Source organism: Acomys minous (genome assembly GCF_964271855.1).
Source record: "Acomys minous genome assembly, chromosome: 4".
Taxonomy (NCBI): Eukaryota; Metazoa; Chordata; class Mammalia; order Rodentia; family Muridae; genus Acomys; species Acomys minous.
In genome coordinates, this window is record NC_140486.1 from 75,133,381 (window position 1) to 75,205,469 (window position 72,089).

The following is a 72,089-nucleotide window of genomic DNA, read 5'->3' on the forward strand; positions in this document are numbered from 1 at the left end:
ATATTTTCAATGATATTTTTAAACTTTTTTGTTTGAATTCTCAGTTCAGTTATCTAAAACTGTAAATCCAATTTTCCACAAATCTCTGTTATAAAATAATAACCATTACTTTACTTGTAATTCTAGATCTCTGTAATATGTGCATTGGAATGTTATATTGTCTTGAACAAGAGTTAAACGTCCAGAATGAGTCCTTTCACGTGTCTGGGACCTTGGTGCTAGCTTTTAGATGGGCTCCTTTGTGCTCTTTATCCATTCTTTGATTGAGGGACATCTAGGCTGCTATGAACATAGTTGAGCAAATGTCCTTGTTGTGTGGTGGAGCATCGTTCGGATATTTTTCCAAGGAGTGGAATAGTAGGGTCTTAGGGTAGCACTTTTCCAAAGTTTCTGAGAAAGTGCCAGATTGATTTCTGAAGTGATTGTACAAAGTTGTACTACCACCAGCCATGAAGGAGTGTTCCCCTTTCTCCACATCCTCACTAGCATGTGTTGTCACTGAGTTTTTTATTTTAGTCTTCTGGAGTATAGGATGGAACTTCAGAGTTGTTTTGATTTACATTTCTCTGATGACTAAAGACATTGAACATTTCCTTAACTGTTTCTCAGCCATTCAATATTCTTATGCTGAGACTCTGTTTAGCTCTGAACCCCACTTCTTAATTGGGTTATTTGGTTTGGCAGTTTTTCATTTCTTGGGTTCTTTTTATATTTTGGGTATATGTCAGATATAAGGTTGGTGAAGATCTTTTCCCAGTCTGGGCTGTTGCTTTGTTTTGTTGACAGTATCCTTTACCTTACAGAAGCTTTTCAGTTTCATTTTATTAATTATTGATCATAGAGCCTGAGCTGTTGGTGTTCTGTTCAGGAAGTTATCTCTTGTGCCCATGAGCTCAAGGCTTTTCCCCACTTTTTCTTCTATCAGATTTAGTGTATCTGGCTTTGTGTTGAGGAGTTTTATCCACTTGGACTTGAGTTTTGTGCAAAGTGACAAATATGGATCTACTTGCATTTTTTACATGTACACATCCAGTTAGACCAACACTATTTGTTGAAGATGCTATCTTTTTTCCGTTGTATGCATTTGGCTTCTTTGTCAAAAATTAAGTGTCCATAGGTGGGAGAATTTATTTCTAGGTCCTCAATTCAATTCCATTGATCAACCAGACTATTTCTATGCCAGTATCATGCTGTTTTAATTATTGTTGCTTTATAATACAGCTTGAGATCAGGGATGGAGATTGCTCCAGAAAATTTTTTTATTGTACAGGATTGTTTTAGCTATTCAGGGTTTTTTGTTTTTCCATGTGAAGTTGCGAATCGGTCTTTCAAGGTCTTTAGAAAAACTGTGTAGGTATTTTGATAGGAAGTGCATTGATTCTGTAGATTGCTTTTGGTAAGATGGCCATTTTTACTATGTTGATTCTCCCACTTTATGAGCATGAGAGATCTTTCCATCTTCTGATATCTTCTTCAATTTCCCTCTTCAGAGACCTGAAGTTTTTTCATACAAGTCTTTCACTTGCTTGGTTAAAGTTTCACCAAGATACTTTATATTGTTTGTGGCCATTATGAGGGGTATAGTTTCTCTAATTTATTTCTCAGCCTGTTTGTCATTTCTACATAGTAGGGCTATTAACTTTTTTGAGTTGATTTTGTATCCAGCCACTTTGCTGAAGGTATTTATCAGCTGTAGGAGTTCACTGGTAGAATTCTGGGGGTTGCTTATGTACACTATCATATCATCTGCAAATAGGCATAATTTGACTTCCTTATTTCTAATGTGGATCCCCTTGATCTCCTTTTGTTGTCTTATTGCTCTAGCTTGAACTTCAAGTGCTATATTGAAGAGATATGGCAGCCTGTCTGGTCCCTGATATTAGTGGAATTTTTATGAGTTTCTCTTCATTTAATTTGATGTTGGCTATTGGCTGGCTGTATATAGCCTTTATTATGTTTAGGTATGTGTCTTGTATCCCTGATCTCTCCAAGACTTCAAACATGAATGGGTGTTGGATTTTGTCAAATGTTTTTCAGCATCTAAAGAGATGATCATGTGGGCTTTTTTCTTTCAGTTTGTTTATATGGTGGGTTACATTGATGGATTTCAATGTATTGAACCACGCTGAATCCCTGGGATAAAACCAACTTAATCATGGTGGGTGATGTTTTAGACTAGTTCTTGAATTCAGTTTGCAAGTATTTTATTGAGTATTTTTGCATCACTGTTCATAAGGGAAATTGGTCTGATATTCTCTTTGTTGGGTCTTTGTGTGGCTTAGGAATCAGGGTAACCATGCTTCATGGAATAAGTTTGGCAATGTTCTGTCTGTTTCTATTTTGTGAAATCATTTGAGAAGAATTTCTATTAGCTGTATTAGCTCATCTTTGAAAGTCTAGTAGAATTCTGGGCTGAAACCATCTAGCCCTGGGCATTTGGGGATAGGGAGGGGGTTTTTAATGACTGCTTCTGTCTCCTTGGGGATCATAGGACTATTTTAATTGTTTGCCTGATCTTGATTTAACTTTGGTAAATTGAATCTATCAAGAAAATTTTCCATTTCATTTAGATTTTTGAATTTTGAGGAGTACCTGAAATTTTGAAGTAGGACCTAATGATTCTTTGGATTTCTTTGAGGTCTGTTGAACTATGTCCCTTTTTATTTTTGATTTGGTTAACTTGGTTATTGTCTTGCTGCCTTTTAGTTATTTTAACTAAGGGTTTGTCTAGCTTGTTGATTTTCTCAAATAACCAGCTCTTGGTTTTGTTGCTTCTTTGTATTGTTCCCTTTGTCTCTAATTTATTGAATTCATCCCTGGGTTTGATTATTTTCTCCTGTCTACTCTTCTTAGATGTGTTTCCTTCTTTTGTTCTAGAGCTTTCATGTGTGTTACAATGTTGCTTGTATGGGAACTATGGGTGAAAAGGTCTGTAGATATCTGTAAGATCCGTTTGATTCATGACACCTGTTAGTTTCATTATTTCTCTGCTTGGTTTCCATCATTCAGCATTGTGCAGATGGTCTGGATTCCTCATCCAGCTGGCTGGTCCAGGTGCTGCTTGCTTCACAACAAAAACAAGTGGACCTTGAGATCAAAAGCTCCAAAGTCCTATATCTGGCTCAGGGAGAGCTTGGAGAACTTAGGGAGAGGCCCCTGACCTGGGAAGGCTCATGGTCTTGGGAGAAGGGGGAAGTGCTGAGTTTCCCATGGAGTGTTATGTTTTACCTCTTTTAGAGTAACAGTGCTGGCATCAGAAGGTAGTGGAGACTCGGGAACTCCATAAACCTGTGATGATACCAAAAGTTATACTTCCTTGTTTGAGCTGCTGTGCTAAGCACAGCAGAGGGAGCAGGTGAACCTCCAAAACCTGGAGACAATCAGGTGCAGTGAGATGCAGGCCCAGTGGAGCTTTACAGTGGGAGTGGATTGGGGATCACTGTCTGACCATTGGACACCCAATGGAGGTTTCCCTCAGAAAAAAATGGAGTCTCAGATAGTCACAGTGGAGGAATGGCAAAAACATCAGAGTACAAGCTCATCAGCCAGCCTTTATTTATAAACCTTGGGGAGTGAGGAGGGGTTGAAGGATGAATTTGTTTCATTTGCTTGGGGTAGAGGTGCCAGGATACTTAATCTACATACAGCAGTGTAGTGCCTCATTTCCATGCAATAAAATGAGGTCCTATCACAAGAAGGAAAACACAGTACTTAATTATACTATGGATGAGGGAATAACTTCTAGGTATGACTAAAGGTCATTTTCTGGAGGGTAGGATCATCTTGGCATAGGGTGGGGTATACTAAACTGGTTTTCTTATCAGGAAAGGGTTTGGCTTGTGATCTTCCCTGAGTCCTAAGTGATGCTCCTTACAAGATCTGGGGTTACCAGATGAGGTGGAGTGAGAATCCTGCTAAAAAAAAAAGAGAGTCCACCATCATAGACCAAGACAAATGGCTCTTCGAAGATGTCAGATTTCAACCTTATCCAGCAGAGTTCCACAAGTTCTTGTCTCAATGACCTGTCCATTGGTGAGAGTAGGGTGTTGAAATCTCCCATTATTATTGTGTGGAGTTCAATGTGTGATTTAAGCTTTGATAATGTTTCTTTTATGAATGTGAGTGCCCTTGTATTTGGGGCATAGATGTTCAGAATTGAGATGTCATCTTGGTGGATTTTTTCCTTTGATATGTGTGAAGTCAAAAAGGATAGGACCCTCTTTGTGATAGGATTCAATGTTACTACATGTAAATAAGGTAATTTACCACTGTATGTAGATTAAGTATCCTGACACCCTTACCCCCAGCAAACCAGACACATTCATCCTCTTTCCCATCTTTTTTTGGGGGGGGGGTGAAAGTGTGTTTTATTATATATTAGAATGGTGACTCTAGCTTGCTTTTTGTGTCTGTTTATTTGGAAAACCTTTTTATATCTCTTTACTCTGAAGTAATGACTATCTTTGGTGCTGAGGTATGTTGTTTGTTTGTTTGCTTGCTTGCTTGTTTGTTTGCTTGTTTTTTTAATGCAATAGAATGGTAGATCCTGTTTTCCTGTGTCTTTTTATTGGGGAATTGAGTCCATTGTTGTTGAGAGAGATTAATGATCAATGATTGTTAGTTCCTGTTATTTTGTTGGTGGTGGTGGTAGTGTGTGTGTGTGTGTGTGTGTGTGTGTGTGTGTGTGTGTGTGTGTGTTTCTGTTCTTTTGGTTTTGCTGCTGCAGTGGTATTGTTTATTTTCTGTGTTTTCTTATGTATAGTTAACCTCCTTGGGTTGGAGTGCTTCTTCTAGTATCTTCTGTATCGCTGGATTTGTACATAGATATTGTTTAAATTGCTTTTGGCATGGAATATCTTGCTTGCTCCCTCTATGGTGATTGACCATTTTACTGGGTATAGTAATCTAGACTAAAATCTGTGATTTCTTAGGGTCTGCAAGACATCTGCTCAGGCCCTTCTGGCTTTTAGAGTCTGTTGATGAGTCAGATGTAATTCTGATAGGTCTGCCTTTATATGTTACTTGGCCTTTTTTCCTTGAAGCTTTTAGTATTCTTTCTTTGGTTCTGTATTTTTTGTTTTGATTACAGAAGGATTTTCTTTTCTGGTCCAATCAATTTGGTGTTCTATGAGCTTCTCTTTCTTTAGGTTGGAAATTTTTTCCTCTATAATTTTTTGAAAATATTTTCTAGTCCTTGGAACCAGGAATATACTTTTTCTTCTATTCCTATTATTCTTAGGTTTCATCTTTTCATAGTGTCCCTGACGTTTTCATAGTGTCTTGGATGTTTTGTGTCAAGAACTTTTTAGATTAACATTTTCTTTGACCAATGTATCAATTTCTTCAATTGCATTGTCTATGCCTGAAATTCTCTCCTCCACCTTTTGTATTCTGTTGGTGATGCTTCTGTCTGTAGCTCTTTTTCTCTTCCATATGTTTTCTATCTCCAAGATTCCATTAGTTTGTGTTTTGTTTAATGTTTCTATTTCCATTGTCAGGTCTTCAACCATTTTATTCATTTTGTTTACCTGCTTGATTGTATTTTCCTGCATTTCTTTAAGGAATTTATTCATTTCTTCTATCATCTTCATAACAATATATTGAAGGTCATTTTCTTGTGTTTCAGTTGTGCTAAGTTATCCAGGGCTTGTTGTAATAGCATAGATGGGTTATAGTGGTGCAATAGTGCCCTAACTCTTGTTGGCCTTTAGCCATCTGGTTCTCCCTGGTGTTGGCTCAATGTTTCAGTCCTGCTGTTTCTAAAAGGTCTTGTTTTATTGATTTCTTCAATCCCCATTGACCCTTTTAATTGTTCTGCCTCCTCTTCAGCAGACTTCCCTGAGCCCTGAAAGGAAGGATTTAATGGAGACATTCCATTAGGACTGAGTGTTCCAAAGTGTGGGTCTCTGCATTTATTCCCATCCACTGCATCAGGAGATTTCTCTGATGATGCCTGACCAAGGCAATAATCTATGAGTAAAGCAGAATACCATTTGGAGTCATATTATTGTGCTGTTTCCTTAGCACAGGTCCCTGATCTGTAGGTTGTGACCACATTAGGAGTTGAACACTCTTTCACCAGGGGTTGATATCAGACACCCTGCATATCAGATATTTATATTACAATTCACAACAGTAACAAAGTTACAGATATAAAGTAGTAGAGAAAATTATTTTTATGGTTGAGGATCACTACAACATGAGGTACTGTTTTAAAGGGTCAGAGCATTAGAAAGATTGAAACCCATTGCTTTAGCAGAACAGTAGTATTTGTTTTTTACCCTATGTTCATGGCCTAAGTAGTCTCAGGTACTTGGCTACACAAGCAGTATCAGGCATGGAACATGAATTCAATCAGATAATGGTTGGTATTATCATAACTTTTGTGCAATTATTGCACCAGCATATCTTGCAGGGAGGTCAGGATTGTAGGTTGAAGGTTTGCAGCTTGGTTGGTATTTGAAGTTCTCCTTTAATAGAGTGCAGAGTACCTTCCAGTACTATGAACCCTAGTCAGTAGAGGTGATGGATTGAATTAGGCACCAGTTTGATTTCTCCATGTTCAATGTGATGTGATGTGGTGAGTTTGTGTGTCTGTCTGTGTGTATGTGTGTGTGTTGTCTTCAGAAGCAGGACCTTACCATCAGTCTGTGAAAAACAACCAATATATAGCTGAAGCTCTTAAAAGGAAGGGCTGGAGAGAGACTGATGATAGTGTGTTTTTTGTTCAGCCTAACCTAATTTTTTCATACTAGCAGTCTGCCTCTCTGGTCTTCCTCTTTTTACTTCTTTTCTCTGACTAAAGTAAGCCTGAATCTACCATCTGTTCTAAGTCCACTTCTATCTACTTTCAATTGAGCTTAATTTGATTCATTGCTCTTTTTTAATGGGATCTTGCAGAAGGCTATAAGTCTAGACAATATTCTTCTTTATGTTGAGTTAATATTATCATATAGTTGCACGAGTTTGTGATAAACATATGTCTGACTCTCAAATGATCATTATTTAACCAATATTTAAAGTACTCAAGGTATTGTATTCTACTATGAAATAGCTGTTGATCACATTGGCACTGGACTCATGGAAGGCTCATTTTCTAACTAAATCCTTATTCTACCATTTTTCTCTGAGTTAATTCATAATCTTTTTACTGTTACTTACACCAGAGAAAACTAAGGGCCAGCTATTATAAATAGTCTGTACTGATGTTTTTAAATTAATCAATAGGGCCTAGTAATTGTTTATTATCAGGCCTATAATTATTATTACTTTAGTATACCTGGCTAGCATTCAATTAAGACACTGACACTTGTTATATTTTAAAATATCCTTAGTTAACCTGAGATGGGGCAGACATTAATCCTTTAAACTACATCCCATAGTGGGGCAGGTATGGGATCCTTGCCCCAATCCCATGCCATCTGCTTCTAATCATTTATATCAAGCTACCTCCCATCCATAATCCCAAATACTTGCTAATGTTCTTCACCTGGACCAAATCTCCATCCACGCCAGCCACGTGCTTCTCTTCCACCTAATACATGATGGCCTTCTTCTCTCTCCCTTCTTCTCTGGTCTCTTCTTCTTTTTCTTCTTCTTCCCAGGATTCCTCTGTCCCTCTAAGCCCAGGAACCTTAGCCCCACCTATCTCAGTTGCTCTGCCCAGGTGGGAAGGCTTTTTATTAATTAGCATCAAAATACAACCTCCAACACTGCACATCTTCCAAATCTTTCAAAATAGACTTACAGTTCCTCTTTCTTTTGCTAAACTTTCTTGAAGTGTATTTGTTAAAGAAATCTAGTTTATCCCCTAGGGAATGGAACTCTGTCTGATTTAGACAATCACTTTCTGAAAATATCATCATGCTTCCCTATTCCTTGTAGCTTTGAAAATTGGTAAGTGGTGTGTAGACTGCTTCACTTTGGGCTCTTTTTATTTAATTTACAAAATGAACTTGAGGTACATAGTACCCTGTGATATTATCAGTCATGGCCAAAACACCGATTCATTAGAGGTAGCAGAAGAGCAATCTCATAATCTCTCAGATCTTGTGTTCTAATTATCTGTGTTATAGGAACAGAGCTTTGCTTCACCAACCATTTATTTATCCAGAGAAAATCAGCAGGGAAAGGCAAAATAAATACTTGATTCTGATTTCTTTTTAAGTTAAGTTCTGGAAACAACTCCTTCATTTCCTGGAACCCTCCAAAGATAATCAATGAGCTTGCTTTGTTTATATCATTGGGAATTCATGGATGGCAACATAATATCTGTGGGGGTTTGGGTCTGGGTTGCTTTTTGTTTGTTTGTTTGTTTGTTTGTTTGTTTTGTTGTTGATTTTTGTTTTGGTTTTTTTTTAAACAGAGTTTCTTTGGGTGTCCTCTACTTGCTTTGTAGAACAAGCTGGCCTCAAATTCACAGAGATTCACCTGCCTCTGCATCCCTGAATTCTGGGATTATAGGTGTGCACCACTATGCCTGGTTGTTATCTGGATTCATTTAAATTACTGTTAATTGAAATTTCTATGAGCCACAACAATGACCAACCCAGAAATATCCCTGAAAGTACAATAGTAGTATTTATATGTTGGTGGTAACTTGCACATGAACGTTCCAAAATCATGAGCCAAATAACTTCTGTTTCCTTCCTATACACTGTTTTTTGGGTAGTTCATTCTAGTAATGTTAAGATTTAACAATAAAGGGAATAGAGATGCCAGTTAGAAACCTTATATTCTGAGATGTCATTTGATATTTTTCCTGATTAATAAGGATAGCAGTTATAGATATAGTCCATAGACAAAGGCCTATTACCAGATGATTTTTCTAGAACCTCAAGGTAATATTATTCACCCTGTTAAAGGGTTGCAAAGTTCACAATGACTAGTGCATAGTGAAGACTGCATGTGACCCACATGTCTATCATATTTGCTATTTGGAGTTGTATAGAAATAAGTTGCCAACCGTAGCCTTGTTACTTAAATTAGAGTTAAACACTGCATTCCCAAAGGACTTCATTCACATGGATCACACCAGTTGCTTATGTTCATTTTCTTTTAAACTAAAAAGACTATTGAATGAAAATGAGGACATGACCACTCCTAGATTTTGTTGAGGGGAAGAATTTTTATTGTAGATATGAGGGCAAGTACAGCCAGAAGCATCTGGAGGGGTCCAGATTGAACTGGGACATTGGAGATAGGGTGAGAAAGGAAGAGGAGGAAGAGGGGGAGGAAGAGGAGGAGGAAGAGAGAGACTGACAGACAGAGAGACACAGAGAGAGACAGGAGAGGGGGCGACGGGGCGCTAAAAGCAGAAGACCAAGAGAAGAGCCGAGGACCAGCAGGCTAAGAGTGCAGGGCCAAAATGGCTGGATTATATAGGAATCAGTATCTGGAGCCGGTTGAGAAGTTCAGGGAGGAGCCACAGGTACTCAGTGAGACCTGTCCTGGTTTAAAAGTATCTTTCACTCACCAGAAGTAATTGTCTTCTTGGTGGCTTACTGCCTCCCTCAGCTAATGTAGGCCTCTTCCTGGAAGCCTCTAACCTCCATACTGAAAATAGAAGGCACCTGCTTCTCGGGAAAAATAAGATGATTATTTAGGTAAAGCCACCATCTTCTATCAATGTGGCCCCTTTGCCAAGGGGCTTGTTTCTTTCCTTCAGCTGTTACTGATGTTTGTAGGAGGATGTCAGGAAAAGGATGTGCCCCATGGGTGTGGAGCTACTGAGCCAGTTCTGGCATTACCAGAGCCACTGGTTCTGTGGAGAACCAGTGCCCCTGTACCCCTCTCAGTTCATTATGCCCACCTCTGTGGGGAGTTGGAGAGCCTTTAAAAGTTTGGCTATAAAAGGGCCACGACAATGGGAGTGCCCTTGGCCGTGAAAAAGTCCCTTTCTTTCCAAAGGGTCCAGTGGATATGCTGTATTAAGAAAGCATACTTAGAATCAGTGTCGATGTTAGCCCACTGGTCCTTGGCTATTTGGAGAGCCCTAGTTAAAGCAATTAGCTCAGTATTCTGTGAACCTTCTAGGAGGTGGTTTGACTGACCTGGTTTACTGAAGGTGACAACAGCATAAGCTGCCTGGAGGTTTCCCGATCTTTCTGTGAGAGAGCTCCCATCCATAAAGAGGTTGAGTTGGGGGGGGGGGGCCTCTGAGAGGTTGTTCTAGAAGATCAGGCCAGGGTAAGCTTAGGGCCTCCACAGCCTCTGAGGAGGAGTGAGTGGAGGAAATTAGAGGGGGATGTGATGGCAAGGATGTTGCAAGGTTTAGGGCAAGACTCGGGGTTACGGTCCTCAAACCTCTCAGAGAATCTGCAGAATATGGAATCTAAATGTTTAATTTAAATCTTACTATAACAGAGGCCCCAGCGTCTAGTAGTGACCCCAAGGTCTCCAAGAAGATTTGGGCACAATGACAGAGAACACCGCCTGGATTGCAATACTGGGCAAGATTGCCCCAATGCCTTGCCCATTGCTAAGGCCCTGCTCAAACTGAATAAACAAGACACCCAGAGAGTTAATTGCCCCATTTTGCCTACACAACATAAGGTCAGTCAGTTTCCCAAGTTCCTCCTCCACAGAAAGGCCTTTATGATTTGCCAGGTCTGGCAGCCAAAGATTGATGCTGCCCTAAGACCTGTACCCACAATAAAAACATCTGGATAATGGGCAAGCCTCTGTCATATTAATCAATACATAAGTTGCTTGGGTTATGCTTCCTGCAGTAACTTATCCTTCTCAGGTCTCTGACACATTTAAAGATTGGGTTAACAGCTGAAACCAAGAGTTCAGCTGCCTTCTTAGAAAAGTGTCAAGTTTATGTTGTGAGGACCAGACAAACTCCATCTTGAAAAAGAGACTCTATCTTGTGTAAAACCTGGCCAAAGGCTGAATCCAGATTCCAGGAAAAACCACAAAGTAGTCTAAACAGAAAAATTCCCCTAGCAACACCCCAAGCTCACCTTGGAAAATTATCCAAATATACTCTCTGCTGGTCAAGCTGACCAGCAAGTCATCTGGCACATAGCAACAGACGATAAGAAGAAGCCAGACCAAAGTTCCTAACACTCCTCCTCATATATTTTTAGCCATTTGTGGTCTGGCATGACTGCTTCAACCAATCACCTTACGGGTCAATTTGCCCCTACAACTGTTACCCAATCATGAAATGTCAAAGCTTGTAACACCCTGCTTGAAGTTTTTCTGCTCAAAATGTCATCCAATCATATGCTGTAAAACCCATTTCTTTGTCTAAATTTTATTTTTAAAAAACAACCCACTCAGTTGATACTTGGGGCCACTTCCTTGCATCTGCTATGTCAGTGCATAGGAGGTGTGGCCCAGGCTTGAGCTTGCAATAAAGACTTGTGCAATTGCATTTGGACTTGGCTCTTGGGTAGTCTGTTCAGGAGTCTTCTCATGACTTGGGCATAACAATGTAAGGTCTGGGGATCTAAGAAAGTGTTTCAGGGTCTAAGAAAGTGTTTTAAGGCTGGTAAATGCAAATTATGAAGGATGGGGGTGATGATAACATATTTAAAACTTGTCTCTTTCTGCAAAGTTAAAAAGATTCTTGTAAGCTTCAGGGAGTAAACTTCTCACAGAACAATTAGATTCTAAATAAGTACTGTCACTCAATAGCCTGTTTGGCTGAGGGCAGGATCTACTTCCTTTTCCCTGGTCCTGGGACCCACCCCTGTCCAACTACCAAAACCATGGGCCTAAAAGTCTCAAATGTATCTTCTGCTCCTATATATGCTCCAGCATCCTGCTAGGTCCAGGTGTTTCCTCAAGAGCTGCATCCAGAACACAGATGCTCCATCACAAACCTCACAGACTGCATCAGCTTGGCTTGCATTTTCCTAGCCACAGATGGTCTCACAGATCCTAGACAGCAAGTAGAACAGCCTGCTCTTCCATGACTTAGCCAACATTCCAGCTTTCTTGCTCTCCAACCCCCAATATCAGCAGGAAGTAGCCACAGATGATTACTTCACCCCTTATCCATTTATTATCAAAAGAGCTGGGATGTGTGGTTTCAGACACTCTTGTCCTATCCACTGCAGGGTGTGGCTCACATGTCCTGCCCCCTACTCATTATGTAATCCAGACATTTTTGGTTCCTCTCTCTTCTCCAGCTCACTCTCTTTTCTTTCTTTCTGTGTGTTCTGTCTCTCTCTGTGTGTCCCTCTGTCTCTGTCTCTCTGTCTCTGTTTCTCTCTCTCTCCCCATCTCTCTCTCTCCTACCTTCCCCCTGCATGGCACCTGAGAGCTGCTTCCAATAAACCAACTTTTATATACTATAATTTCATCTTGCCTTTTACTCATTCTGATATTTCAATCACATGTGATCTAATCTAGGCCTAGAATGTTTTCAAGTCTCCGAGACTTACTGCTGAGTAAGCTCACACTTTCTAGTTCTTTCTGAACTCTGGCTGGCTGGTTCAACTCAGCTGTTCTGGCTCAAACTCCTCTCCTAGCTGACTGATTCAATCTGACTTCTCTCTTGGTCTCTGACTGAATTGCTCTGCTTGGCCTCAAACTAACTCGAGCAATCTGTTCTAATCTTCTGTCTTCTTCTCATTCTCTGGTTCATTCTGGCTTCACCTGTGTCTTAGCCTGTTCTCTCTTCAACCTTTCTAAAACTCTCCTGGTAAAACTGCCTCTGAATTCCAGGAACTGAACTGCCATGAATTCAACTCCACTGCCCTGCCTCTCAACTTGCTGACTCAATGGAATTGCATGAACAGCACTAACTAGAATTCAGAGATCTGCCTGCCTCTGTCTCCTTAGTGCTGGGATTAAAGGCGTGCACCACCACACCTAGACCTAAGCTTTTCTTTACCTGAAACTTGCTCTGTACAAGGCTGGCCTTGAACTCAGAAATCTGTTTGCCTCTGCCTCCTGGGATTAAAGGCTTATCTGTATACCAGCTGGATCACACAGACCCAGAAGGTCTTTGGATATGATTTCTTGCCAAAACAACCATCTCTGAATTGAAATCCCTCTACAGAGAAGTGTGTGATGAATGCTACCTGTTAAAGGCCATTTTTGTTTCTCTTTTCCCCTAAATTGGATATATTTAATTCAAAGCCCCAAAACACTTAACTCTTGTTATATGAATGTAATGTGAGTCAGGTGCACTCTTGTTAAACATCAATTTTATTATAATTTGTATTTTTTGTTGTATTTATTTATGCAAACTGAATCAACATCCTCAGAATTCAGGAACTGAACAACCTTAGCAAATCTGATAACCAATACAGGAGCCCTGACACCAGTGTGCATTTTAATCCTGGAGTCGAATCTGCACTGCAAAAGAAAAGATCATGGCGCTGAGAGTTGCAGAGATACTGTAGAAACTTAGTGATGCTCACAGAACCACAGCAAAGGCTCCTCCTGTTACTGCTACAGGAAGGCGCGGGTGATTGCGTCATCTCGCTGTCGTTCAATCACTGTGACAGAAAGGACGAGGCCTTCGGTGGGCGGAGTGTTGCTCACTTCCGCTTCTGGCCGAGCATATAGAGAGGGTTGAAGAGGCCGATACAAAAGCTCTTTGTATTTAATAACTGTAGCGGTATCAGTAGGGTTTTATTATGTGAGCGGCCAGGCGTCGCTCTTCCTGCAACTGTCTTAATTTTACAGTGCCCAAACTAAAGATGGCGGCGCAGGCGTTGACCTGACCATAGAGTCCCGGAGCTAGAGAAGCCCTAGGCGGACCGAGGGCGGAAAAACACGCCCCGGCTAGGGCGGCCGTTGCCGGAAGTTCGCAGTGGAGCCGGCACTGCGTGCTTCAGACGCCTGCGCGAAGATGGTAGAGGAGAGCATCCGCGTGGTTCGCTGCGGCGGCAGCCGCCTGAACTTCAGGAGAGCCGTGTTCTCTGCCGACTCTAAGTACGCCGTGGGCCGCGGGCGGACGGGGTGCGGGGCCCGGGCCCGGGGAGCTGTCAGACCAGCGCGACGACGCGGGGCCGTGAGGCCGGAGTCGGCGGAGCCCGGGGTTGCCCGGCCTGGCTGCTGCGTGCGAGCGCCGCGACTCCCCGGGCTCTACCTGCCGGTGCGCTGCAGGGGTGCAGGGGCAGGTCGTGTCTAGGGTAGACGCTGCGCGGCGCGCTTGGAAAATGGTCCAGCCGTGTACTGTTCGGCCCTTACAGTACCCAAACGAGTGTCGGTACTCTTCGCTTGGAACCTTTTGGGTCTCTAAACCTTGAATGGTTCAGCCTTCTCCCGGAGAAAAACATCTTTATTACCAGCCTCCCCCGTTTTCTTTTGTTTTGTTTTGGAGCTTTACATAAAACTCGTTCTTAGATCTGTAGGAGATAATCTCCCGGAGTTTGAGAATAAAAAGTATGCAACTTTTACAACAGTGGCCTTTAGTGGCTCGCTGCGTGTCAGCTGGCATCCTTGCTGCTGGTGTTATCCTCTAGAAGAGATGTGTAGTAGGGGTAGTTTTTCAAAGCACTCTGAATGGAGAGATACCTAGTAAAAACCCCTTTCTGGTTTGGGATGGTAAAGATGGTATTTACGGAGGATGTATTCTCCCACAATACCCTGCGTGTGAGTGTGTGATCGCTAGTTATTCGTGCATGCATGAAGAAAAGAGCTTTCACACACTTCCAAGGGTTTTTGTAAGATAGTCCTTGCTAGTAAAGGGGTTTTTGTTGACCATGTTTTATGAATTAAAGGGAGGAAAACAGGCATAGAGGAGTTGTCACAGTTCTGCCCCGTCAAACTCATCCTTACGTCCTGTTTTGCCCTCCATTGAACTGTACCTCTCCTTTTCTATTTAAAATTAGGTGTTTGGGCCATTTCATTTGCTGACTCTGATAGGAGTTTTTTGTTGTTGTTGTTGTTGTTATTTGTATGTTTTGTTTTGTTTTGTCAACTGTTGTATATATAACTAGATGAGCTGACAAAACCAAAACAAGGAAATTACTGTATGATGAAGAGTAAAAAGTCAGTAGCAGGTGTTTCCAACCCTAGGCGATTTTAAGGCCGTATTACTTCAGAGTGAGAAAGATGAGGTCACAGAGGGCTGTTATCTAGGTATCTTATGTACATTTCTATTGCCATTACAAAACACCATGACCAACAAACAAAATAAAAGGTTTCATACGGAACTCACAGCTGCAGAGGGTTAGATGCCGTGATTGTCATGGTGGGCCGCGTGATGGAGTCAGGCAGGCAGGCAGGCGTGGTGCTGGAGCCCTGCCTGAGACAGCTCCAGGCAGAGAGAGCTAACTGAGAATGGCTCGGACCTTCGAAACCTTCAAGCCCAGTGGCACACCTCCTCCAGCAAGGCCATCCCTCCTAATCCTTCGGGACCATTCCCCTCTCTTTGGAGCCACCACACTGGGCTAGGCTGAGGCCTTGTTTAATGGAGGAAATGAATGAAAGGTCTCCCTTAGGTACACAACATCATCCATGAAAGGTCTCCCTTAGGTACACAACATCATCCATGAAAGGTCTCCCTTAGGTACACAACATCATCCATGAAAGGTCTCCCTTAGGTACACAACATCATCCAAACAGGTAATGGGTTGGTTTGCTTTGTTTTTTGTTGCCACTCTGTGTTATTGGAGGTTGGACCTGGAACCTTGCACTTGCTAAGCAAGCATCCTACTAAGATCTGTCTTCCAGTACCTGCCCCACCCAAATGTGTGTACCCACTCTTCTTTTGTTTCTTTTCTTTTGAGCAGGGTCTCACTAAATTGCTCAGGTTGGTTCTGAACTTTCTGTTTTGTACTTGGGATGCACCTGCCTCAGCTTCCCAAGTGAGTGGATTACAGGCTTGTGTCACTAGGCCCAGCTTAGAAACATATTCCTATTGAATAGATTGGTGTGGTTAGCATACCACTGTGTGTGATAACACCTGGTGGAGGATGGGATTGGAAAGCAGATTATCCAGTTCTTTTTTTACTGTTTAGTAAAAACCTTTGTTTGTTGTATCTTTACTCAAGGCAGGATAAGGTCAAGTTTTTGCTGAATGATGTGTGTGAGACTATGTCTGACTGTAAAGCCTGAATGTGTCAACCACTCATGTATCTAAGAACTGTTTAGGAGTGGCCCCCGCTACAGATGTCAGCCTCTGCACTGAGACACTCAAGGTCATGCGTCTAGGCGGGAAGAATACAGGCGCTCTGTGGTGATTCTGTTTTTGAACTTATTACCACCCTTTGGCCAGTAGGTCTTGTACATACTGTCAACTATAAGCCACATTCTGGCTTCAAAGATGCATGTGGCTAAGCCACCCAGCATGATCGATTTGATAAAGCAGGCTAATGGCAACCTAAGTCAACATCACATTCTTCATAGGATAAAGTCACATGCAAGTTCTGTTATGAGTGGAACCAGTTTGGGTTCTGATGGAGCAGCTGCTGTGTGGGAGGAAGCCACAACTCTAAAGAAGATATGAACAAAAGCATCACTTCAGCAGTTAGAAAGGAAACTGATAGGAATACAGGAGTAACCTGGATCTCACCCCTGATTTTAGTTATTTTCTTTTTTGTTTGTTTGTTTGGTTGGTTTGGTTTGGTTTTTTGGTTTTTGTTTTTTCCAGACAGGGTTTCTCTGTGTAGCCTTGGCTGTTCTAGACTTGCTTTGTAGATGTGGCTGGCCTTGAACTCACAGACAACCACCTGCCTCTGCCTCGCTGAGTGCTGGGATTAAAGCCTGCGCCACCGCGCCCTGCTGGACCTTACCATTGAGAGCAGAACCTTTGACTCAGCCTTTGTGAGCTGATGTCTCCAGCCAGCTATGGCGCATTTTAGAACATGGTGCGTGCTGCCAGGGAACCATTGAAGAGTAGTTGGATATCACTATCTGTGGCCGCTCAGCTAGGGAGAATGCGGTTACGTTGTCTGCAGGAAGAGTCTGTCTGTGTTGCCTCCTTGGCTTCTCTGTTTTAATAGATGACTTCATCTTTCCTATCTTCACAGGCATAACGACCCATACACATGAAAACACAGTGCTTAAACTACTTGGAGAGAGATTTGCATTTGTTATCTTTATAATAGGCATTTAAAAAGATTATACTACCTGTGTAATATGTGAGACTTAGCTTTCTCTCTCTTTTCCAGGTATATCTTCTGTGTCTCGGGTGACTTTGTTAAGGTCTACAGCACAACCACGGAGGAGTGTGTGCACATTCTGCACGGGCACAGAAACGTGGTGTCTGGAATCCTCCTCAACCCCAACAACCATCTGCAGGTACCAGGCTGTAACTGAACATACTCAAATTGGTCTTGCTGTTGACAGGAGCATTTAGGTTAAGTTTGCAGGGCTACTTTACAAATTACGACCAGGGAATCATCTGTAGATTCTCCTACTCAGGGTAATTTTCAGTTATTCTGAGTAGTGGAAAGAGGACCACAGCCTAGTCCTACACTGCCCATAGTGTCTTCTATGACCTTTTCAACTGTGTGATGCTAATAGATGTTACTTGTCTCAAGTTATCTCAAGGATGTTCATATCTGTATGAAGGTTCTGAAACAAACGGATTTCTTGATTACCAAGTTCCTTATATAGCATTGGCGTTTTGGACATCCAAACCTTCAGTTTGGTCCTTTAGTTTCAATTTTTTTTTTTTGAAGTTAAATTTATTTTGATATTTTGTTGTTGCTATAATTTTTAACAAGTTCCTATTTTCTGCATTAATCATAGCAACATGGAGGCTATTGCTTGGTTTAGACAGGATTTGCATTGCTACCCATGACCTCATCACAAAAGAAGTAGGGCATATACCTAACACTCGTGTTTTCTCTCCAGAGTTAATGATCTGCTCTTAAATATATATTTATATGTAAATATGTATTCATATTTTTATCTCTAAATTCACAAAACTGTCAAATTGACACTTTCAAAATAAAATTATTTATAAACCTTATATTCAAGGTATTTTCACATAACAACAACAAAATCTGTGTAACCCTGGTAAAGCTAACCTTAACAAACATATAATTTTTAAATTTTTATTATCCCATGTGTTATTAAGATCTGCGCCCACCAAGAATGGTCCGCAGACTGGTGTTCTAACACTGCCGAGCCATCTGTGGTGATGTGTAGCAAAGACTGGGAGGCCTGGAACTTACCACACCACAGAGTCTGAGCACACAGAATTCCTCCTGTGTTTTTGAAAGTATTGGTCTTTAACAGATTGGATTTGGGGGTGGGGGCTCCCCTGGTCATTTGAGGAATTTTTTTAATACTTAAGTAAAATGAATGCAATGATACCAGTGGGGGGACATGGGCTTTTGAGAACTGAGAATGAATTCTTGAGTGCGCGTTTCTTGGCTCCATACCATGTCCTACCTAGCGTAGAAGAGTCAGTCTTACCTCCTTCATTTCTCCTTCAAACTTGAAATTGTTAGACTATTTGCAGAAACCTCTAGTTGGTTTCCTTTATCTCAAATACTTAGGGAAAAAAGTGATTTAGATTTGGGGGGGATATTTGATTTATTGTGCTGCTTGAACATCCCCTTATTCCCCATAGTCCAGATTTGAATCTGAGACTTGGAATATCATGTTGGGGCTCACAAAGCTTTGTGCTTCAATTTTCAGTAGAGATACTCAGCTTTTATAAATTCTGTTACCCCTTCAGGGCTAACAATGAGATTATGAACAACAAACACAACCCAGTCCTGTATGCCTTTAGTTACTGGTTGGTCACTGGATACTGTTTTGCCCTTATAGCTCTACTCTTGTTCCTTTGATGGCACAATTAAGCTGTGGGACTATCTTGATGGCATTTTGATAAAGGTATGTATATTGTTGTTTAGTTTTCTTCTATAAGGCCTAATCTTAAAGAGACTTCCTAAACAAGTTTAGAAATCTACATTATTGTTAAAAAAGAAATACATAAATTTGAGTATATAAACATTTCAAGATTCTATCATAAAAAGAAGACTAATAAAAGTAACGAGAAAAAATATTTTACACACCAAGAAGAAGCAACTGGTTAGGCCAAGAAGGCAGGAAATAATAAGCATGAACTGACGCTGTAGCTCAGGGGTGGAATCCTGAGCTCGGTCTGAGCATTCTCAGGGAGGGGTGGGGTGGGCAAGAGTATGCTAGGAATTACACATAACAGAAAAAGACATGCCAGTTACCATGTTACCATGGTGAGATGTTCATCCCATTAGTTTTAGAAGTGTAAACAAATAGAGTGATTTCCCCTTGCTAAAATATACACTGAAAAGAGAAGTAAATTAATGAGTACATATGTACGGTCATTGAGAGAAAAATAAAAATTGTAGGTTTTTTTTTCCATAAGAATTTCTCATTGAAATATCTTGTATTTGTATTCCTTATATTGTTTTTGGTGGGAAACGTCTATACAACCTTGATGTTACTTAAAATTATGGTAGGTTCAGTCAGTGAGACAGTATGCAGTCATTGAAAAGCCTATGAGCAACACCAACAATAGTGTGCTTGCGTCCACAGACCGGTAAAGCTTTAAACTGCACCATGTGCTCTGTGCTCTGCTGAGGAACTGGACGGTGCATAGTGTGACTCATCCTCTCTTTCAGACTTTCGTCGTTGGACCTAAACTCCATGCCCTCTTCATTCCTCCCCATGCCGAAGATTCTGTCTTCCTGACAATAAGTAAAGAGGAGCCAGGTACAGCAGACCGCACTTAGCTTGTTTTTGTGAGACACCAAGTGGATCTTTACACTTTCTCAAAATTACAGGGCTCTCAACACTAGTTTTATCTCAAGCTCTCAGTTGTGAATTGCATTTAAATGTTTGTCATCAACTTTATATCCTTTAGGGGGCTTTCTGTTACTTCTGAGTGCATGTTACCTTGTCTGTTCATAGTGGACTCAGAGCTCAGTGTTAAAGCCAGGCCTAGAATTTATCTTTCTGCTGAATTTTAATATGTTACTTTCATATTTTTGGTTGTGCGCCTTGAGCCTCAGCTTTAACAACTGCGCCGTCCCTCCATCCCTTAGTGCGTCTTTCATAGTAGGCATCACAGTCCTTTTCCCTGTCGATCTTGATTCATACCAAGTAATAATTGCTATTGTTTATAGCATTGAACATACCGACATTTGAAGAATGTCTACAACATTGTCAGTAATTACAGATAATTACTCTCCATTGTAGAATTTGATATAACAATATCTACTTGGAGTTACCCAAAGAAAAATTTTAATGCTGGAAGTCAAGAGTGCCACTCAACCCATAAGATATCAGAATTAAAAGTCCAAAGCAGCTTTATATAGTGACTAGAGAGGCAGTCGGACTGCCCAAGATTTAATTCTTTATGTAAAAATATATAAGTACATGTATCTCCTTAGTATGAAAATTGCTTTCTTTTTTTTTTTTCTTCTTTTTTTTTTTCTTTTACTAAATAATACTAAATACCAAAGAATTACTTTAAAATCGCTTTGGGTTTGAAATCAGTAGCTGTTTGATTTGTGTGCCTGTTTCCTGCCTCTCTGCATGTTATGTATAACAGCCGTCGCTGACTTACATATACGTGAGCACATACAGATGTGCACATGGCGGCTAGAGGCCCACACCAGGCATCTTCCTTTATCTCTCTGCACATGCAACTGGATGCCCCAGCTAGACAAGCTGCGGCAGGTCCCAGGGGTCCTCCTGGTGAGGGACTGGCCATTGTGCTGGCTTTTGTAATTGGAATAAGGATCAGACTCAGGGTCTTCATACGTCCATGCCAGCTCTACTGAGCCCTCTGCTAGCCACACGGTTCAGAAAGCACTCCTGTGCCTTTGTGCTTTGGGTTGCTTAATTCATTAATACTGTATTTTTCAGTTCCATTTTATTTTAATTTATTGGGTTTTTTCGAGACAGGGTCTTTATACTCCTGTCTGTCTTGGAAGTCACTGTGTTAGACCAGGCTGACTTCAAACTCTGCCTCTGCCTCTAGAGTGCTGGAATTAAAGGTGTGTGCCTACTCAGACCCACTTTAAGCCTCAGCTGCGTGCTTTGGAATGTAAAATGCACCTGTGTGTGATTTTTATTTCTGCAGATATAGCCAAGGGTGTCCAGGAGTTGTAGGTTTAGATTTCATTCAGATGAAGAGTCCAGGGACTGGAGAGATGACTCAGTAGTTAACCGGACTTGTTGCGCTGCAGAGGTTTAGCTCCCTTCACCCGCAACTCCACTTCCAGGACCCCTGCGGGCACCACACACTGCTCACTTGCTTTTTACATTTTTTTAATGACAAGTTGAGGTTGAGGTATGTTTTGTTCCAAATGACCTACCATTGCAGTCTTGGCATTTGAGGCTGCAGATTGACAGTTTTGTATGACTAAATGTACTTGCTTTAGATAAACTTCATAACAAATTACTTCTTCACTTGGCCAGACGTGTTTCAGCTGGTTTCAGTGAAGCTGCCCAAGTCACCAAGCCAGGACGTGGAAGCTAAGGAGCTCACCTTTGTTTTGGATTACGTAAACCGGTCCCCCAAGTGCATTGCCTTCGGGAATGAGGTACATTTTTTCTGTTGGTTTCTCTTTATGTGTAAAATCTATTCCCTGAAAGTTTTCCCTTCAACACTGATACAGTGCAGTACCGTGTTTCTGTTAATAACGAAAATCTATGGCGTTGTTTTAGCTAGTGTTGCTGAATTATGGTATGTATTCTTTTACAGCCACCCTTATGTTGTCCTTATTCTGGCCTTCGCTCTTTGACGATTTTCCCCAAAGTAACAGTGTCTGGTATTTGTACTTTTATTTGCTTCTTTCATATAAAAGCCACTGAAATTGTTCCACTTTAGCCTGTGTGCTTTAGAAAATATGGTCTTTGTATCTATAACTAACACACCCATAATAGGTAATTCAGATGTTATAGAAAAGTATAATGAGGAAAGAAAAATCTCCAGCCTCACCAGTGATAATACTTAAAGACTGACCTTTTTTTTTTAAACACATTGAAGACGGCAGTTCCCAAAGAAAGTAGGCCCAGAAGTGCAATCATCCTTTTCTCCTTTCAACTTAATATTGCAATAAACATGAATACTAACTTGTTTTTGACGGGTACTTTGTACTGTTATTTAGCTACCTGTTAATAACTTATTCTTTTATAATCAAGACCCTTGGGGTTTGCAGAATTATTTTATCATTCTTCTGAGCAGGATTAAGTCCTCAAAGTACAGAAGATGGCTTTATCACTGATAGGGTCAGGATTCAGCCTTGCTGACCCTCAGCTTGGGTAAAACTACAGTTGGAATCCACCTCACCTCCACTAATTCTATGGTGTCAAGATGAGGAGCAAACTGAAATGCCCGAGCCCTGGATCCCACCTCTGCACAGATACAGCACGTGACTGCACAGTGCATGTGTAGGAGTGACGATGGTTCCTGGAGCCCACCAGTGGGCAGCACACTTGGGGTGTATTTATTCAGCTGAATGCAACTCAACAATGAAAGGAAGTGAACGGTACAGCTAAGGGTGTAGGTGCAGTTCAGAAGAGTGGTATTGAGCTACAGTGGCTACAGTGTGCAGACGGAAGCAAGCTGTGGTGGTAAAATGAGAGATGCGAGTGAGAGCTGAGGAGTGACTAAGTGGGGAGGGTGCATTCTTGGGATGGTGGGATGTCACTAGGTCTTAATTTAGGTCTTAATTTTGACAGCAGTTATGTAGACGTAGTCAAACATGGCGTGAAGTTGTATGTATGCCTAGTAGGAAAATGTAAAGTACTACACTGACCGTAGCTAGAGAACTGAGGGCTTAATTCATCTTCATTCTGAAGGTAAGGTTATCTTTTCCTTGGCCAAAGTATAGCATGTCATTTTGTAGTTATACAATCTTAAAGAGCCTTTTTTTTTTTTTAATGTTACTTTCTGCTTAAATCACCAGGGAGAATATGTCGCTGCAGTCCGGGACTTTTACTTATCTGTTTACTTTCTCAAAAAGAAAAAAACATGCAAGTAAGAAGCCCCTTTTATTTGCTTTGTTATATTTACTGGAGCACTGGTTGCAATGTTGTCCAAACCTGTGTCCAGTGTCTTGTTTCAAAAAGTAGGATGATTCCCTAGAGGTGCAAACATCTTAACACATGATGATAGGGTAGGGGCATCTTAGCTAGGGAGTCTTCTTTATTCCCAAACCCTATACGTACAATCAAGTGTGGCCTGGTGAGTCTCACTGGCTGTAGCAAATGATGTAGGCATTAGGATACCGGGCGTTGTTCCAGTTTGCTTTCTATTGCTCTGTTAAGACACCAAGACCAAAGAGCAGATTGGGGAGAAAAGAGTGTATTGGCTAACATCTCGATCTCATAATCTGTCATAAAGGGAAGTTAGAGTGGGAACTTAAGAGAGGAAATGAAGGCAAGGTAGTGAGTGCTGTGTGCTTTTTTATGCCTCCCAGACCCAGCTCCCAGAGGCAGCATTACCCCTACTGGGTTAGGCCCTTCCACTTCAGCCTTAAAAAATGTGCCCCACAGGCTTGCCAACGGGCCAGTCTGGAGGCACTGTCTCCGTTGAGGTTTCTTCTTCCCAGGTGACTCTAGCTGGTGTGAGGTTAGCAAAATATCACCAGCATGACCTTGAAACGTTTATTCCATTTTAGCTATGATGTACTTCAGATCGGTGTGTTTAAATAGAGATAGTGGCTGAGTTGTGAGGATGAGTAACTGCCATACTTAGAGAGGCTGCTGCTGAGCCTCTTAGACACTGCCACCTGCCCAGCTGCCCCTGTAAGGGTAGCATTGTTGTTTGTGGTGTGTAAGGGCCCTGACTTCCTCAGAAGTGGAACAGGAACCCACCTAGACATAGCAAGTGGATGTATCCCTCTGATTTTGTCTCTTTAATCACTTGTTTCTGTTAGAATTTTACTAAGCATGGTGGCAAGTTTAATACTGTCATTTTGGTTCAGAAAGAACTTTGCTGTCCCTAGACCAGAAAAAGTACTAAAAGGACTGTCTTCACCGAAGGTTCTTGTGATAAGACATGAGTCACATGAGCTTTATATATTGGTAAATGCTTACAAACACAATACTTGATTCATAACCAATGGAAAATTGTTTTTCTTTTTCCTAGTTTTACTTTACCATCAACAAAAAATAAGAAGAATGCTAAGAACAAGTTCACATGTGTAGCTTGCCACCCAAAGGAAGACTGCATCGCATCTGGTCACATGGACGGCAAAATCCGCCTTTGGTCAGTGAGCTTGGGAAAGCATGGCATCACTTGCCTACTGTGTCACACTCATCCTGCAGAGCAGCACTCTCTCTTAAGTCCAGTAAAGGTGGTGTGAGCATCACTGCTGCGGGAGGAGGGCTGTGCTGCACCTCACGTCTCCTGCCATGTGCGCTCCCTTCATACTGCCCTGTAGGATTCCTAGCCCAAGCTTCTGAAGAAAGGGAAGCACTCCATGTCACTGGAACTGCTCTCAGCCTAAAGCAGGGAAGTGGGACGTGCTTTATCTAGTAACGCATCCAGTAGGGACTCTAGTAGAGATTCTAGTGCGTGGTACATACCATAATAGTATGGCTTACAAAAGTGAATCTGGTTAGGAATAACAAAGAATTTAGAAATATTGATGCCAGAACACTTGAGGTTGTGGTTTATTGGGTTTCGCGGGCCATTGTTTCCTATTTTGCACCTGGGGCCAAGTCGAGAGTTTTGTTTTCTCAGCCCTAAATGGGATGTCTCCATCAAATACCTCTGTCCAGGGCTCAGGGAACCCATGGAAGAGGAAGCAGGGAGACTGGCCTTCGCCTGTATGTTGTGGCTTCCCGCTCAGTGTCTTGAGTGTGGATGAATGAGTCTGTGTCTTGTGCCGTCTCTTAGCCTCTATTTGTTTTGAATTGATGTATTAGTTTTTGCCTTATCTTACTATATTTTATTTATTTATAATCTAAGAAGCTTGTGTTTTTTCTAATCAGAAATAGAAAGGGAATGGGTCTAGATGGAAGAGGAACTGGGAGAGGTAGAGGGAGGGGAAACTATAATCAGAATATAGTATGTGAGGAAAAAAACGTTTTACAAAAAGTATTTTGGCCAGGCATAGTGGCACATGCCTTTAATCCCAGCACTCAGGAGGCAGAGGCAGGTGGATTGATGTGAGTTCGAAACCAGCCTAGTCTACAAAGTGAGTCCAGGACAGCTAAGGCTAAATAGAGAGACTATGTCTCGAAAAACCAAAATAAAAAGTATTTTGTTTCTCCAACAGGAGGAATTTTCATGATGATAAGAAGTACACATACACGTGTTTGCATTGGCACCATGACATGGTTATGGATCTGGCTTTTACAGTCACAGGTAAGTGCCTCTTTGATAGCTAAAAGGAAGTTCAGAAGTGTCTGAATCGAAGGTTGGAATTCACAGCTGTCATCCCATTGCTTGGGAGGCTGAGGCAGGAGAATCACTATAAGTTCAAGGCTTGCCTAAGCTTTGTAGTGAGGAGGTCCTGTCACAAAAAACAAGTTAAAGGAGTCAAAATTTTCATGACCCCTTTGTTAGTAGTTTACTTTCAAGACTCCAGTGTATTCAGCTGTGCTCATTTCTCGTGGCATGAAGAACCATGTAAGGTGTAAGCCAGCTTTGAAGTAGTCTTACTCTAAAGTTACAGTGCATAACTGCTGCCATTTATCGGATGCAAGTAGCTGCCAGTGTTTTCTGTCACCTGTCTTTGGATCAGTGACGTGTGTTGTTAATTCACCCTTCACAGATGAAGGAAGTGAGGGTTTGAGATGGTGACGAACTAGCAGAAAGTCCAATAGCTAGTAAGTAGAATTTGGACCTGGGTGTAATTTAGAAGATTGTGGTTTTTGATTTGGTTTGGTTTTTCAAGACAGGGTTTCTCTTTGTAGCCTTGGCTGCCCTGGCCTTACTTTAGAAGTTTGTGTTTTTAACAGACAGACTGCCTGGTTGAGTATTACCTACTTTTTGTTTTGTTTTGTTAAGACAGGGTTTCTCTGTGTAGCCTTGGCTGTCCTGGACTCACTTTGTAGACCAGGCTGGCCTCAAACTCCCGAAGATCCGCCTGCCTCTGTCTCCCGAGTGCTAGGATTACAGGAGTGTGCCACTGTGCCTGGCTTACTCTCTGTTTTAAATTCAGACCTTGTTGGATGTATAACAGACATAAGAGGTTTTATTTTTTAAAAAAAACTCTTAAAATTCTGTCTTTAACAGAGAAGTGCATTGTGTCTTTTACTTTTAGTGCACCCTCACACCCACATGCCAGAAGTTCAGTCAGTTATGTCTGTGTTCTGACCGGGGGTGGGAAGATCATGTGTCAGCAGAGTAAGACGGGAAAGTGGTTAGTCCTTACTTCCCAAAGACTGACAGGACAAGCCTTAGATGGCCTCATGTGCTCTGGATGCTTGGAGGTTTACCTAGTGTTAGCTCCTTAGAGCCCAGGAAATAGAAGGTAAATTCAGCCTAATGAAGCTTTGGATTTGGGGAGCAGTGCCCAGGAGTCCTATCCTGGCATAAGCGTTGAGACATAAAAGAGAAAGAAGAGGACTTAACCATACAAATGGGGGGGGGGGGAGTGGCTGTTTGTTTATTTACCTTTCCTTTCTTTCCATTCACCAAAAAAAAAAAAAACAACAACAACTACATGGTTTTGGTATTCTGGTGAATGTATGTTGATCTATTTGTTTACACTACTTTATTTGGGTTCTTACCCCAATCCCTTCTAACATAAGGTAGGAGAGACAGAAGGTTAGTGGAAAGAGGGATGTTGAGATCTTTTTAGATGACTTCCTGCTGATTAGGGTCATCGGGTTCCTTGGGTCAAGTCCAGTCTCCATAGTCAGGATATCTCCCAGCTTCTTCCGGTAACCACAACAGCAGCAACCAGGAGCCTCAGGGGAGCAGCCGCCACCTTCTTCAGAGCACTCCTGTCCCTCTCTGGGCTCTGGCATTTATTTGTTCCCTCTCCAGAGTCCCCAGAATTAAGCTGTCTGCATCTGGCAAAGATCACACCCCTGCTAGTTAACAAGGCAAAGCATAATTGTCTACTGTGAAGCAGCCTCTTATCCCACGTCTGTGATTAAAATAAAGACATTCGCTTAAGTATACATGTATGTTTCATGTAGTGCCTTTGTTTTCTCCTTCCTCTTCATTCCTTTCTCTGTTGTGGCCTCTGCCCATCTCAGGGACAGAAATAATCATAAACATACAGTAATATACAGTATAAACTATTCAAAATCCTACTAACGGTCTTGTCATCTCCCAGAGCTGCTGACACTGGAGTGTTGCACACAGTCCTTTGTTTTGTTTGGGCTGAGCACAGCTAGTTCACATTATTGAGCCCAAGTTTTGGTGTGTGGTGGTAGTAAGTTAGTTTCTTTAGTATACTGGTTTCACTTAATTTGGATGTATACCAGAGCGAGCTTGCTTAGTGCAGGGTAGACTTAGTTTCCATAATGACTGGTAAGAGTCCCTTTCCTCCACATTCCATCTGCAGCGGGGCACTGTGTGTAACAACCCCTTTCCTCCACATTCTGTCTGTAGCGGGGCACTGTGTGTAACAACCCCTTTCCTCCACATTCTGTCTGTAGCAGGGCACTGTGTGTAACAACCCCTTTCCTCCACATTCTGTCTGTAGTGGGGCACTGCCTCATTGTGTGTGTTCATTTATCTGAGAGTTACTAACGTGGAGGATGTTTTCATATACCTGTTGATCATTTGTGTATCTTCTAGGAAATATCTATTAAGATTTCTTTGTTAATTCTTCAATTGTATTTTTTATGCTTTTGAATTATTTGAGTTCTTTGTATTTTATAAATATTAATCCCTTATCAGATGTGTGATTGACAAGTATTTTATGTGTAGGTCATCTTTGCTCGATTTCTATAGCTGTAGCTACATCATCACAAGTAATATATAAATGTTCAAGGTGGCAGTTTGAATATTATACTATATGTGTATGCAAGCATCATGTTGCACCCTGTATATCTGCATAGCTTTGTCAATTAAAAATAAAATTAAGACTGAAAGATAATAAAGCCAATTAAAGATGATAGGAGGCCACTTTTGTAAGTTCCAGAGATCACTTAAGTGCTGACTATATTTGTCTTTGTGGTTGTTTTCCTTCAACCTGCCTTCAAAGGCAGCAGTCTGCTGAGTGGCGGGTGCGAGTGTGTGCTTGTGGAGTGGCGCGATGGGTCAGAGAAGAACAAGGAGTTTCTCCCCCGCTTGGGATCTACCATTGAGCACATCTCCGTCTCACCTGCAGGAGACCTGCTCTGCACTTCTCATTCTGATAACAGTAAGTCTAAGCTTCTCACTGTGAGGTGCTGCTACAGTTAGTTGCCAGCTTCTGAGTGGTAACAAAGGACCCAAAGCTAGTAAAGAATATTAAGAAAGCCGGGCGTGGTGGCACTTGCCTTTAATCCCAGCACTCGGGAGGCAGAGGCAGGCGGATCTCTGTGAGTTCAAGGCCAGCCTGGTTTACAAAGTGAGTCCAGGACAGCCAAGGCTACACAGAGAAACCCTTTTAATATCTGTTTTTTCTCCTTCCGCTCATTTTTCTCCATTCCTCTCTAGCCTTGGCTACCACCAGATCTATCATTTTCAAACTTGTTCTTATAAAAGCATAAGGTTAAATGTGTTTATTATTTACTGCTATGCCAGTTACATTTTTCAGAATATTTTAAAAATGGGTTTGAAGTGGGCCTTCCCACTTTTCATAATAATGGCATTTTCCCAAGGGTGCTCTGAGCTTCTTTTGCTGAGACTGTACATGAGTGCAGGAACGTTGCACCATGTGATGAAGGGGTGGCACTTGCTGTTCTTCCCAGCCTTCTGTTCCCATTCCTCCTCACCTAGGTCAGCTTGTAACTCAGTTTGTTGGTGAGTCAGACGGGGTTACCGAGAGCTCAGCGAATAATAGATGTACTACTCTTGCAAGAACCCTACTCAGTTGCCAGCACCTACATCAGGCAGCTCACTACCAGCTAACACTCCGGGTTTGATTACCCTAGCATCCTTATCTAGCTTCCACGAGTGCTTGCAGTCACATGCACATACACACACGTACACACACACACACAGATAAACACATACATGAACATGCATGATTTGAAAGAAAAGGTTAATGGCTTTAATAGAAACCTCTATCCTCACTCTTAATCTCAGAGTCGTGGGTTCGAGCCCCACATTGGACGCCAATTTGTTGTAGTTAGATTACGAGTATGGCCTAATAATGTTTATTATTAGGACTGTAATTATTATTATGGCAGTACTTTTTAAACCTACTAGCAATCAATCAAGACACAGACACTTGTTATATTTTCGTATCTGCCCTCAGTTAGCCTGCGGCAGGGCAGATACTAATCCTCTAAATGACTTCCCATAGTGGGGCAGGTATCCCATACCTACCCCAATCCCATGCCATCTGCTTCTAATAATTTCTAATCAAGCTACTGCCCATTTATGATCCCAAATACTTGTGAATGTTTTTTATCTGGGCCAAATCCTTCATGTGCACCAGCCATGTGCTTCTCCACCTAACCCATGATGGGGCAGCCTTCTTCCCTCCTCTCCTCCACTCTGCCTTCTTCCAAAAATTCTTTCTGTCTCTCCCAGCCTGGGAACCTTAGCCACGTCTATCCCATTTGCCCTGCCCAGGTATAAAGGCCTTTTATTGGTCAGACAGGTTAGGCTCTCAGATAAGGTGGATCACAGAGACAGCAAACAGTAACATCAGACCAACCTCCAACTAACCTGGAAAATAGTCTTGATTTTCTAATAACACTGACTTAATTAAACTTACTGGATTATCTTGTGCTCTGGCATATTTCAAAGTAGCAAAAAATCTGGTCCTTGTCACCTTGATACTCTGACCTATTTATATTTAATTATTTTTCTCCCTGTTTTAACAGAGATAACAGTTATTCACCGAAATCTTGATGCATGTGCAGTGATTCAAGGCCTAGTGAAAGGTACTTGAGACTGAAAGGGATGTGGGACCTGCGTCCGACCAGTGGCCACTGCTCTTATCTCAGTCCTCGTCTGTGGTTTCTTTTGCAGATAAGAGTGTGTCTACTGGCTTGATGGTTGACCCAAAAACCAGAGCTTTAGTTTTGAATGGGAAGCCTGGCCACTTGCAGTTTTATTCCCTCCAGAGTGACAAGCAGCTGTATAATGTAAGGTTCCGATCCATAAGCTACGCTTTAAAATGAGTGAAAGTTCTTCCCGGTACTGCTTGGGCTGTGTGGCTTATTGAAAGCTCCCGACACTTGATCCTATGTTTTGTACTTGAGCGCGCCTGATAGTGTCTGTGAGTACTTTAATGCAACTGTTGCTCCCCTACACGTGTATTCTGCATCACAATGATAAGAGAATGAACATGTGTGGATTGACATACAAATTTCTATATGGAAAAACTGTCATTCACGTGCTAACGTTAAGGTCTAGTGTGGCTTAAACAAGAGTGCTTCGGCCCTGACACATGCAGTGCCACCTTTTCCTTGTGCCCTGCAGGTCTCCTTTGAGATTATGACCACAGTGGCTAGCGTTTTCTTTCTTTCCTTCCATATCCTATAAGTGTAAATAAGTCAGTACCTTCAGATCTACTGTGTAGTAAAGGGCACTTACTACACATAATATGGTTGAGCATCCCTGATCCCAAAACCCAGTCTCTTTTGTTTGGCTGGTTTTTCAAGGCAGGGTTTCTCTGGCTGACTTGGAAGTCACTCTGTAGACCAGGCTGGCCTCAAACTCAGAGATCAGCCTGCCTCTGCCTCTAGGGTGCTGAGATTAAAACTGAGTGCCACCATCCCCAGATAAAATCCAAAGTCTTAAGTGTTCCCAGATCTAAAAATCCTGAGTACCTCCCTGACACCAATGCCTGAATTCATGAGAAGACACCACAGCATAATGCTAAAATGATTATATAAAAATCACTCCTAGACTGGCTATATGTATTAGGTACACATAAAACATAAATGGATTTTATGTATAGACTTGGCTCATAGCCACAAAATATCTATTATGTCTATATAAATATTCTAAACTGGGAAGAAAACTGAAACAGTTTGTATCTGTAGCTTTTCAGATGAAGCCTCCTCAACCAATAGCAGCCACTTTATTTTCTTAGCAAATACAAGGAAACCCATTTTAAATGATTAAGGGATCAGTCATAAATAAAAAGTTAGTCTACTTGATCACTGCTTATCTCTTTATTTTTTAACTCTCTTAAAGTGATAGAGAATTTAGCCTTGGGGTTTTCTATAAAGCTTTTCTTAGGGAAAAGCATGACTGTAAATTAAAGGTACTTATATTAACAGCACTTTGGACTTTTTAACCTTGTCAGTTAGATATCGTTCAGCAAGAGTACATCAATGATGAAGGCCTAATCCAGATTGAACTGACGAAGGCTGCCTTTGGCTGCTCTGGCACTTGGCTGGCAACAGTTGAACAACGGCAAGAAAACAAAACTGAACTCGAACTGCAAATGAAACTGTGGACCTATAGCAAGAAAACCCAAGGGTAATGCTAGTGTATGGCCACCTCCGCCAGCATTTACATTGCTTCGTTTTGACACATATGGAAATGGGGTTGGGGTATTACTCTAATAATAATGCTTTATTTTAGCTTCCACTTTGAGAAAGCATTGGTGTAATGTTGCTTGGGCCATGTCATCACATAAAAGGTGAAACATGAGAAAGAATTTTAACCCTACAACATAATACACAATTCCAGGCAAATCCAGAATTAAAATCCAAATGTGCCCTGGTTTTCTCCACTGTCCGGGGAGAAGGATAGACATGCGCCATGTTAGGTAGATAACCCACTGCCTTTTCCAAGAGCTGCTTATTGAGTCCTTGTGTCAGGTTTTTGTTTTGTTTTTTTTGAGACAGGGTTTCTCTGTAGCCCTGGCTGTTCTGGAACTTGCTCCCTAGACTAGGCTGGTTCCAACTCAGACCTGCCTGCCTGTGCCTCCCAAGTGCTGGCATTCAGGGCATGCACCACACACCTGGCTCAGTCAGTTCTAAAGAATAGTGTACCCTAAGACTATGCCCCACATCTCACAGAGAAGAAAAGAAGCCCAGAATTAAATGATTCTTCCTAGTCCTCTCTCCTGAAACTGGTCCTCTTCACACAGAAGCACACACTCCGTGTTCTGTTCCTTCTGCTGGCTCTAAGGACACAGCAAGCAGTGTCTGTGACTGGCAGTTTGGATAGGTCATTGTTACTCTGTGTTTTCACAATACAAATGGAGCCTTTCGTGGCCTTTCTTTTTCTCCTTTTTTCTTTTGTCTATTTTTAGAAGAAGCCAGACCTCTACATTCTGTGTAATTATCCTGCAGAGTCTGGTACAGTGAGCCTTCAGCCATGATTTGTTTTACATTAGTTCATTTTTACCAGGGAGCTGGCCGCTTTCTATAATGCTGTGCATTTGTGTCACCTCATGTGCGGGTGATGTTAGAGCTTGTCTTGAGCCTGTTAGAGACAGAGTGTGTGAAAATTTGTCATTTTGAGTAATAATCCATCAGCTTCCCATTTTAAAGATGATATTGTATGACCTGCAAGTGTTAGCATACCGGGTCTTTTCTGAGAATAAATTTGTGGCTTTCTTTCTGCTGCTAGGTTTGTTCTGAACACAAAGATCGCCATGCCACACGATGACCATATCACAGCGCTCTGTTTCAATAATGCAGAAAACCATGAAAAGCCCGTTCTGGTCACGGCGAGCAGAGATGGCCACTTCAAAGTGTGGATGTTGACAGATGACTCTGATATATACAGTGAGTTAACTCGGTAGATTATGTTTTAAGAGTGATAAGTTTATATATTGGCGTTTATTTGTCCTTTTTGAGAAGGTGTTTTCTGCTTTGTTAAATTCGATAACCTATTGCTTAATTTTAACAACCTTTTTTCATATTAAATTTTACATACCTTTTCACCAGAATCTGTGCTTTGGAAGGTGAGTGTTGTGTCTGTTTGGTGCAGCTAACAGGGCTTTTGCCACTGGGTCTTTCTCTTCTCCACTAGAGGGAGGTCAAGATCTCCAGGAAAGGGGAAAATACCAGAACAGTCAGTACTTTGCAACACTTTTAACTTAGCACAGTTGTGGGGAATCTGGTTTTTGTTGGTTTGATTTCTTTAACTTTTTCTTCTTATAACCTGCCTCTCATATTATTTAATGTTTATGTCATGTTTGTTATGGCTTGTTTTCCCACAGAAAAAGCCATCGGCTGGACTTGTGACTTTGTGGGTAGTTACCACAAGTATCAAGCAACCAACTGCTGTTTCTCTGAAGATGGCTCCTTATTAGCAGTTAGTTTTGAGGAAATAGTTACAATATGGGATTCAGAAACATGGGAACTAAAATGTACGTTTTGCCAACGAGCTGGGAAAATAAGGTAGGTAAATTAGTTTGTATTGCTACCAAAGTATGTATTTCTTTTTAATTTAAGGTTGTTTTCCGCAATAGAGGTAATCTATAGTTTGCTGGGGAATAAGGGTAAAAAGCTAATCAAAATGTTAAGAAACTGAAACTTGTGAGGACATGAGCAGTTTACAAGCATTTCTTAAACTGGGATTTGCATTGAACTGTTGTATCCAGCTTTGTTCAGTATAGTAAGCACTTTCATGAGGTATTGTGTAGAATCTAAAGCTTTGCTAGCCTGAGTTGATCCTGACATGCCCCATAAAAATGTGTTCCCATAAAAATGTAATGTAATGGTCAAACAAGTATTTCTGATACCCAGACCTGAGGCCAGAGTAACCGATGACTAATGTCATCTTATTTTAAATATATCTGATTTTGAGTTTCTTTTTGCAGGTAAAAAGCATAAAATAAGGTCTTGTTAAGTGGCATTATATATTTTACATAAATTGTTCTGTGTTGTGTGGTGGTTGGTACGTGATGCAGCATATAAGAGAGTTGGTCATCATGGCCACTGGTTTCCTAAAGAAATACAAGCACCTAAATAACCCTTTCTATTGGCTAAGCAACCTTTTCTATTGCTTTCACTGTCAGAACAAGTAGAAGCAAAAAAGGAAAAAAATGCCTGTTTACAAGTCTGTATTGCATAGAACAAAACCCAGGGGTGCAACCCTGCACTTTTGTGACTAGCTGTGCTGGAGCTGCCTGGCGCTCATCTTGCTGTGGTTTTGACCTAGGCACCTTTGCTTTGGAAGACTGACATGCTCCAAGTATCTTCTCGGCACTACTGAGAATGGCGTTCTCTGCTGTTGGAATCTGCTCAGCTGTTCAGGTGAGCTGTCACTTTACTCCAGTGTCACTTAGCAAACCCACGTGGGATGCTGACCTTGGTGGTTTAGGAATTTAGAACCCTGTTTTCATGTCTTCCCTAACAATATATAATTTTTCACTTGATCAAATATTTTGAATTGGTGGGCTGGTAGTGGATTCCGAACGGTAAGCAATAAAGCAATTTGTGCTCAGTGTGCTCAGGATGCAGGACTCCACATTTGTCTTCAGAAGCTGAGGAGGAGCTCTGTTGATTGCAGGATGCCAGATAGTGCGAGGTTTGAAAGTATTCTGCCATAGTGCTCGTGAAAACTGAGACTTTGGTGGCATTTTACTGATTTGCACATGAGGAAAGTGTGATGTTACTTCCTCGTGAGTGTGGATGGTGGTGTCCGTCGCTCTCATTTAGTAAAAACACAGAAGCAACAAAAGCCAGGAATCGGAGGAGGCCTAACTTTAACACCGTGTGTGGAAGGAACACTGCTTCCTGCTGCACACTTCATGGAACCCCTTCCAGAGACAGTGTCAGTGTGTATCTGTTGTTACTGAGAGCATAAACTCCTTTCATACAAGAATAACACTGAGCTCTCTGCAGGAAGGTGGAGCACACCTACTGTAAAGACTTGAGCTTTTGGTGAACGTGTTCTCAGGAGTGTATCACTTTCCCCACAGTGCAGTGGAGTGCCAAATTAAATGTTAGAGTTATGGAAGCTGACCCTTACTCGGACCATGTTGCTGCGGTATCTCAGTCCTCAGTGGGCTCAGATCGTAAGTATGACCCATGCTCTGATTGCATGCGCTCTGTTTCCTGGGTTTTCTTTCAACTGTTTTTAGTAGAAGCTGAAACACACTCACTTTGAGTTAGAAATTCATCTGCAGCTGTTCTCCTGGGGCCCTCCCCATATTCTTACTCGAGATCTATAATGTATGCGTTCACACTCAGTACTAGAAGTGTTGTCCACAGGCCAGTTCCCACTGAGCCTTCAAAATCTCCCCTTGGATGTCTAACTGGACTTCCTCTGCATCTCTTTTCTGATACTTAAGACAAAATGTTTGGGTACTGTTCTGTTGTCTCTTATATCGATGTCCGCTGGTCTCTGGAACAGAAATCGTCTTCTTTTTCAGATTCTAGTCCTCATTCCTAACCTGTTCGGAGAGCATGGTAGACACTCAGTAGATACCTGCTAAACAGCGACAACAGCAGAACTGAAACAGTTTAAGCAGGGCAGGGCCACTTACTCTTGGGATGGGTACAGGATTCCTGTGATCTCCCAGCCTGAGGCTAGAACTATCCTCTGCAGGTAAGATGCTGACATCTCTCTGTTTTTCCCCTTCAGTGTTCGTATTTAAACCTAGCGAGCCAAGGCCGTTGTATATTCAAAAGAATGTTTCCAGAGAGGAAGTCCAGTGGGGAGTGTTTGTTCCACGAGATGTCCCTGAGTCATTCACCTCAGAAGCTCACCAGTGGCTGAACAGATCCCAGTTTTACTTCCTAACTAAATCACAGGTAACTGTCTCCCTCAAAAAGGGTGACCTGTTTACAGAAATAATTTTAGAAAGCTTGTTTTCACGTAGAACTCTTTGGTTAAAGGCTTATTTCCCAAAAGAAATGGTCAAATAGATATGTCAATACATCAGTGTTAAGAATGAGATTGTAAGGGCTGGAGAGATGGCTCAGAGGTTAAGAGCACTGACTGCTCTTCCAAAAGTCCAGAGTTCAATTCCCAGCAACCATGTGGTGGCGTACAACCATCTATAATGAGATCTGGTTCCCTCTTCTGGAGGCAGGTGTACATGCAGGCAGAACACTATACATAATAAATAAATGTTGAAATAAAGAAAAATGAGATTGTATTAACCCTACACCTTTGAAGCTTTGTGTTACTTCCATTAACTCTGTGACACAAGAAAAGCACTGTGCCCCAAAATTACTTTAAATTGCATTTGTTAACATTTCCCCCTAGTTTTCGGTTTGATTTGGCTATTAAAACTGTTGACTTTTATTTTGTTACCAGGTCTTACACGCCTCTCAGAACATGGTCTTGTAGCTGAGCGTGGTGGCACACACCTGTAATCCTAGCACTCTGAGAGGCAGAGGCAAGCTGATCTCTGTGAGTTTAAGGTCAGCCTGGTCTACAAAGTGAGTCCAGGACAGCCAAGGCTACACAGAGAAAACCTTGTCTCAAAACCACCCATGTAGCCCCCCCCCCCCCAAAAAAAGAAACCAAAAAACATGGTCTTGTAACTCCAACAGGACCTTTCAATCAAATTTAAATCTTTTATAGCTTTTCTGTGGGCAGATGTACATATCAAAATGAAAAATGGACATTGTGTCATTTTATTTCATTTTATGCTTTGGTTTGTCTTTCTAGTGTTTATTAACATTCAGCATAAAGTCTCCAGAAGAGAAACTCACACCAACAAGCAAACAGGTGGGCATACATGCTGTGCTGTCTTTCTAAAGGAGGAAGTTAGCTTTTGGAATCAAGCAAACAAACAAATATGTCTCACTGAGCTCTAAGAAGGAATTGTAAAGTGCATACTTAAGCTAATGTGCCTTCTTTAACATAACAGTGCTCCTCTAAGGTTTAGAGTGCTAAGTATAGGCTTGTGTTAAGGCACCAGTCAGTTGGTCTGCCATGTCTAACCTTGTGGCGTGAGTTGGCTAATAGCCAATTGTAGATCATAAATAGTGGGGTGGGGTGGGGTGGTACATATGAGATTAGATGGGTAAATGTACTTAGCTTATATTTACATGGTATTTCACCCTACTCCCCTAGGGATGTTGGATTTTGTTGTCTCACTATTTTCTGGAACCTTCATGAACACCACAGACAACCCCTTTAGATCATCATCATTATAGAGATTTGTGGTGTTGTGGCTAGGTTTTCCTAGCTTGGACATCATATCTCCAAGAAAGGGTTAGGATATGGAATCTGGATGCAGCCATCTGTTGAATTTATTGAAGTTCTTGAAGCTAAAAGTTTGTACAGTCTTAACATACAAATGCATTCATAGTCAGGTAGTTCATATAGTTTCTTTTTGTGATCAACTTTTTCCCTTCCTGGAATTATTCATTGCCTACTGATTTTCATTTGCTTGGTGCTCTGTTTTGTTTTGTTATTTAATTCTACTCTAGGGTTTATCCAAATTAATTATTTCAGAATTTTAAGACACAGAGGTATTCTTTCAAGTCATGAAAACTGTTTTCACAAACCCATAGCTTACTTCAGTCTGGACTAGTTGCTCTGTGAATCTGCTACACACTGGCCATTCCAGAGCATGTGCTCATCTGAGGCTCGTCTCACCTCGGGACGTTAGGCCCACAGAGCATGTGCCCATCACTCTGAGGGCTCGTCTCACCTCTGCACATTAGGCCCACAGCTGCTCCTTCTTTGATCACTTCTTTGCTTTGTTGAAGTCTGATCTGTTGAATGCCTGGGTCACCACCTTGGTCATATTTAGGACCTTGCAGTCTGGGCAGTATTCTTCATTCCTTCCTACTTGTTGATTAGTTGGGTATACATATAAACTGAAAACCATTTTCTCAGCACTTTGAAGGTGGTGGCCTAAGATTACATAGCTTCTGATGTTGATAGACACCCAGTGCCATTCCTCGTCCTTGATCATTTATCCTTAGCTTGCTTAATTTCTTCTGAAAGCTCATTGAATTTACTCACAAAATTTTGTTCATCTGTCATTAACTGTATGCCGGGAGCTATTATAGACAATTGCGATATGCTAGCAAAATAGCTTTGTCTGTGTTAAAAAAAAAAAATATATATATATATATATATATATATATATATATATATATATATATATGGTATTTATAGTTTATAGGAAGATAAAGATGCTAAACAACAAGCAATAAGCCAGTGAAATATGTAATACTGTAGAAAGTAGAAAGAAGAATTGTAGCAGGGTTGGATATAGAGGAAAAAGTGATGGGTGTGTCTTGGAATTTTAATTTGGGAAGTCCTGGTAGGCTTTAAACAAATAGACCCATCTTTACTCTGCATGCAGTGTGGAGCCTCTGGAGAGCTTTGGCTGGGGAACTGACTCCCTCTCCCACATACTGCCAACTGCCCTGGGGTCTGTTTTTAGTATTAAAAAAAAGAATTCTGCTTAGTCCCCAGCTTTGTGCCCTATTTCAGTTTTGACTCTTTGTGGCAGTTTTCTTGTGCTTATGAACTGCACACACAGGCCTTGCTTTTCTCACAGCTGTCTTAGAATATTGCTTCCTTGGCTCTACTAAGATTTCATCTCTCAGCCTGCTTCATCCACCCAGCATGTCCCTCTGTGGCCTTCCCTCATTCTCTGCCCTTGGGAGTGTGCGGCCTCTGAAAACATGTTCGCTCTGATCTTTATAAGCATGAAAGCCATGGTTCTCTCATCACTGTGGCTACCTTTCCCAGGTAGAAAGTGGGACACTAGGCGTTAGTTACTTTATCTGTGACTTGAGAGTAACACTAGGTAATTTATAACCTTTCACCATAGTTTTTATAGTTCACTGGCATTTACCTGTTAAAGAGGTTTCTCCTTTTTATTGAAATAATTTCCTGTTATCTGACTTCCATGCAGCTGCTGGCAGAGGAAAGTTTGCCAACGACCCCATTTTCTTTTATACTGGGAAAACACAGGCAACAGCAGGATGCAAAGTTAAATGAAACTTCAGAGAATGAACTGGTACAACTCCCCTTAACAGAGAACATACCTGCAATTAATGAGGTGAGTGGTCAGTCTAGCAGGCCGTGGGAAACGGAGTAGATACAGTGGATTCCCGAAGCTGGAGGTAACACTTGATTTGCCCTCTTTGTCCAGACAAGTGAGGGGCCTTAGTGGGGTGATTCTCTCCTGGACCTGGGTGACAAGAGGGCTGCACAAGTGTGGGGAGCTGGAAGTACTGTTTCCTTTGGTTTGCTTTTTCTCAAGGAAGCCTTTGCTTTGGCCTAGCATGTAGAGTAAAGACTATCAGGAGGTGAAGCAGCAGTTTGTCAGAGGGCGATGTTTCTAAATAAGTCTGGCTTTTCTTTGTGAATACAGCTTCTTCACACTCCAGCCCATGTACTGCCATCAGCTTCTTTCCTGTGCTCTCTGTTTATAAATTCATTGCTACTATCTAAAGAGACTAAAAGGTAAGAATTCTAGATAGTTCATCTTCTAAATTGTTTGGGGGAATGTCATCTACTATATTTATATTTTAGCTTTGAAATATAACTAATAAAAATATTAAATATAATACTTGTGAAGTACTGAGAAAGAAATGTTGAATATGCTTAAGATGTAGTGATAATTACACATTTTACAAATTCTTTTGCTCTTTTGTGGTCTATGCTCTATTAGGGCACTCATAACTGTTTTCAGTTGAGGTACCTTCTCTATAGTATTTTAATGTGTGTGTCTTAAATTAAAACATTAGAAATATCTAATGGTATTTATATTTTATTTTGTTATTGTCAAAGTGCTGAAGAAATTCCTGATAATGTAGATATGGAGGAAAAAGAAGAAAGTGACAATTCAGATGAAGAAAATGATTTTACTGAAAAAGTCCAGGAAGCAAATAACATGGATTTGGGAGAAAATGTTATACATCAGCTATCAAAATCAGAAGAAAAAGAGCTGAGAAAATTCAGAAAAGTAGACTATAGCTGGCTGACTGCTCTGTAGGCTGTGCCTATGGAACACCACATGGACATTGTTGTACTTAATTTTTACTGTCTGTTAATACTTCAAATTTTTAAAAAATTTATTCTTAAGACAAAATAGTAAAAGTCTTTTGTTTACTTGCTTGTTTATTGCAACTCTTCGATCTTGGTTCCCCAAGTCAGTAGAATTGCAGGCCTGCTACCCCCAGGTCTGGTCAAACATGTTTGTTTGTGTAGATTTTTTTTTAATTGTATTTGTGTGAATGTTTTCCTTGCATGTTTGTATGTGTACCACTGGCTACCCTAGTGCCTATCAAAGTCAGAAAAGAGTATCAGGACCCTGGAACTAGTTACCCATGGTTATAAGCCATCATAAGGGTACTAGGATCAAACCCTGGTCCTCTGAGTGAGCAACAAGTAGTTTAAACAAATGCCTGAGCAAACTCTCCAGCCTCCTGGTCAGACTTTAAAATGGTGCACGAAGGCAGAGGCAGGTGGATATCTGAGTTTGAGGACCGCCTGAGCTACAAAGCAAGTCCAGGACAAGCAAGGGCTTTGTTACACAGAGAAACCCTGTCACATTTGGGTTTGTGTTTTGAATCACAGAGGGACCTGTGTTCTGGTAGGTATTCTTTCTAGGTGATGTGACAGAGCTGACTGTAATTTAAACATGCACCCTCTTCTTTAATTTAAAGATATGAAAAGATTTCAAAAATCAAGAGGATTTACTGATACTACTTTTAAATTTGACACCAAAATTCATTTATTAATCAGAGAAGACTGATTTATTTGCACACCAGATGTGTGGTTCCTTTTGCTTGTATTTCTCAGCCTCCACTACTACAAGACAAAGTATAAGCCACCTAGTCATAGCATTATGTTATAGTGGGACCGATGGACTGTATTTTAATCGATACCAGCTATACTGAGATGTAACTCCTAACGTGTGTAAAGGGAACAATTCAGTGAGGTCTGTTCTATTTACAGAATTGTATACCATCATCACAGAAACCAACTTTTGAGCAATTTCATTCCTCTACCACCCCACCCCACCCCCAACAAAACAAACCTGCCCACTTCCTTCAATCTCCGTACCCTGCCTGCTAGGCAGCAATAATCTAGCTGATACATTCACTGCTTACAAAGAGTTCCTATCAATGGAGCTATGCAATGTGATGTTGGCTCTGTTTATTAACAATTAAACTTTATTAAACAACCCAACTATCATATACAAGAAGGAAAAAAGGGTTAAAGGGACAGAATGTAAACCTTTTGGAATCTGTTTCGCGGGACAGGTCCTTAGGTGTCTCTGTCCAGCGAGCTGGTCCGGTCCCTTCCCCTCTCTCTGCGCCCCTGTTCACCTTTACCTGTTGTTTTTCTTTTCCCCACCTCCCCAGTCACAAGCAAAGGGCGGTCTCCTTTTCCCTTCGAGGGTCAATTAGGAAAACAATAGCCACGGTGGGGTTCCCAGGTTGGCTTCCTGAATTCCAAGCCCAGGAAGGCTCCAAACAGTCTGTCACAAGGTATTCATGGCTTGCCCCAAGGGTAAAGCCTGTTAAGACTGCTTCCACCTGTGACAAAGCTTAATCTTTCCCACACATCCCCTTTTTCTTTTAAAAAATTAAGAACTATACACACACACACACACACACACACACACACACACACACACACACACACACACACACATATATATATATATATATATATATATATATATATATATATATATACTCATTAGGACATACAAAAAGACATAACAAAGTCTTTTTATACTTGTTAACCTAAGGGAAAGTATACCACTATCCTACCAAAGAGAGTCTTTTTTTTTTTTTATGAGAAATTGCAATTATTAATCTAAAGCTTTTAGTAACACTGTCTTTAAACACTAGTCTTTAATCCCATCAGAGACCCAAGAAGGAAAATCTATCTAATAAAGGAAGTGCTGGCAGGCAACTTCCAAGTTGCAGAGTACAGAGAGAGCAGACTGTCTGGATAGTCACCGAATTTTCTCCTTCATTGGGGCAATCAGTCTTTAGCCTTATCGGCCGAAAACATCCAACGAACTGTTTTTTGAAGCAGGAAATCCGATGGTCTGGTCCATCTATTCTCTTTAAAGCTGGACAGTCATCTTTCCAGCATCATTGTTGATCATTGTAGACAATCATCCTGTCATCAGCAGTAGAGATAAGAGCAGTAGTAGAGCAGTTTTTTTGTCTAGTGACTATTCTGTCACCAGCGTCTCTTGAAGCCCCCATCTTCAATGATGTAAATGGAGAGGCGGCCAGGAGCGGATGTCTCTCTCTGTCAGGAAAGCCCTCATCATTAAATGTCATATTTTGTGGATCTCTGAAGAGTTTGAAGAGCAAATCTATCTATTTTTACAGTTATTAATCTATTCCTTTGAAGACATATACGAGCTATTAAACAAACCTGCTCTATAACAAAGTGAGTAGGATTTTTACGTAACTAAATACCAACTTTTATCTCCGATGATTCTAAACAGTTTTTTATAAGACATTAGTGGTACATGAATAATACATCAAATAAACATTGAACAAAAAGAATGTAAATTTCTAACATACAATATACAATATTTTGTCAAAATATAACATACAATACATAAGGCAAAAATGAATGGAATATACAATTTAAGTTTATATCAATGTGAAGCAAAAGCTGAAGTCTTAAATTTTTATCAATCAAAAGTTTTAAATTTTCCACCTGTGACAAAGCTTAATCTTTCCCACAATGTGATCTCTCACGTCTCTCACCTAAGGTATATGTGTCATGGTTTAAAGGATGAGAGACTATTTTTGGCTTGCTGTGTCCATGCTTAGCTGGCTCAATGGTCACAGAACTGTCCCAGAAGCTTGGCTGTGGAGGATGTGATGTCAAGCGCATGTAAGGGCCATGGGACAGGATAACCCCCTTCAGAGACACCTTCAGTAACTTCCCTCCAACTGCGCCCCACCTCCTAATAGGCCATTCAGCTCTTAGTTGGTGAATTAGTCTATGGATGAATTTACTTTCAATCACCATGATCCTGTCACCTGAATTGTTCCCCCCCTGAAGACCAGGCCAACACGTGAGCCTGTGGGGGACGTTGATTGCATTTTCAAATGACAGCATTCATGTTAGAGCGCATGTCAGTACTTGATTCGTTCTGTGATGTTCATTTTTCTTGCATATACTGGTTGGTTTGTCTTCACGTCTTTTGAAATGACTCTACTTCATAGCCTGGTCCATTAATCTTTTATGTCCCTTTGGAAAAACTAGTTGTTCTTTGTTTTAAGGCTTTCAAAAATAGTTTTGCACACAGTGGAGTGTAGGAACCTATGAGGAGAGTGGCCACAGGCCAAGCTAGGGGATCTGACTCCCAGAGGTGGAGTTACATGGGGTTGTGAGCAGCCAGGTGTGCTAAGAACAGAATTGGGGTCCTCTGCAAGAGCAGGGCACACTTAACCACTGGGCCACCTCTCCAGTCTTAATTTTTAACCAATTTTGAGTTCAAAACAACCCTGAGGAAAACATTAACAGGTGATTTCTCAGAACTCTCCTCCCCTACACATGAATAACTAGCACATTATCACCATAGCCAGCTGAGGGATAACGTTTGTTAGAACTGATGAGCCTGCATTAACGTCCCGCAAAATAAAAGACCCACATAAATAACTTCTGTCCTTTCTCATTGCTCATCGTTACCGAGGCATGAGCCTCACTGTTCACGTTCTCACTGTTGTGTCTGTGACAAAAAGCTCAGCTTTCCTTTCTAGAAGGATATGAACTGAACCTTCCTAGTGGATGGACCACAGGCTAAACCCTATGTATGTGACATGCATTTCACACTTCCTTAACAATTCAGTGTATCAGCTACTACCTTAATTAGGCCTGGTAGAGAGTTGCAATGGATCCAGAGACAAGCTTACTTAGATCCTTGGTCTATTGGAAGTGAAATTAAACACAAGAACTACGCCTAACAAATTCCAAATGCTGAGCACTTCGAGAATAAAACTGTCTCCACTACAACAGTCTATCATCGGGAAAGCACTAAAGTTAACAAAATGGTCCAGATTTAGGGCTAATCCCAACTGCAAACAAGAGCTCCCCAGCACTGAAGCACCTGAGGTCTTATCAGTTGTCTGAGCTTTAGGTCCTTCATCTGTAAAACAAGATCTTCCCCTCCCCAGCTGACAGTTTGATTTTCCTCCTTAGTTACATCATGTTGCAGATAGATAGGAGGAAAGTGTAATGTAAAACAGTATGCAATGGAGAATAAACACATTGTGTTAAAAGGTCTAAGCTTATTGGATAGTTAGATATTAATTAAAACAGGCTTTTTGTTAGTATGCTGGAACTCCATTCTTCTTAAGTTTTTTGCTTTGCTTTGGTTATTTTTGGCTTGTTTTCTTATTATAGGCTAGCACCAAAATAAAAGCTATAAACTGTTGTGAATGTTTTAAATAATTTCTTTGTACCATAACTGAAAAAGAGCTTTGCATAGACACCTCTAAGTTAAGCATAACCATCTGGTTGAGATGCCCTAAACCTCATGATGTACTGGTTATTCTACAAGGTTACCTTATTTGAACACTACTTCTAGAAACTGTGTTTTCTTTGTTAAATAACCCTGTTACCTTCAGCCAAGAAAATGATCAAATTACCTTGTAATACCAAATTAAATTTCTCAAAATGGAAGTTTACAGAAAAGATGATTAGTGGGCATCAATACAGCTGCCAGAAGAACTTCAACTATTCTATAGCTCATGCAGATGCTGATGATTAACAATGATTAGTCAAATTTGGAAATGGCAAATAGTTTAGATATTTATAACACACAAAAAAATGGTGAAGGTTCAAAAGATTAAGTAAAGTGTACAAAGTGATAAGTATATGATCATTATACATGATCATTATACATGTAAGTATTGAAAGGCTGCACCATATCTCACATATCTGAACAATCGATCAGTGCAAGTTAGAAATAAAAATACAACCGGACATGGTGGCACACGCCTTTAATCCCAGCACATGGAAGACAGAGGCAGGAAGACTGCTGTGAGTTCAAGGCCAGCCAGGACTACAAGGCAAGCCCAGGACAGACAAGATAACATAGAGAAACCCTGTCTTGGAAAAAAAAAAACTAAATATATTTAGTAATGAAGGAGAAGACAGGGGCATGAAAGAATCAGAAGTGCAGAGAGGGTCAGCATGAGGGAGCTACACCTGCTGGAAGGTGCCCGGACAGCGTGCAGCACTCCTGCATAGGGGAGTAACACCTGCTGGAAGATGCAGGGACAGCCTGCAGCACTCCTGCATGAGGGAGTGACACCTGCTGGCAGGTGCTGGCGCAGCCTGCAGCACTCCTGCATGAGGGAGTGACACCTGCTGGAAGGTGCAGGGACAGCCTGCAGCACTCCTGCATAGGGGAGTAACACCTGCTGGAAGATGCAGGGACAGCCTGCAGCACTCCTGCATGAGGGAGTGACACCTGCTGGCAGGTGCTGGCACAGCCTGCAGCACTCCTGCATGAGGGAGTGACACCTGCTGGCAGGTGCTGGCGCAGCCTGCAGCACTCCTGCATGAGGGAGTGACACCTGCTGGAAGGTGCAGGGACAGCCTGCAGCACTCCTGCATAGGGGAGTAACACCTGCTGGAAGATGCAGGGACAGCCTGCAGCACTCCTGCATGAGGGAGTGACACCTGCTGGCAGGTGCTGGCACAGCCTGCAGCACTCCTGCATGAGGGAGTGACACCTGCTGGAAGATGCAGGGACAGCCTGCAGCACTCCTGCATGAGGGAGTGACACCTGCTGGCAGGTGCTGGCACAGCCTGCAGCACTCCTGCATAGGGGAGTAACACCTGCTGGAAGATGCAGGGACAGCCTGCAGCACTCCTGCATGAGGGAGTGACACCTGCTGGCAGGTGCTGGCACAGCCTGCAGCACTCCTGCATAGGGGAGTAACACCTGCTGGAAGATGCAGGGACAGCCTGCAGCACTCCTGCATGAGGGAGTGACACCTGCTGGCAGGTGCTGGCACAGCCTGCAACACTCCTGCATGAGGGAGTGACACCTGCTGGAAGGTGCAGGGACAGCCTGCAGCACTCCTGCATAGGGGAGTGACACCTGCTGGAAGATGCAGGGACATCCTGCAGCACTCCTGCATGAGGGAGTGACACCTGCTGGCAGGTGCTGGCACAGCCTGCAGCACTCCTGCATGAGGCAGTGACACCTGCTGGAAGGTGCAGGGACATCCTGCAGCACTCCTGCATGAGGGAGTGACACCTGCTGGCAGGTGCTGGCACAGCCTGCAGCACTCCTGCATGAGGGAGTGACACCTGCTGGAAGGTGCAGGGACATCCTGCAGCACTCCTGCATGAGGGAGTGACACCTGCTGGAAGGTGCCGGGACAGCGTGCAGCACTCCTGCATGAGGCAGTGACACCTGCTGGAAGGTGCCGGGACAGCGTGCAGCACTCCTGCATGAGGCAGTGACACCTGCTGGAAGGTGCCGAGACAGCCTGCAGCACTCCTGCATGAGGGAGTGACACCTGCTGTAAGGTGCTGGGACAGCCTGCAGCAGTCCTGCATAAGGGAGTGACACCTGCTGGAAGGTGCCAGGACAGCTGAGGCAGTGACACCTGCTGGAAGGTGCAGGGACAGCCTGCAGCACTCCTGCCTCACTGTGTATTCTGGGATCTCCCCGCAGGGCCACAGACGCTCATTTTACCAAGCTCTCAAGGATGGCATTTCACAGTTGCTCTACTTCCTCTTCGGACTTTTCATTCCTCGAAGTTTCTCTGTCAATTACAGTACCTTTTTTCTTGTAGCTTTCATAGAGCTGAAATGGTAATTAACAGAATTTCAAATGATGAAGTGAATACATATATAGTGTCAAATATATTTAGTTAGAAACATTAAGTCTATTGGTTCAGTAAGGAAAGTATCACATAGACTACTCTTCTGACTTCTTGAAAGCCATACATACTGAAAAGCAAAGCTGTAATAAACATATAAAGAATGTGTTTAAAGAACAAGATTCTGTGTCATCCTGCAAGGCTCACTGAAGTGGCAAGAAATAAGATCTGGAAAGGACTTAGACCTGAAAGGATCATCACTGGAGAATGGCCCTGAGATGAAAGCAAAGCAGAAAGAGCCCCAGCTAGGATTTGACAGTGTACACAATGGCGCTGGACTAGAATCCAATCAAAATAAGCAGCAAATCACAGAGACCTAAGCAGTAATCATGTGGCTGCTTGGTTTGTTTTCTAAACCCCATGAGCAGGTCACTGACTTCCGAATCCCAGTTCCTTCCTCTATGACGTCCTGCAGTTCTGCTACTCTGTAACCACAAAATTAAATTAGAAACAGAGCACTGCCATATGGCCCCAAAGCGACAGACTGATTTCTCATATTAAATTCATGATTCACACATGTAGATTGTAAAAATTCTGCTCTTTAGCTAGCTGCAAACAAGACACACCTTTCCTTTAGAGACTCCTTGAGAGATCAGAGCACTGGTTTCACAAAATGCAATAATCAGACATGAAAGTGCAACAGTTCCTCCTATTGTTTCATGGGGTTTTGATAAACCCTGGCACTCCGTGCTCACCTGCTTTAACGGAAGGGTGAATGAATATGTGCTCCCCAAACAAGCCTTTGAAACGCAAATATTGATATTGTGCTGTAGTTCACATAGGAAAGTAAACATCTTGTTCCTTCAGAAATGCCTGTCCACCTTCATAGCATCTTCATCCACTTACGCCCAGCTCAGTGGCTTGGTGAGCATCATCTTTGCGAGAAGGAACTCCACGCAGGATCAGAAGATAGCTCATTCTTCTGGGAATTTTACACAGTGCGTGGTTCTACCTGATTTTTATCACTTTTACCTTTTATTTCTATCAGATAATGCTCACATGGCCTCTTCTTTATTCTCAAGTTGTGGTTCTATGAAGTCACCAAAGAGTTGCTGACTCTTTATAAAAATTTATAAATGGTCTTGCTACTTAATTGCTGCCTCATTTGCTGCAGAATAAGGCTGCTTTGAGGCCCACATTTCTGAGTAGGACAGAAGATCCTGTGTCATCTGTGACCTTCAAAATGTGCTTGGCCCAAAGTTATGGTGATTTGAGTCAGAAATTGCCTTTGACACCATCCTCAGAAATCATGTGGAAAGTGAGAAGAAAGACTAAGCAGCATCCTCCTCAGCAGAATGACGCAAGAAGTACACAGGGAGAAAAGGTAGGGATGAACCTTTGATAGAATTCAGCAAGCATGGGGAAAAAGATTTGCCACAGCTATTTACCAATATTCCCACAAACCACTGAAGAGTGATGTATTCGGCAACGTGGATAGTACAGTTCATGAATTTTAATTAGGCAGTATGGTGGTTTGAAGGAAAATGGCCCCCATGGCCTCATAGGAAATGTCAACATTAGGAGTTGTGGTCTTGTTGGAGTAGGTGTGGTTTTGTTGCAGGGAGTGTGTCACTGGGGACTGGCTTTGAGGGCTCCAGCAGCCTAAGCCAGGCCCAGTGTGGCAGTCTCTTCCTGCTGCTGATCCAAATGAAGAACTCTCAGCTACCTCCAGCACCATGTCTGCCTGTGCACCACTATGCTTCCCACCATGATGATAATGGACTAAACCTCTGAACTGTAAGCTTGCCCAAAATAAATGTTTTCCTTTGTAAGTGTTGCCTTGGTCATGGTTCCTCTTCACACACTCCTTTGTTATTACTGGGATTGTCTTGAAGAAAAAACATTGCTATTTGATACTTCTTGCTGACTCATCAGCTTCCTCTTCCAGTAGGGAGTCAGTACGTTTCTGCTTTTCAGAGCCTCTCTCTCTCTCTGTGTGTGTCTCTCTCTCTGTCTGCCTCTGCGTCTCTGTCTCTGTGTCTCTGCCTCTCTCTCTGTCTCTCTCTGTCTGTCTCTGTGTCTCTGTCTCTGTCTCTGTCTCTCTGTCTCTCTCTCTCTCTCTCTCTTCTCTTCTCTTCTCTCTCTCTCTCTCACTCTCTCTCTCTCTCTCCCTCTCTCTCTTGCTCTCTCTCTCTCTTTCAAGACAGGTTTTCCCTGTGTGTACCCATGGCTAGCCGCCTGGCACTTGTTTTATATACCAGGATAGCCTCAAATTCACAAAGATCCATCTGCCTCTGCTTGTGACTCTGGGATTAAAGGTGTGTGTCACCACACCCAGCTTTTGAAGCAGCAGCTATCTCTGTAACACCCACCAGCCCACCTTTACTTCAAGATGTTGAGTTATCTCCCCACAAGCAGTGGAATGTATGTAAAGTCCAAGAAATAAAAAATGTAGGGGACTAAAGAGTTGGTTCAGCAGTCTGCTGAGCACTGTCTGTTCTTCCAGAGGTCCTAAGTTCAATTCCTGGCAACCACATGTTGGTTCACAACCATCTATAATGTGATCTGATGCGTGCAGGTATATATGCAGATAGAACACTTACATACATTAAATAAATAAATCTTTTTTAAAAAATAAAAAATGTAGGTCAACTCTGATCTCAGTCACATTGAGGCCCAGAAAGCTTAAGTAAAATATGCAAGTTCAAAACAGAGCTCTGTTAGGCTCTAGGAGCCATCTTTTAGTTCTAGAGATCAGGAAGTCTGGTATCAAAGTGCCAGTTGAGTCTCTGGTGAGGCTCCCTTTTGCTCCTAGGCATCCTGGAGCCCTCAAGCCCAACCTTCTAGTCCCAGCACATTGTATGCTAGGACTTCTCAACACTTGAATCTAGAAGTAACATGAACACCCAGCCTGTAACAATGGCCCGTTAGTTCCTCTCTGCCCTATCCTGCCAATGACTTAAGGATCTCTGAATTTGGGGCGGGAACTGCATGTGAGGATGCGGAGCATGAGGATGGGAGGTTAACAGAAGACATCTATTAACAATGGTGATGCCTTCTCTTGATCAAACATCATCCAAAAGATGGTCGGTCAAGGCAGCTTTAGGTTGTGTTAAATTTTTATTCTTGCTTTTTGCCGTGTGTGTGTGTGTGTGTGTGTGTGTGTGTGTGTGTGTGTGCGCGCGCGCGCGCGTGCGCGCTCGCGTGCAAGAGGGGGGGTTAGTTTAGTATTTTTAAATATTTGGCTGGACAGAGGAAAGGACATGGCTCAGACTCCCACCCTGGACTCTGCTGGTGGAGTCCTCAGCTAAAACCAAACATTACAGTTTGGATTCTCCGACCCTCCCCCCACACCTCTTACTGCTCTGAAGTTTGGGCTCAGACACATCCCCATCTTGGAGGCAAACCTGGAGTGTGAACCCAGCAGGAAGGGCTGATTATTGTGCTGGCTCTTTCTGTGTAATCTGTGTCCCAAGGGAGTTACGACTGTACTAGGAGGAGCCTCTCCAGACCCATAGGGACCAACTTCCACCCTCAGACCTCTGGAAGGTTCCCAGCCTCTTGCCTTGTATATCTCCTAGGACAGTAGAATCCCATTTAGTTTCTCTATTGCTCTGATAAAAAACACTGACCAAAAGCAACCCAGGGAGGAAAGGGTTACTTCACCTCACAGCTCACAGACCATCTTTGCAGGAAGCCAAGGCAGGAACTCAGGCAGGAACCCAAAGGCAGGAACTGAAGTAGAAACTACAGAGGAGAGCTGCTAGCTGGCTTGCTTTCTCTGGTTTGTTCAGCTTGCTTTTTTATATAACACAGAAGCGCCCGCCCAGGGGTGGCACTGTCCACGTTGGTTGGGTCTGGGCCTTCTCACATTGATCATCAATCGTATCACTCCAATAGAGGTAACCATTTGAGGTTCTCTTTTCCCAGGCGACTCTACTTTGTGTTGACAAAAACTTACCAGAACAAGTAGAAGCCAGGCCCAAGTCCCTGACCTCTGCTTCTATTTAATCTGTTTTGTTATCCTCTCCAGAAACAGAGACTCATAACTACTCAGGACTCTTTCATGTCTTAGCCACAGCCTGAGTACCTGCCTCACACTTACAAGGTGGGTTTTTTTTCCCCTTTAAATTAAATGTGTTGTAGGGTTTGTTTGTTTGGTTTTTTTTTTTCCTGTTTCTTTAAAGAAGTATATGAGGATATATCCACAATCGAGACCACTTCTTGGCAATCAACTCCCCTGGCTAGAACTGCAAGAAATAATTTTATAATTATTTCAAAGACCATTGAGATTTTGATGTTCATCTTATTAATGTTGTTTAGACCATGCACACAAAGTGTTCTGGGTCAGACACAGATTTCCTGTTAATTGCTTTACAAAAACTAACAGCCATGTACATACACCAACACCCACACCTACTTAGGTGTCACAACGAGGACCAGGTGAAATGTTTTTCCTGGTAGCTGGAAATTCTAGTTTGATGAGTAATAAGAAATTACAATTTGATGATTTCTTTATTTTCCTAACAGAAAGTACAAGGTCCTTAACTCTCTTGAAATAGTTTTCCTGGAAAGATAAAGAATCGTATTGCTTGCTTCTTATGTAACAGCTATCTCTGTGGAGGCATGGGGCAGTTGGTTTAAGTGTCTCTGATTTTATGACCTAGCGTGTCATTTGTTTGGTCTTCATGGCACTATCATCTATGGGTATGTTGAGGCCTGACCTAAAGGCGTAGCCTGTGATGTACCTGTTTGTACGTCTCAGGCCTATTTCTTATCATCGGCTCATGTCATAGCCACTAACAAGGTAGATTGGTGTGACTCTCATATCAGGCCACTCACCACCACAAGCAGGCTAAAACGTCAAGTGGCAAGAGAAGTGCCATCTTACACAAAAGCAAAGGAATCAAGTAGCAGCATGTTTCTCAGTAGAAAATAAAAGTCAAGCTCCAGAAGCAACAGGTGTCAATCTGAATTCCTGCATCCAGCAGAGAGATCCATCATAGCTGAGAATGGGAAACCATTTCCACAGTACATGCAAACAGAAGATAGGTGAAGGGATCTGACCCACAGAGAAGAAAGATGACACAACCGTGAGGCCATCAGAAAGAAAACGAAATAAACCAAAACAGTAAAGAAGTGAAGAGGAAGAAAATACCAAACATTACAAAATGACAGAAATTAAAACGTACCTTTCAACAATAACCATGCATATTATGTTAATTTTTCAAATAAAAGACAAACTAGTAGACTGGATTAAAAATAAGACATACCTATTTGTTGGAAGAAATTCCACTAACAAGAAAGAAAAAAGAAAAAAGAAAAGCAACAACAACTGGGAAACACAGCCTTAAGGGAAGTGTGGAAACGGCATTCTAAGCAATGGACCAAAATCCAGTCAGGGTAGCTGCACTAACATCAGCAAGGTATGCACAGGAGCTTTGTGTTTGTTTTTTAAAAGATATTTTATTTTGATTAAGAATACAAATAAACAAGAGGAGAATTCTAGATAGAGATGCACTGAATATTAGAGCATCCTGTTTCATAAAGAAATACTACAGGATGTAAAGGCATAGACCAACTACAGTACAGGAGGAGGAGGAGGTCACTTTAATACCTGCTCTCACTGAAAGAGAGACACAGATAGAAGAGATTATGAACCTGATAGGTCACTACAGACTATTAGACTCAAACACTGCAGATCATATGATCCTCAGCAGCCCATGAGCCTTTATCTGAAGCTAAGCATGTTTTAGGATAATAAGAAGTAAAAAAGAAGAAGATTCTGACTACCTTTTTTCGTTAGCTTTTCTTTGCTATGGCTAAACGCCTGAAGAAGAAGCAAAAACTTATTCTAAGGCAGGGCAAGGCTCAGGCTGAAGGGCAGCTTTCCAATGACATCCTGCTTCCATATCGGCTCCGTCTTCTCTGTTCCCACCATTGATGTGGCTAATGTCCTCATGTGCCAATCGATTTTCAATTGGCCTACCAGCTAGGGACCAGGCCTTCCGAAAAAAGAAGATTTTAGGGATGTTTTATATCTAAACCATGTAACCATATATATCCTGCCTCTGAATAACCGAAACTGCTGCCTTAGTCTCACTGTACACAGTTCCTCTGGGGCATGGGTTACTAACAAAACAAACCTACCCAGTCCCTCTTTAGTGTACAAAATGGAGGAAACAGAATGCCTGACTGAACATGCCTAGGAGCGTGACTGCGATTGCTCTGAAGTGACTTCCCTAAACTCACATGATGAATAAATCACAGTGCTCAAACTCTAATTCCCATCTCTTTACTCCGCGGCCCTAATCTTGTGCTTTTATTTTATGTAAGTTGATGTGGGCGCTCAACAATGCCCGTGATGTAATGTGAATTATCACTGCTGTTAATCTCATTCCGTGTGCTTGTTTGCTTACGGAAGGTCTCATCCTCTAGCGTGGGCTTGCCTGGAAATCGCTGTGTAGCCTCAGCTGCCTGGAAGGATTACCCTGCATGGCTGTGTAATGCCCCCACTGCAGTGAGCCTGGCTACCTCAACCTACTTCGTATTGCATTAAGATGGTAAATCTGATTACATAGGCATGAACAGAGCTTTGCTGCCTGTGGTAGAATTGGACAATGGCAGGGAAAAGCAGGCTAATTAGGGGTGTGAAAAATCTATTGTGGCATCACTTTTTTTTTCTCTTTTGCAGAGGCGAGTATGAAATCCATACTCAAAGACGGGCATCACTTATTTTTAAATGAGGAAAACTTATACTTTTAAATATATAAATGTTTAATGCATACGGCTTAAATTAAGCCCAAGAATTGTACAGTAGATTTCCACTTAAAAAAAAAAAAACGCTGACCTCGTGTGCTCGTCCACAAGGTGTATGGCAGCTGTTCCTTCTCTGACTCTTTCTGAGCCCTAAGGCCACTCAGACCGTGTGGAACAAAGCACAACCTGTGTTTACCACACAGAGAGATTCCCAACACTTATAAATACCTTTGACTCAGCTGGCACCAAGTATTTGAAGGGTATTTCTTTCAGAGCTTGGAAGAGACCTCGCTTTCAGAAGTAAGTATTACAGTGGGTGAGGAGGTACAGCGTACGGATGTACATTCTGTAATGTAGATGGTGCTCAACCCTTAGGTCTGTGCACGCTCGAGACACAAGATGGACTGCATTTCCACTAGCTGAACACAGACTAAACAAAGTAGCATGATTCTGAAAACCCACAGGAATCAACCTGAAGAGATGGAACAGCTGCTGAGTTATGAAGGGTGGAGCATCTCGATGTCCCTGGGGTTTGACAAAACTGGATTCATTGGCTTTCAGGCCAGCAACAGCATTTTTCCCTACATAACATACCCCATTTCTCACCTGCACGTTATTTTCACAAATGGTACAAGACTGTGACATAAGACAAGTAAGCCAGAAACATCACTTCACATGCCTCGGAGAAAACAGTCCAGCCATGTTTGAAGCAACTATGAAGGTAATGCATTTGTGGGAACTTCCGGGTGGGATAGCATCTGTATTGAGAAGAAACTGTACAGCAGCCGGGTGTTATGCTCTATTCTCTTCATGAGGAGGCCACCTTGATGATTTCGGACCCCAAAAGGAAGCATGTAATGCTGGGCTCTCCTTCCTTGCTCCTGTGTGTTTGCAGGGCATCCTTGCATCATGTCCTCCTTGGTCTTCACAAGCTTGCTCGCCTATGAGCTGGGACGATCCTGCTCTGTTCTTGTTTAACAGACTGCTTTGCTGTGGTCCTCCAGTGTCGTGTTGAAGAGTTCCAGGAGCTTGTGGTTACACATCCTTTAGAAATTACCCCAGGGAAAGGGCCCACAAGCCCCACTTCTAACTGAAGACCTATTTGATGGCTTCTAAGGAAGGGAAGTCAGTTTTCTTTAAGAGGCTGTCTCCCCTCCACACCCAATAGTATATAGACAGCAGAAAATTGATTTTATGAATAATATTTTTTTCTAATTTTAGAAAATAACAAAGTTGGGGGAGGTAGAGAGGTGGGGTCTGGGAGTAATTGTGGGCAGGATGCTCTTTGAAATTATCCTACAATTAATAAAAAAGTATTACATTTCAAAAATACCTTAGAGCTGTGTGGTGGCACATACCTTTAATCTCACCACTCGGGACAAAGGCAAGCAGATCTCTGAATTCAAGACCAGCCTGGTCTGTAGAGCTAGTGGTACAGCCAATGGTACCCAGAGATACCCTGTCTCAGGAAAAGAAAGACTTCAGAAAGAAAATTAAAAATCACTCAGGGGCTGGAAAGATGCCTTAATTGATAAAGCTCTGGTTGTTTTTCTAGAGGATCCAGGTTCCATTCCTAGAACCCACATGGCAGCTCCCAACCATCTATAGCTCCAGCTTTAGGAGATCCAGGGCTCTATTCTGGCCTCCTTGGGCAATATATGTGCATGGTACACAGACATACAAGCAGGAAAAACACCCATATACATAAGATAAACATAAAGGAAACATTTTTAAAAGAAAAAAATACGTACCACAGCATTAACTGTGAAAGACACATGTAAATAAGGGTTCACTTTATATTTCCAATCTCCTGGAGTAATTAACTCATAAGAACGCTACACCTTGAGACCCAGCTCTGGCCATCCACAGTGGTCTGGTGACTGATGAAAAGTAGGTCAGCATGCTTTCTCAGCTGTGTGTTCTGTACTCGGGAACTGGACCGTCTGCCCTCAGCTCATCAAGCCTGGCGACCTTCCTATCATTAAGATCTACTCTTGGGCTTCGAGTTTCAACACCACTAATCCTTGATATTTTCAAGTGACTTGAAACTTCAAATCCACTCCAGAAATAATCTACTGTGGCTTCTCTGGTCATTTCACTCTCCTTGCAGTTAACTAGGTTGACTTCCAGATTATTAAACCCTTTTATAAAGGGTTCAAGTTCCCATGTTTGGTGTTACACCTACAATACATCACGAGATCCTTCCTACTTGCCCTTGTTTATCAGTCTGGGCACATTCTAGCTCTACTTGTTCTTGAGATCTCACACGCGAGAGACAATCAGTTTCAGAGGAGTTTCAGAAGACTGGGTGTGTCAGTAGTCCCTAAGGATCTTGAGAAATTTTCAATGATGTTTTCTACCAAAAAAAGAAAACAAAAAACAAAAAAAACACCTCAAAGGCAGCATAAAGGGTTTTTCAGTGTACACTTGAGTCCATTTTCGTCTGTTTTGGTTACTAACATCTCTACCAGTTAGGCTGTGACAGCCATTTTATCTTACTTTATTTTTGTGAGGGATGTCATCTATCTAAGATTTTAGGTTAGTATACTAAGCAATGGGTTTCATTATGGCATATACATATATGTATATGATTATACTGTATTATATATTATATATCTTACTTGCTCACTTTCTCTGTTTTCCTCCCCCTATTGCCAGCTGTTCCCACCTAGCTCTCTCGACACTGAGAGATTCTGCTGGGGCGCTGTACCAGGAATAGATTTTTCTATACCTAAGGATGCTTGTGTTACATCTTCATTTGAGGCTGCCTTTGAAAAGATGCTGAGTTGTCTGGTTAGAAATGATTTGCCCTGATTTCAGGTTTTGTTCTTCCAAAACAAACAGTTTCCAGTAACACAGAGCGCTTTTCTAGGAATTTCTGTGTATCTAGTTTTGTATTTCATGTTCTTGGCCTTTATGAATCTCTAATCTTCAAAAAAGAGTGTCTAAGCAGCACTCTGTGTATTGCCCATGCCCATGTTATCCAATCATAAGTGGTTAGGGCTAAACACATGCATATATGAGCCACACTAATGGACTCAGAAGTGTTTGTGTGTGTGTGTGTGTGTGTGTGTGTGTGTGTGTGTGTGGTAATTATAGAAGAAGTCATGAATCCGAGAAGGAGTAGGGGCAAGGAACAATGGAAATTATGTAAAAACAGTATGTTCATATATAAAAGTCTAAAATAAATAATTTTTTAAAAATAAAAAAATCAGGTATGAAGAACGCCTTAATCCCAGCTCCCAGGACACAGAGGCAGGTAGATCTCTGTAAGTTCAAAGACAGCCTTGTCTACATAGTGAGTTCCACAATATCCAGAGCTATCTAAAGAAAGCCTGTCTCAATGAATTATAAATAGATGATATAATAATAATAATAACAATAATAATAATAATAATAATAATAATAATAGATGATATAATAATAATAATACATACATACATACTAAAAGAAAACAAACTAAAATCCTGAATAAATAAAATGTTTACAGGTAAACATTTGTCAATGTCAGCCAACTACTAAATCATCTCATCCAACCTCTAGACTTTCTATTTGTTCCAACATCTTTAGATATAAGAATTTCATTTCTTTCACTTTCAATTTGCAGTTTCAACATGGACAGTAAACTTTTTAGTAAGAAAACAGTAAGACCACCAGCCACATCTATTGTACCTTTTTCAGGAAAACAAAAAACATTTCCAGCCGTTCTCAACAAGCTACTTTTGTTTAGTTCAGTGGCTAAGATTAGTCCATTTGACTTTGTTATGTCTGGACAAAAAAAAGAGGATTTTCTTAGCCTGATTATGATTCATCCTCTGGAGCTGGGCAGGTTGCCACTTGCCACTAAACTCCAAACAAAGCAACCCCAGCACCTTAGTGTGCCACAAGAGCACTTGCTCACTGTGGACATGAGGCTGTTGGTGATTACTGCATTTGCTCACAACTGACTGGGCATGGAGTCAGGCTGTTAATGTGTTTCTGGAAGCTTCACATAAATCCTTATCCCGATACTGTTGCCAATCTGCCATACATTCTCATGCAGAGTGAGAGATATTGCATATCTGTCTCCAGGCAGATAGAATCACCCAGATACATATGGCATCTCTGTTAATGTCATGCCCAATAATATTTAATTCATGAAACAAATGACCTGGCCAAGTCTAGCATAAATCACACACACACACACACACACACACACACACACACACACACACACAATCACTCCAGCAGGAGATTCTTCCACTTTATTTCACATAAAACTGAGACCCCAATGACAAGAAAGACAGGAACGCTTGTGAGCTAATCACACAGCAGTATTTGGCACGAGGAGTGAGTTGAACTAAACCTTGTAAATCTATTGCTCTGACTTAGTAGGCAAGAGGAAGTGGAGAAAGAGATGAACTGGTGAAGTTATAAGTTCCTTTTCTGGCCAAGGTTTCCAGCTAGAAGGGCAGAGTTGACCTGGGCTCCTCTAAAGCTGAAGTTCTGAGTCCCAGACCTTCAGCTGTCTGTCCTCCATGTTGAACCTAAAGTCACGTTTGAACATGAAGAACACAAGCCTCAGATGCATTTTCCAATATTTCTTACATCAGGAACTTCTTGCACTTAGTCATTTATTTGTTCATTTATTTTGAGATAGGATTTCACTATGTAGCTTTGTCTGTACTGGAACTCATTGTATAACTCAGACCAGCCTTTGGCTCACAGAGGTCCATCTGCCTCTGCCTTCTATGCCTGGATGCCACCATACCCACTTCTCTTGTACATTTTTAAGAGTATGATTTCACATTGTTTATATCACTCTTTTTAAAGGCATAATTTATGGACTTGGGGTATAGCTTAGGAGTAGAGTGTACTTAGCAGTCATAAAGACTTGAGTTTCATTCCTAGCACAGTACACACACACACACACACACACACACACACACACACACACACACACACACACACGGGGGCAGGGGCAATACCAGGGGAGAGATTTATCTTGAGTCAATATCCTTGGAGTTTTCAGTTTACCTCAGGAGTAAACTGAGAAAAACCAAATGTGACAAATGCAAATCCATTCAGAGCTGGGATATTTAAATGGAGTAGTGTTATCTTAAGAGAATAGTAGCCTCCAAAATGGCTCCAAGTGATCTAGTCTTCGCAGTATACACATCTATGTGTCATCTACTCATACGTTGTGCTAGAGTTTATCTGTGTGACAGCCATTTCCGAACGTACATTTTAAGACATTACTGCTCCTGCCTTGCATTCTCATTCTTTCTCTCTTCATTTCTTCCTCTATTCCAAGATGGACCTTGACATGAGCAGATCAACTGATGGTCTAATGCACGGAGGAACAGGAGCCTTTAAGTAACGACCACGTAAATGAGGCTCCTGAGATGTGAGTCCTCCAGCCCAGTCATGCCTTCAGATGCTTAAAGACTGAGTTAACAACAGCTTGCCATTAGCCTTGTGAGAAACCCTGAGAGGCAGGCATTCTGTGTTCCCATCCAGAGAAACTACACAAGATGGAGAATCTCTGTTGAAAGCTGCAACACGTTGCCTAAATTTGCTATGCCTAAGTAGATGACTTAAAAAATGTCACAAACTAGTATCACCCCAGGAACGTATTGTCTTAGTTTATGACCTGGATCCAGAAGCTACCAATCACGTCTGTCTTCACTTCTGATAAAACTAGTGTCTGACCACTGATGGCTTATGTAATAAAAATCCAATACCCAGCCATGGCCATATTAGCAAACAAGAAGATTGTGATCGTCTACTTCATGTCCCCTCCCAGATTACACACGTAAAGAAGCTAAAGGGCAAAAGTGTGTTTGCACCTAGGGTCATAGCTACGAACCTAGCCTGATAAGCTCAACCGTTTTTAATGTTTCTGCCTTGCCCCATGGAGAAGCACAGTGCATTAATTAACTGTCTTAGTTGCCAGAGCAATTGAGAGTATAAAGGTATAAGCCGAAAAGGTTTATTTTGGCTCACGGTTATAGAAGTCTCAGAGCAGGGGCTGAAAGGATGGTGCAGTGTATAAGGGTGCTTGCTGCAAAAGCGGGAAGACCTGAGTTCATATCCCAGCACCCACAGAAAGCTGGGCATGACTAAATACACCTGTAATGCGACGGTGGGTTGGAGACCAAAGAATAGCTGGAGCATGCTGGCCAAGAGCCTAACACCTGCACAGTGAAACCCAGGCTCAGTAAGAGGTCTGTTCAAAGGAAGAGCAGAGTGAAAGGGGAAGACAGAGAGCACACCAGCACCTCTTCTGGCATCTACGCCTGTGTGGGTGTCTGTGTGTTGGTGTGGCCTTATGATGACCCAAACTGCTCATATCCTCAACAGGATACAAACACGGGGCACAAGGAGGCAAGGGTGTCACAGGCCTCTTCAAAGGTGCATGCTCGGGGACAAAGGATACAAACACGGGGCACAAGGAGGCAAGGGTGTCACAGGCCTCTTCAAAGGTGCATGCTCAGGGACAAAGGCCCTTCTACCAGGCTCCATCTCTCACATAGTGTCACCCTGGGAAACAAGTCTCTGACATATGATGCTTTGGGGACACTTCAGATACAAATTACAGGTGATAATTGACAGTGACAGGTACCATATTCACCTCAATGAGCTATTATAAAAACATTTGTATGAATGGCTTAAAAATAATATGGAAAAAGAAAATTAAAACCAAAGAATTAATGGCCAAAATTGGCCTATAAAATATAAAATCTAAGTAAGTCATGTCTTTTAAAGAAGTGTAATCAGTGCCTCGAATTCTTCCTCAAAAATTGGCAAAGGGCTGACATGTAGGTAACTGACATTTAACAGACTTGCAAAAATGTTCAACTTTATCCTAACAGTTGACTTATGGTATGGACTGGGTCTTAATGTTGGTCAACCAGCTGGTGTGTCTGTGATACATGCAGAAAAAAAGATCTTTCCAAGTACAGACTGATTTTTTTTCCACATGTGCTCAGAATATATTCTGTGATCTTCACATTAACGTAACATCTTACTACACACATTTTCTTAGTAAAATATCTGAAAATCATTTTTTCACTGCTAAGGAAAGTGGTCTAAAGGAAATAGAGAAGATTTGGGCTGTGGTGTTGTCCTTCATTTGCCTAAAATAAGCAATGGTTTCTTTTAACTTGAAGAAGCATATGTTTGTAGTCTCTAAATTACAATAAAATAAAATAAGAAAGCATACTGTTGAAGAACATCTCTGATTAACAAAGCCCACTACTTCCCTTAGTGGCTCTGACTATGCCACTGCTAGCTAGGGGGTGCCACAGTTCACTCACTACATCTTAGTGTTGGGAGCCAGAATTTGGTAATAAAATACCCTAAGATAATTTGTCAATAAAGGACTACAGCTGAGTGGTTTTTTGTCACTTCTTTAAAGCAAAAATTTATGTTAGAAAAGCAAGAAAAAACTACTAAGTTCTCGTGATTGTATAGGTAAAATAAACAATGTTTTAAAAAGAAATTCCAAATTTTGGAACTGGAAGAGAACTGAAAAATGGGGCACTTGATAATCATCAAGAGGTTCATCTCACCTTTGCCTATAGCATTGTGCCCTTTGTTCAAGATACCACTAGTGGAATCCAATCAATCATCAATCAATCAGCAAATGAAAACGATGAACCAGGAGGCAAGTAAAAAGTTCTCAAATTTAAGCTCAGAGCTTAGATTTTGTAGCACTGAAGTAGCCCTTCAGATGTCAGTCATGCAGAGTCTTCAAACTATCACCTTCTCTAAAGGTATCCCAAAGACAGTTTTCTCTAAGTTTAGATTTACATGTAAGTGTATTCTATCATTGACCTATATCTAGCTATATCTGTATATATGAATATGTAGGGCATGAAAGTAGAAGTGGAAGTATGAGAGGGAAGGAACAGACAAGAAGTAACAAGAAAGAGAAGGTAATAAAATAGGGAAGAAAACAACCCAGCCTGAGGCATGTAGGAAGAACAGGGAATGGATAGTGGGAAGGACAAAGAGAAGAACAAACATATGGGCAACCCCACTCGCCCACTTCTAGGTTGCCTAACAACCTGGCATCATCACCTGCTGCTGCCAGGTGTGTCACACTCTTCAACTATGCACCAGCTATAAAGGACCGACTCATCGCTGCATATTCTCTCTCTCTCTCTCTCTCTCTCTCTCTCTCTCTCTCTCTCTCTCTCTCTCTCTCTCCCTCTCTCTCTCCACCCCCATCTCTTTCTTTCTCTTTCTCTGCCTTCATACAATAAACCTGTTTGTACCAGATCTGTTGTGTGGCATCATCCTTTATCAATATTATAACAGTATGAAAATAAAACCATTTAATTTGTATAATAACTAAAAAAAAATTAAACATGTCCAAATCTTAAAAATTACAACCCTATTATTTTCCTCTAACAATTTATCTAGAATCACTGCACTTTTGTCAACGTTGTAAATTCTGGAGCATATTTCTTGTGAGCTATATAACGAGTCCCAGGACAGTCTGAGCTATAGTGTGGAACCTATTTAAAAACAAAAACAAAAACAAATAGAAGACGGCTGGTGGAAGTCCAAACTGGTATGACCACTATGGAAATCAGTGTGGAGGTTTCTCAAAACACTGAAAATAGGTGACCCACATGATCCAGCTGTACCATGCCTAGCACATATTCAAATAACTCTGTATCCTACTTCCTTATCCATGTCCACAATTGTTCTACTCACAATATCCAAGAAATGGAGACAGCCTAGATGTCCATCAACTGGTGAGTCAATACTGAAACTGTGGTCATACCCACCAGAGAAGAGAGTAAGCTAACTCTGTGTCTTCACCTCTTCTTCAGCATTTCTGAAACCAGTCCTCCAGTCTCTTCCCCAGATCTGCAGTAGGCCATCTGCTGAGGCCTCCCAGCATCACCCTCAACCACAATGAATCACACAGATTTCCCCTCCTAAGTCCTGCCCCCCACCTCATTGCTTTATCTTAGCCCTGACTTCTACAGTCATTCCCTGGGCAGACGACTCCTACCAGGGAAGCAGGTAGGCCAACCGCAGACCTTCACCTCTCCCTCTGTTCCTCCAAATAGTCTAGTCTCATTCCCAGCTCTGTAGCAGACTACCTATGCAGACTCACTTCAGTCTTTGCCTCCATTCCTAGGGGACTAACTACACAGATTCTTGTGGTATGCACTGCTTTCCTCTTTCCCCTTAACCCGCCCCCCCCCCCCGAAAACATCCCCATTCCTAAGTGTCAGATCCCAATACCTAGAAACCCCAGTGGTCACACCTACCAGTATCCCAGAATTTCCCACCAACCAACATACTTTCCTAGAAACCAGAGTGGGCAACAGAAACCAAGGAACAAGACAACCAATCAGCCAAGTCAAGACTAGACATCATCACCTAGAATTACAGTGTTCCCAAAATCCAGATACCAGAATAAAAACATGTTCAATAACAGCTAGGGTAATATGTGTCCACTAGAGCCCAGTAACCCACTAAGGCCCTGAGTATTGCAATATAGTTGAAGCACAATTAAAAGATCTAAAATACTCTTTATAAATACAATAGAGATCTTTAAATAGGAAATGAATAAGTCCTTTAAAGAAATCTATGAAAACAACCAACCAGTAGAAGGAAATAAAAAAAAAATTTCAAGACCTGAGTCAACAAAGAAATCCCAAATCGAAAGAAATGAAAAAAAGAAAGAAGGCAGGAAAGAAGGAAGGAAAGAAAGGAAGACAGACAGAAAGAAAGAAATAAAAAAAATTTAGGAAGCTGGGTGTGGAGGCACACACCTGTAATCCCAGCACTCAGGGAGGTAGAGAAGGCAGGTCTTAGAGTTCTAGGCCAGCCTGTTCTACAAAGCAAGTCCTGGACAATCAAGGCTACACAGAGAAACCCTGTCTCGAAGAAACAAAAAACAAACAGAAAGAAAGGAAGGAAGAAAGAAAGAAAGATAGATGGATAGATAGATAGATAGATAGATAGATAGATAGATAGATAGATAGATTTAGGAACTGCAACAGGAACCTCAGAGACAAACCTCACCAAACGAATACAAGAGATGGAAGAGAAAAATCACAGGCATTGAAGATAGAAGAAATGAATACTTAAGCCCAAGAAAATGTTAAAATCTGAAAAAAATCCAGGCACAAAACAACCAGGAAATCTGAGACACTATAAAAAGACAAAATCTAAGAATAATAGAAATAGAATGAGAAGAACCCCAGGACAAAAGCACAGAAAATATTTTCAATGAAATCATAGACAAAAATTTTCCTTACCTAAAAAAGCAGAAGAGATCAAAGTACAAAAAGTATACAAAACATCAAAAATAATGAACCAGAAAAGAAAGTTTCCTTGGCACATAATAATCAAAACCCTAAACATTCAGAACAAAGAAAGAATATTAAAAAGCTATGGGAGTGGGAGGGAGACCAAGCAATGTCACAGACACACACACACACACACACACACACACACACACACACACACACACACCAGACAGTGCAGAGGTTCTTCCATCTTGTATTCTTGCTGAGGCCATTTCAGGTTTAACTAGAGTCTGATCTCCTTGGTGGAGAATTCCATGGAAAATTACCCAGCTCTATTCTAAGGCCAATGTGTCCCAGCTAACTTATCTTAGCTTCTATTAAATTACATGTAAACTTTCCCACCTCCAGCTAACTATTTATCTTAGTTTCTGTCAAATTACTTGCTTAAGAGAAACCCTCCCACCCCCAGAGCTGACAAGAGAGAAACCTGGACATGGTTTCTGCCTTCAAAAATCCTGTATTTGGAACACTTGGGACTACACCTAGATCTCTGAAAACCTGAGTGTAGTACCAAGTGGCTAAAATAAAGATTTTTTTAAATTGTCTATAGACTGTGTATGAGTGGTCATCTCTGGTGGGCTACTTGTAACAGTAGCATATAAAAGACCTATTAGAATAACAGCTGGCTTCTCTGTGCAGACTCTAAAAGCCAGAAGGGCACAAGCAAATGTTCGACAGACTCTAAGAGATCACATAAGAGATGACAAATGTCAACCCAGACTACTATACCCAGAAAAAATTTCAATCACAATAGATGGAGAAAATAAGACATTCCATGATGGAATCAGATAGAAGTAATATTTACCTACAAATCCAGCTCTACAGAAATCACTAGAAGAAAACCTATGACCTAAAGAGGTTAACTACCTCCAAGAAAATACAAGGAATAAATAATCCCAAACCAGCAAATCAAAAGAAGAGAAACACACACACACACACACACACACACACACACACGCGCACGCGCGCACGCGCACACACACACACACACACACACACACACACATCACCACCACCACCACCACCAGCAAAATGACAGGAATGAACAAACACTACTCATTGATATATCTCAAAATCAATGGCCTAAATTCAATAATAAAATACACAAACTAACAGAATGGATGAGGAAACAGAATTCACCCTTCTGCTGAATCCAAGAAACACATCATACCATCAAGGTTAGACATCACTTCGAGGTAAAAGGATAGAAAAAGTTGTGGCAAGAAAATGGTCCTAAGAAGCAAGCTGGTATAGCCATTACAATGTCTGCCAAAATAGACTTCAAATCAAAACTAACCATAAGAGATAAGGAAAGACCATGAATACTCATGAAAGGAAAAATCCTCCAAAAAGACTTTGCTATTCTTAACATATATATTCACCAAACACAAGGGCACCCAAGTTCAGAAAAGAGACACTACTACAACTTAAATTATGTATTGATCCTCATAAACTGATAGTACAGTGCTTTATAACCCACACTAACCAATAGATAGGTTTCCTAGACAAAAACTAAACAGAGAAATGCTAGAGCTAACAGATATTATAAACCAAATACACTTAACAGTAAACAAAACATTTCAGTGAAACCCAAAAATAAAATACCTTCTTCTCAGCACATCATAGAAGTTTTTCTAAAATAGACAACATATTTGGACACAAAGCAATTATCAACAGCTAAAAGAAAATTAAAACAGCTCCCTGCATCCTAACAGACCACCACGGACTAAAGGTGGATGTCAGCAACAACAGAAACAACAGAAAGGGTACAAACTCATAAAAACTGAATAACTCTCTACTGAATAAAAAAATAGAGTCAAGATAGAAATTAATTAAAGACTTAAAGAAATAAATTAAAGACTTCCTAGAATTGAATGAAAATTAATACACAGCATCCCCAAATGTAAGGGACACAATGAAAGTATTGCTAAGAGAAAAATCATAGCACTAAGCGCCTACATTAGAGAGAGAGACAGACAGATGACAGACAGACAGAGAGTGTGACTCATGTTAGCAACTTAACAGCGTAACTGAAAGCTCCAGAACAGAAAGAAGAAATCACACCCAAAAAGACTCCTTTTGGGAGAATGAGGCAAGAAATACTCAAACTCAGAGCTGAGATCAATAAGAAACAAACAAAAATATAGATGTAATCCACCATACCCTCCCCCCAAAAAACCCTGAAAGACAAAAAAAAAAAAAAAAAAAAAAAAAAAAATCATGTAGTCATTTCATTAGATGGAGAAAGGGCCTTTAACAAAATCCAGCTCCCCTTCATAATCAAAGTCCTGGAGACATTAGGGATACAAAAGACATAACTCAACATAATAAAGGCAGTGTACATCAAGCCCATAGCCAACATCAACTTATTTACTTGTTTAAGAGAAGAAATAGTTTATGTGCTAGCATGTTCTGATCATCCTCTATCACTGAAGGAGGGAGGGCAGAAACTCGAGCAGGAACAGAGGCAGGTACAACAGGGGAAAGCTGTTTCCTGGCCACTTCCTCTGACTTGTTCAGTTGCTGTTCTCACACAGCTCTAGACTATTTATCTAGCCATGGGTAGTATTACTATATCAATCATAAATCAAGAAAATGCCCTACAGATATACCCACAGATAAATATAATGGAAGTAATTTTTCAATTAAACTTCCTCTTCCTAGGTGAATCTAGATTTTTTTTTCAAGTTGATAAAAGCTGACTAGTACAAATATTATCATCTTAGTATCAGCTACTGTATAAAAAACTGGAAATGCTATGAAAAATTATAGCTTTTGTGTAAAGGAAAATTGAGAACAGATTTTTTTCTAAATTTGTCAAAAAAAAAACTACAAGCATTTATGTAGTGAACCATTTTTAAAGTATTTTCCTTTTTATTAAACATAGATTCTTTTCTCATACAGTAACATCTGAATACAGTTTTCTCCTCCTCAACTCCTCCCTCATCCAGTTCCACTTCTTTTCTTTCTTTATTAGAAGAGAACTGTCTGCTAAGAGATAGTAACAAAATAAAGTACAATAAGATAAAACAAAATCCACCATATGAAAGTTGGACAAGCCAAGCCAACAGAAAAATAGAGGAGCCCCAGGAGAAGTCACAAGCATCAGAGACTCGCTTGTTCATACATTGAGGAGTCCAATAAAAGTGCTAAGCTGAAATATACAGTGTATGTGCAGAAGACCTGGTACAGACCTGCTTCTGGCTTCAGTCTCTGTGAGTTTATATGAGCACTGCTCAGTTGTTTTAGAGGGCCTTTGTTTCCTAGTGTTCTCCATCCTCTCTGTCAGTCACCTTATCCTTTATCCAGTCCTTTATCCTCCTTTTCTGTGGGGTTCCCTGAGCTAAAGCAGAGGAATTTGATGAAGACAACTCACTTAGAGTTGTGTGTTCCATGGTCTCTATCTCTCTACATAATATCTGTCTTTGGATCTCTGTGTTTGTTCCCCTCTACTGCAGGAGAATGCCTCTCTGATGATAGTTGTATAAGGCACAACTCTATGAGTATAGCATAGTATCATTAAGGGACATATTATAAGAACATTATGACGGACAGATCTGGGTCCTGGGGTCCTGCTCAAACTATGGCACTAGCCAAGGAAAATATAGGCAGTAAACTTCGAACCCCTACCCAGACCCAGTCGATGGACAGGACATTCTCCACCATTGAGTGGAGAGTGAGGTCTAATTTTCATACAAACTCTTGTGCCCCATTTTTGACCACGTCCCCTGGATGGGGAGGCCTGGTGGCACTCAGAGGAATTATAACAGCTCACCAAGAAGAGACTTGATACCCTATGAGCATATACAGGGGGAGGAGGTCCCCCTCAGTCACAGACATAGGGGAGGAGAGTAGGGGGGAAGCAGGAGGGAGGGAGGAATGGAAGGATACAAGGGATGGGCTAACAATTGAGATGTAATATGAATAAATTAATAAAATATTTTTTAAAAAAGAGTCATATTGTTACTTTTTCCTTTTAGATCAGTAGTATTTGGCTTTACCCCAGGTCTCTGAGCTGTCTAGTCTCTGGTTCTTGATCACCCAAGCAGTGTCAGGTATGGGTTCCATATCATGGAATGGGCCTTAAATGTTTTGACTCATGGATGCTCCAGTCCTGGGCTTGTTCCCCATGGGTGGCCGCTGTGCCTGGGTCCAGGCCCCGCGAAGGGCGGGCCTGCTGCTGGTCAACACCAAGGCAGTACTCTTACTGCGTCATGGCCTGTGTGTACCACGTTGGGCCACACGGTCAATTTAGAAAATTGGTCAGCAAATAAAGCTTGGCCCTCTCTCAAAATATAGAAAAATGAAACAATATTTAAACAATTAAACACATTTACAGACATAGACATAAAACTTGACTTGCCAATCATAAAGCAGTCTGATAGACAAGACAAAAAGAAGCAGTTTCAAAACCTTGACAATAAATGGCATATCTAGGGTCTAAACTATCTTTAACTAAAGCCAACAAACTATATATATATGAACCTTTTTAGGTCTAAAAGCATAGTATAGCATTTCTCTAATTTTTTACCAACTCTATCTCACATTTTTAAATTAACTACTTCTTCCTCAAGTCATAGACATACTTCATTGACAAAATCTAAAAATGTATCCAATTTTTCATTATTTACCCTTATTGCTTGCATTTGAAGCTTATTTTCCAATGTCTGTCTGAGTAAATCTTTGCGATTGCTCTGTCCCATGTTTGCGTTGCGACTTCGGGGGAAATGTTCCACTTGTCTTTTCACGGGTCCCCTTCCATGCTACATCTGTCACTTAAGCCCTCATTTCCAGGCCCCACATCGGGAGCCATATGTCCCGGCCCACGGGACAAATTGAACCAGGGTTCACCTGAAAGAGTGAGTAGGAGACAGAGATGCAAGAAATAATGAGTCAAGTCTGGAAATTTCTGATCAAGACTCTCTTTAATGCAGCCAAGTAGAACCTTACATAGCGAGGTCAACAGGATCTATTGTAATCTCACTTTCCCTAGTCCCCAGGCAAGAATACAATCACCTGAATAGCTCTCTGTAAGAACTTCCTTAATCCTCTGGGTAGTTTTCTGTAAGAATTTCCCTATTTCTCTGGGTAGACAATCCAAAGATAGCCTAGCATACAAGACCTCCTTCAGTAAGGGTCAACAACTCAAAGGTCACAGTGTGCAGCCTGAGCATGGGATTTCTAACATGGCTGAATTTAGCATGGCTCCCGACACCAATACCATGGAGTTTTTACTACTACACTTCTATAGTAGTGAAATAAAATAAAACAAAACTTTTTGTAGTAGAAATCAGGGATGATGAAACCTCCAGCTTTTCTTTATTATTCAGGATTATTTTAGCTATTCTGGGGTTTTTGTCGTTGTTGTTGTTTTTCCATATGAAATTGAGTATTGTTCTTTCAATGTCTGTAAAAAATTGTGTTGGAAATTTGATGGCAATTTAATTGAATTTGTAGACTGATTTTAGTGACATGTTACGAAACATGTTATTATGTTAATTCTACTGATCATGGGAGATCTTTCCACCTTCTAATATCTTCTCCAATTTCTTCCTTAAAATAAGTGAAGTTGTTGTCATTTAGGTCTTTCAATTTCTTGGTTTGAGTTACACCAAGATATTTTATGTTATTTGTGGCTTTTGGTAAGGGTGTTGTTTCTCTGATTTCTTTTTCAGCCCATATATTGTTTGTATATAAGAGCACATTTTGAAAATTCAATCTTGTATCCAGCCTTTCACTAAAGTTGTTTGTCAGCTGTAGGTATTCTCTGGAACAAATTCTGTGGTCATTTATGAATGACCACATCATCTGCAAATACTGATATTTTGACTTTCTCTTTTCCAATTTGTATCCCTTTGATCTCCTTTAGTTATCTTATTTCTCTAGCTAAACTTCAAGTACTTTATTGAATAAATATGGAGAAAGTGGATAGCCTTGTCTCAAACCTGATTTTAGTGGGATTGCTTTGAGTTTCTCTCCATTTAATTTGATGTTGGCTATTTCCTTGCTGTATATTGCCTTTATTATCTTTAGGTATGCCCCTTGAATCCCTGATCTCTCCAAGACGTTTATCATGAAGATGTGTTGGATTTTGTTGAAGGATTTTTGAGCATCTAATGAGATGAGTACTTTCAGTTTGTTTATATGGTGGTTTACACTGACAGATTTTCATATGTCTAACCATTCTTGCATCTCTGAAATGAAACCTACTTAATCATGGTAAATGATGTTTATGACTTGTTCTTGGATTCTGTTTGTGAATATTTTATTAAGTGTTTTGCATCAGTGTTCATGAAAGAAATTATTCTGTAATTCTCTTTCTTTGTTGGGTGTGTGGTTTAGGTATAGGGTGACTATGGCCTCATAAAATATATTTGGCAATATTCCTACTTTTTTTAATCTTGTGGGATAATTTGAGGAGTGTTGATAGTAGCTTTTCTTTAAAACTCTGACATAATTCTGCATTAAAACCATCTGAGCCAGGTGTGGTGGTACTTACCTTTAATCCCGGCACTTGGGAGGCAGAGGCAGACAGATCACTGTAGTTAGAGGCCAGCCTGGTCTACAAAGCAAGTCCAGGACAGTAAAGGCTACACAGAGAAACCCTGTCTCAAACAAAACAAAACAAAACAAAAACAAAACAGCCATCTAGCCTTGGGCTCCCCCTCTTGCCCCTTTCCCCCTGCCCCCCCCCCCCCCCCCGCATTGGGAGACTTTTAATGACTGCTTTTATTTCCTTGGGGATTTCAAGTAGATTTAAACTGTTTATCTGATCTTGATTTAACTTTGGTAAGTGGTATCAAACTTTTTTCATTTCTTCTAGATTTTCCAGTTTTGTGGAGTGCAGGCTGTTGAAGTATGACCTAACGAACCTATGGATTTCCTCAGTGTCGGTTATAATGTGTCCCTTTTTGTTTCTGATTTTGTTAATTTGAATAACTTTCTTGGCCTTTTAGTTACTTTGGATAAGGGTTTGTATATCTTGTTGATTTTCTCAAAGAATCAACTCTTTGTTTCATTGATTCTTTGTATTGTTCTCCTTGGGTTGTTGTGGTTGTTGTTATTGTTGTTGTTGTTGTTTTTCAGCACTGAGTTTGATTATTTTCTGCTATCCCGTCTTCTTAAGTGTGTTGGCTTCTTTTTGTTCTGGAGCATTCAGGTGTACTGTTAAGGTCCTAATAAAAGATTGCACCTATTTCTTTATGAAGGCACTTAGTGCTATGAACTTTTCTCTTAGCACCACTTTCACTGTCCCATAAGTTTGGGACAGTGGTCATTCAGTATAGAGTTGTTCAGTTTCCATGAGTTTATAGGCTTTTTGTTGTTTCTCTTGTTGCAATCCAGCTTTAATTCGTGGTGGTCTGATAAGATACAAGGGGTTATTTCAATTTTCTTGTATCTGTTAAGACTTTCTTTTTAAGCAAGTATGTGGTCAGTTTTCGAGAAGGTTCTGTAAGGTGCTGAGAAGGTATATTCTTTTGTCTTTGGGTGAAATCTTCTGTAGATGTCTGTTAGGTCCATTTGAGTCATAATGTCTGTTGGTACCATTTTTTTCTCTGTTTAGTTTCTGTCTGGAAGACCAGTCCATAGGTAATAGTAGGGTGTTAAAGTCTCCAACTATTAATGTATTTGTTTGATTGCAACTTAAACTTTAGTTTTTTGGGAGGTGGGTGGGTTGTTTGTTTTGTTTTGTTTTTTCAGATGTTGGTGCCTTCAGGCATAAACGTTCAGAATTGAGACATTTGCTTGGTGGATTTTTCCTTTAATTATTATGAAGTGTTCTTCCCTATTTCCTTTTTTAAAATTTTGACTTGAAATTTGTTTTGTTAAATATTAGAATCACTATACTAGTTTGCTTCTTAGGTCCATTTGCTTGGAAAATCTTTCTACAACTCTTTACTCTTTGGTAATGTCTATTTTTTATTTTGAGGTGTGTTTTTTTTGTTTTTTTTTTTTTTGGTTTTTTTTTTTTTGGTTTTTTGAGACAGGGTTTCTCTGTCCTGGACTCACTTTGTAGTCCAGGCTAGCCTCGAACTCACAGCAATCCACCTGCCTCTGCCTCCAGAGTGCTGGGATTAAAGGCGTGCGCCACCACGCTCGGCGAGGTGTGTTTCTTGTATGCAGCAGAAAGATGGTTCCTGTTTTGCATTCATTCTGTTAACCTGTATCTTTTTATTAGGGAATTGAGTGCATTGATATTGAGAGTTATCAATGACCAATGATTTTTAATTCCTCTTATTTTGTTGTTGCTGATGGTATGGTGTCTTGTGGTAGAGGTAGTGGTGGTGGTGGTGGTGGTGGTAGTGGTAGTGGTGTGTATGTATATGTGTGTGTGTGTGTGTGTGTTTCTTCTTT

At 41.3% G+C, this 72,089-nt stretch overlaps 1 protein-coding gene across 1 annotated transcript; it reads left to right on the top strand.

The window, feature by feature from the left end:
• Positions 1 to 13,641: 13,641 nt before the first annotated feature.
• Positions 13,642 to 39,937, top strand: WDR75 (WD repeat domain 75). The gene is made up of 21 exons (XM_084779286.1): positions 13,642 to 13,899; positions 17,085 to 17,214; positions 18,697 to 18,762; positions 19,533 to 19,623; positions 21,337 to 21,461; positions 22,830 to 22,900; positions 24,014 to 24,133; positions 25,149 to 25,237; positions 28,038 to 28,196; positions 29,812 to 29,871; positions 29,960 to 30,075; positions 31,245 to 31,420; positions 32,522 to 32,679; positions 33,117 to 33,297; positions 34,061 to 34,155; positions 34,824 to 34,919; positions 35,489 to 35,658; positions 36,524 to 36,583; positions 38,736 to 38,882; positions 39,198 to 39,289; positions 39,617 to 39,937. Exons 1-21 carry the CDS (start codon positions 13,817 to 13,819, stop codon positions 39,819 to 39,821), a joined length of 2,490 nt encoding a protein of 829 aa, XP_084635412.1. The 5' UTR covers positions 13,642 to 13,816; the 3' UTR covers positions 39,822 to 39,937.
• Positions 39,938 to 72,089: the final 32,152 nt, after the last annotated feature.

What these genes read in the sequence shown, in the direction of transcription:
- WDR75 (XM_084779286.1), top strand. Translation starts at nt 13,817, where the DNA reads ATGGTAGAGGAGAGCATCCGCGTGGTTCGCTGCGGCGGCAGCCGCCTG. An exon ending in GTGACAAGCAGCTGTATAAT is followed by an intron (nt 30,076 to 31,244) that starts GTAAGGTTCCGA and finishes TAACCTTGTCAG; the next exon opens with TTAGATATCGTTCAGCAAGA. An exon ending in ACATACCTGCAATTAATGAG is followed by an intron (nt 38,883 to 39,197) that starts GTGAGTGGTCAG and finishes TTGTGAATACAG; the next exon opens with CTTCTTCACACTCCAGCCCA.